The 72,089-nt window shown below is 42.0% G+C and overlaps 2 protein-coding genes across 2 annotated transcripts; both read right to left on the reverse strand.

Annotated features, from left to right (window-relative positions):
* Positions 1-10,811: 10,811 nt before the first annotated feature.
* On the reverse strand, positions 10,812-31,705 carry ALDH7B4 (aldehyde dehydrogenase 7B4). Its single transcript, XM_086503105.1, has 14 exons — positions 31,475-31,705; positions 14,782-14,868; positions 14,571-14,702; positions 14,424-14,496; positions 14,304-14,326; positions 13,327-13,390; positions 13,199-13,244; positions 12,931-13,111; positions 12,640-12,816; positions 12,000-12,164; positions 11,773-11,913; positions 11,589-11,686; positions 11,152-11,301; positions 10,812-11,065 (listed from the first exon to the last, which is right to left on the reverse strand). The coding sequence occupies exons 1-14, from the start codon at positions 31,610-31,612 to the stop codon at positions 11,008-11,010; spliced, it is 1,533 nt and encodes a 510-aa protein (XP_086359231.1). The 5' UTR covers positions 31,613-31,705; the 3' UTR covers positions 10,812-11,007.
* A 30,264-nt stretch (positions 31,706-61,969) lies between these two features.
* LOC147422088 (F-box/LRR-repeat protein At1g67190-like) lies at positions 61,970-62,614 on the reverse strand. The gene has a single exon (XM_086503007.1). It carries the CDS (start codon positions 62,612-62,614, stop codon positions 61,970-61,972), a length of 645 nt encoding a protein of 214 aa, XP_086359133.1.
* Positions 62,615-72,089: the final 9,475 nt, after the last annotated feature.

Below are 72,089 nucleotides of genomic sequence, written 5' to 3' on the forward strand. Positions count from 1 at the left end.
GCTCCTCCCCTATGTTATGGATTTTGCAGCTATAATGTATATTGAAATTGTGTAAAAGCATACCTTGGGGAGGGGTATCGCTTACTGAATTTGACATTACTTCTTGACTTGCCTGACTTTTGACAAGGTTCACAAGCTCCTTGGCAATAGGAAATCAAAATAATATTAACTTAGATTGTGCAACATAAGGACATCTTAATAGAGTGTGCCTACCCTAGAATCCATTGAAATTGAGGGATGGAAAGGAGACAATATTCAAGCTCAAAAGAAGGGTAAATTTTGGTGTGTCTATGAAGGGAGAACAAGGCTGCAAGCATGGGTTTGAAATGTGGTACACATACAAATCCAAGTGGCAAGTACATGTTTAGCTTTTTGCATCATATTTCAGCACTCAAAAGATGGCATAAGTCAACAAACAAAGGCTAAGAAGAATCGGTGTTCTTACCCTTGCTAATACAAAGTCGAAAGAATTAGGGTTGCCTCATCACACTTGAACCCATGACCCAATTCACCCTTGTTAATCTTAATTTCTTATGATTAGGATAGATGAATAAAAGAATTAAGTGTAAGAACTTTACCATCATATAGTGTATAAGAAGACAGGTCATAAGTATGGGTGTTCATTGGCCTTAAAATTAAATTTTGGGCATTTTATTCACAAATATCTTGGATTTTGGCATAGATATTAGTTGTATCGTAAGCATGACCTTGAAAATTCAATTTTGACTTTCAAGTTTTCAATAGCTAGAAAGAGTAAAAATTGACCCCGTACTCTCTATAGAGTTAGCTTGTTCTCTGTTTAAAAATCTTAGACTATCTTTCTAGAATTCATTTCTAGATTGTGGTGGAATTCTATCTCTAAAATATTATTTTGGGGATTGAGAGAGAGAGAGAGAGAGAGAGAGAGAGAGAGAGAGGGGATATATGGCACCCGTACATATCTCTCCTCAATATCAACAATAATGCTAATTCTAACAATGATGTTGGTGGTATGCTATTAATAAATTAAATATAGATAAAATGACTAAAATTTTAAACTCTCTCGAGATATGTGGTGGTTTTTCACCACAGTCTTTGCAATTGAAAGAAAATGCCCCTATTATGCTTCTTTGCAATTTAATTCCTAAATAGGGTTTGTGCAATGAAACAAGGCTAATATGTAAGTAGTTTCACCATAGAATCATAGATGCAAAAGTATCATTGAGTCGCATGCTGGAGACAAGGTGTTTACTCAAGATATTAACTAAAGGTTACCATATGGTATCACATAACAATACAATACGTGGGTTGCATAACATATGTAGGGGTCAAAAAGGAAATTTTGGTGACACATGTGGTGTCTCCCTAATACTACTAGTGAACTCCAAAGCATATTCATGCCAAGAATAGACTTTATTGTAGGCTGTTCTTATGGACTACCTTTTGAAATGATGTGTAGATAGTATCCAATGAGTCTTGCATTTGGAATGACAATCAACAAGGTACAAGGTTCCTAAACACTTGAAATTTTGGGTTTGTGTCTAGCTACACAAAATTCATTCATGGTCGGCTATATGTTGCAATGTATCATGTGAGATCTTCATCTACCAGCAAAATGAAGAGTGTGCAAATGCGGTGCATGTGCACGCGCGTGCACACACACACACACACACAGGGGGGGGGGGGGGGGGGGGGGGGGAGGGGGGGAGGGAATATATGATGTGGGTGGATCAACTCACCACAATATGTAAGAAAGAGCCCCTTATTCTTATATCTAGTAAAGAATAAGGTGTGTACAAGTGATGGGCGATTGAATGCCTCTAGCACATCCGACCAGGGTAAGAGGCACACCGCCTTTACCCCAACAATCTCCTACTTAAAGGCAAATGTGTCGATAAGGGATACTACTATAGGACCTAGTAGCATGTACAAGAGGTATAAGAAGGAATCTTATCTCAACCTATATCCACTGTTTCTCTCGAAGTAGATGCATGCCGCTGTATAGGCTCTAGCGGTGTGCAAAAGTCTATATCCCTACTAGAATCAGCATGCATACCTTGCAGGTATCCTGTGATGACTTACACTAGTCCATGATGCATCATGCTAGTGTCAGTCATCACATAGCTGACAATCCCAATTGAAAATGCTCCCACTACAGGTGTTATATCGGGTCTCAACACTAAGAGGTCATACATGAGAGTCTTGAAAGTTGAGACAAATGCATAATCTCTGCCAACATATCCATGCTAATCGCATCAACGCCATGAGCAGTGACCTCTACCAATTTATCCACAGTAGATATCTCAAGCCTCACTGCATCACCGCCAGAACTAGTCACGCATGGACGTGTCCATCCTAACTCAGGGTAGTTGTCCTCCCTCATCGTCCATAGGGATTGTATCCACATGTCTTGGCATCAACATATCATCTCTATCATGAGCATGGCAAAGAACTCCGTATCTCTCATCTCCATGGTAGGAGGCATCTCTATTCTAAGAGGATCAATCTGATGTATCTCGGTAGAGCATGGCCGCTCTAACTTTGCATCTATAGACATGTCGTGGAGCTCATCGGAAAAAGATATGTGTCCAGTCTCTCATTGAAATAACTGTAATGTATTTGAGATTATTTCGTCTTGCATGACAGATACATGCATAGGATAGACCAAGCCAATCATGGCTCCCCACGCAATGACTAACAAACCGCAACACATCTGGAAGAACTGCTCTCTAAGCAACAGGTGACATCCACTATCTCACAACTGTCTCACCGAGATCAAACTTTGTGCAATCTCAGGAACATAATACACATGTCGTAGCATATAAGATGCACCATTGGGTAATGAGAAGCATATATCTCCTGCACCCTCTATGTCATATGTTGATCCGTCAGCTAGATGCAAACAACCAAGGCTTCCACTAGCAAAAGTGTTAAACCACTCATGACATGATGTGACGTGGAATGTTGCATACTTATCTAGCAGCCATTGAGAGCAAGTGGCATCTATATCCGACATAAAAACAAGAGGAACAGTAAAGGTAAACGTGACACCACCATCATTAAGAAAGCCATTTCTCAGTTTGCAGCAAAACCGTCTTTGCATCACACATACAACTGTGCCGGTGCCTCATGCATTTAAAGAAACATAATCTAATGTGACTTGTGTAACCACAATGCCAACATCTCAAGTGTCGACATGAACGAGACCGTTGTCTCACACGAGTCATTGTCGTGAACTCAGAACTATCACATGTATCAATTGCCATTAGTAAAGCTATGGCTCTGCAACATGTACAAGGGCAATGCTCATAAACCAATGTTGAAGAGAAGTGCACCAAGCTTAAAACAAAAGGAGCTCCCTATGGAGAGAAAACACTCTCAATTAGCTCACCAACACTTGAGGTGCTCAATCGCATCAACACATAAAATCTTCCATAGTAGTGTAACCACATTGTGCTCTGATGCCAGCTAAAGAGTGCGCAAATGCGGTGTGTGTGTGTGTGTGTGTGTGTGTGTGGAGAGAGAGAGAGAGAGAGAGAGAGAGAGAGAGAGCGCACAGGATGTGGGTATATCAACTCACCACAATATGTGAGAGAGAGTCCTTTATTCTTCTATTTAGTAAAAAATAAGGGATATACAAGTGATGGACGATCGCACGCCTCTGGCACGTCCAACTAAGGTAAGAGGCACACCGCCTTTACCCCAACACAAAATAGTCCTTGATGATGCTCAAAGATCAAATAAAAATAACACATAGCCAATGGTTTACACTTCCAGCATTTTATACGAAGAAGTCTTACATCTAACAAATGTATAAGGTTTGATAAAAAATGTTTTTATATGTGTTTCGTCTTCTGTTTTTTTAAATTCTAACTCACTATAACCAACTATACTTGATTCTTCAAGATTTTTCTCAACATACATTTTTAACAAAAATGGCAAATTAAGCTATGGTTATCTATATATTGGGAAGAGCATCACACTTTGTTCCGGATAATGCTTGAGTATTTGATGATAGAAGGATGATTGTAATTGATAAAAGATGATGACTCCTAATTCCATTATCAAATTCACCTTTACGGAGAGGACTTGTAACGGCAAATGAGATGGTCTATATAATTTTGAGGTTACAAGTTATAATTCAAATGTTATGTTATATTATGTTAGTTGTTGTATTTGAAATTAGTGAGTATAAATTCAAGCTTATTTGTGTTGATTATTGCTAGCCATCACTACAACCCAAATTACATATTAATGAGTCTTTATGAGTTAACTTTCTATCAAGAATTGTTTGGCTATTACCATATTTCCATGCAATTGACAAGCAAATAGGAACAGGAAGTTTTTTGTGAGAGAGACATGGGGAAAAACCCTTAAATGTAGTGTCTTCATTTGGCTTTGCTTATGATAGATAGATGTTGAAGCTATATAGAGTAGGTGATGTTCCTCAATAGTTGGAACAAAATATATACCACATTATTCCATATGAAAGTCTAAGTTTTGCTTTGTTCTTGCCTTTTAATTTTTGGTTGCTTTCGTTTGGAGACTATAATTGAAATGACACACAGAGTTTATTGTTTTGAGGGATATAAAAGGATTGGGTGTGCATTCAAGTGCAATAATGGCGGATGAAGGTTTTTCTTTCAAGAGCTATGATTTTGTTTTGGTTTTATTAATATATATATATATATATATATATATATATATATATATATATATAATTTTTTTTGAGAGAGAGAGTAGAACTTTGAAATTACAACACACACACCCGACCCCCGTAGGTGAAGGCAACCCGACTCTTAAGGTGAGTCATCCCAGTCGAGTTAGGGTGGCCAATCCATCATTTGGACTAGGGAAATAGCCCCTAAGGTTTTATTAATATTGATTGTACTTGCTCTTGAATAGCTTGTCTCTTTTTGACGTCATAGACAACACCGCAACTAGAGGCAGTGCGAGTCTCACTCGTGACTTTCATAGAGGGAGCAAAAGATTCTTAGTTTGCCATTACTTCTTGACTGGCCTAACCTTTGACAAGGTTCGCAAGCTCTTGGTACTAGGAAATTAAAAGAGTATTAATTTAGGTCGTGCAACATAAGGCCACCTTGATAGATTGTGCCTACCCTTGGTTGAAGGACAAATGAAGACTCCATTGAAGTAAAGGGAGGGAAAGGAGTCAATGTTTAGGCTGAAAAGAAGGGTAAATTTGGGTGCGTCTACGAAGGGAGAACAAGGCTACAAGCATGGGTTTGAAATGTGGTACACACACAAACCCAAGTGGCAGCATATATTAGCAGTCCAACGAAAGATGGTATAAGTCAACAAACAAAGGCTAAGAAGAATCATTGTTCTCACCCTCGTCAATACAAAGTCAAAAGAATAAGGGTAGCCTCATCGCACTTGAACCCATGACCCGGATAACCTTTGTTAATCTTTTTTTTAAAAAAAGTCGTTTAAAGCTTTGCTTCGGCTAAGTATGTTGCTACGATTTTGGAAGCAAGTCAAATTTTGGGGTATCTTGGAAGATGCTCTCAATCTTTTGAGGAGAAAAGGAATGGACATGGTACATGTCACAGAGAGAGAGAGAGATGATTTTATGAAAGCAAAAGGCCAGGGGATGGCGCGTGGAACACTGAGAGGGGCGACGCCTGTTTGGGGCGACGGGGCAATGCGTCTCTCTCTCTCTCTCTCTCTCAATCAATTCGAAACCGCGGACGTGCATGCTGGAGCAAGTTTGAAGGAGTGTCACGATGAGTAAATTTGGGGAATACGCAGAGTGCTGAGAGCCGAGAGTTGGGCTATGTAGGAAGACCCGAGCCGTTACAAGTTGGTGCATCGCAGGCAGGGGGAAAGGGCGGAGGTGTGATCGAGTGGGTGCTACGAGGGGATGATGGTGGGAGGTAGAGCGCATCTCTGTGAGAGCTGAGAGTTGGCGGATGCAGGGCGAAAAGGGGGGAAGGGCCGAGGTGGGAACAATAGTGAGGGGACACTTTCCAGTTGACATTCGGAGGAGGGAGGGAATCTTTAGGATTAATTAATTAATGAGAAGTAGTCTAGACCCAGCAGCATGTAGGACGAGATTGTGCTCACTCACCCACACCCTCATGTCTCATGGATTAAACTATAATGGTGCGCTTAGAGCCCCTCACCTTTACCACTAGGCCAACTCACCTTGACAACTCTTGTTAATCTTAATTGCTTATGGTTAGAATAGATGAATAAAAGAATAAGCGTAATAACGTTACCAACATATGCTACAAGAAGAAAAGTTCATGGCTATGGGTGTTCATTGGCCTTAAATTTTCAAGGTTAAATTTTGGGCATTATATTTACAAATATCTTAGATTTTGGCATAAAATCTGGGTTGTATCGTCACCATGAACTTAGAAATGAAAGCCCTAGGAATATTGATTTTTTTCCCAATCACGAGAGGGTTTTTTCTTGGAAAATTTACCAAAATATCCCTCTAATTTGTGGAAATTCCCAATATGCCCCTCAAATTTCAAAAATTCCCAAAATACCCTTGGATCTATTTTGGTTGGATTCTTAAAGATTTTCTAATCTTTATTCTTGTTTGACAATTGAGATACGTTTTTGAGAGCTTAGCATGTAATTTGTGACAAATTACCTCACAAGAAAAGGCAATTATGTCTAAAAATAATGAAGCAATTCATCTCCAAAGCCTACATAACCAACTCAAATTTTAGTTTTAGCATCTTGTATGATAGACAATCACTCTTCTTATGAAAACTTACAAAAAAAAATAATATTTTAGGAAAATTTTACTCACAACACTATACCAATACTATACCCTTTTTTTGTATATGTAAAGAAAAGGTAGCATCATTCCAAGGCCATTTGTCATATAAAAGCCATGTGGTATTGAACACTCAACATAGCCAACTTTTATGTCCTAATGCCAAAAAGTTATACAAACCAAGTAAAAATTACAATGGAGGGTACATTTAGCAAGTGTACTAGGTTTTTATACCTCACTCTAAAATAAAAACAAAGTTTTTCTAAATTTTAACCTCATATAAGTGTATCGAGTCCTTTGTATTAGATAAAAACCTATGGTTGTGAGTCACGTGGACTCATCCAATCTTAGATTGAAACCTAGCCAAATAACTGATTTTGCAATGACAATATGACACCCTTTAGAGCATTAGCCAAGAAGCATGTGTAAATTACTCACAAATTGGCCACATTTAGACATACACTTAGGCAGAGAAATCATGACCCATTTGCTCATTTTGATATAACCCTTGGCTTCTTACCCGGAAGATTCACCCCAAAAATTGTATCATGTAGGCTCAACAACAGTGATATATTGAATGATGAAAAGTTACAAAAACATATGCACAGGGGTTTTTTAACTCAATTTAGGAAAAAAAACTATTACTTTCTTAAAAAAGAGGAGTCATTTTATCCACAAAAGTATGTAAGTGTGGAGGGGCTTTTTTAAATCCCTTGAACACACGTGACTGTAGTCAAACAGATGTCTGGAAATGATAAAGAAGTATGGGACACGGTGGTTCAAGGGGTTGAGCTTATTGTTCAAGATCATACGATGACCCTTGACTTTCAAGTTATGAACATGGACCGTGCTGATGTAGTAGAAAATTTCTTATAGATGAAGCGCATGGGGTTTCTTCTTTTGTAATTTCAACAAGGTGAAAATTCAAGAAGGCCTACTAAACTACAAAGATGAAAGAGGGGGGAAATCCAACTTATTTGTTAAGACAAAAGAAAAAACAATAAAAAATAACATACGGAATATAGTGATTTTCTCACCTACACGAGCCAAGCATTTTAGTAGAATAAATGCATTTGTCCATGTTGGCAAAGCAATTAGGAATGTGTGTGTGTGTGTGTGTGTGTGTGTGTGTGAGAGAGAGAGAGAGAGAGAGAGAGAGAGAGAGAGAGAGAGAGAGATGAGGACCAATAGTGACATGAGGACCAACTACAAGTATTAAGCTTTTATCAATTTAAAATTAATTCACCATGTGTCTTGTTGTAATACCAGCTCCTCAACCCACATGCATCCCTAAAAGGCTGAGAAGAATGTCGAATGGGCATGGAATTGTCCATATGTGATGATGATTCCCTATAGCAATGTATGGATTGCTATACATTGCTTAAGATTACCAATATCTTAAGCAATAAGCACTAATTTCAAGCTAGTTAAGTGTCATTGTAACAATCATGCACAAACCTATTATGCACTAATCATTACCAATAAAAATTAGTCCTAATGATGCAACAAAAGACCACCAAAATATAGTGCCAAAAAATTCATTATGTATATAGAGCTAGACCAATAAGAGTGTATAATGGGAGCCTCACTATCTTGTATCCACTAAAACATTGTACCCATCAACAATATAAAAGCCAAACCCTTATTCCTCATTTAAGGATGGACAAAGTAAAAAAAAATACTTCGAAACTTATCAAAGTGATTGCATTTAGATAACCATCACTATAGAGCGATGATATCAAAGTGGTTGCATCTAGATAACCATCACTATAGAGCAATGAAGGCCCTCGGGTAACTTCCAAAGCCGAGCAACCCAAGAAAAAACTTGTCTTAGAGAAGGTTAGCCTCAAGGAGACCATTTATAATGGCAGCATAAGCGAGAGACGAATACTACCATTTTTCACCACCTTTTTTCTCACGTTAGAATGACCCTTGAACTGCCAAATCTAAGTGATTTAGCCCCAAAACAAGGGTCTTTCCATATTATTGGACCAACCATAATAACTAATAATAAGCCCTTGCTCATCACAAGACAAATCAAGCAACTTCTCCATGACTCTCCCTCAAGAGTTATAAATGGTAGCCTAATTCGTTCCTCCTCCCCTTTGCATTATGACATCCTAACAAGATAGAGAGACAAACAAGAGAGAGGCTTTGGCAGGGGGATAACGAGCATTTGAGTTGTGGAATGTAAACACAAGGTTACAGTTGCCCATTTCGGCACAACCTTGGATTTTTTGCTTTTGGAATTTTAGAACAAAACCAATGCTCTATCTATAATGGTTCGTGGCAACTTTGTGTAATGTATGTTGACATCTAGCAAAATGCAAGAAACTCTCTCTCTCTCTCTCTCTCTCTCTCTTATCCACTCACCTTGTATATACAAACATTTGTGTGCGTGTGTGTGTGTGTGTGTGTGTGTGTGTGTGTGTGTGTGTGTGTGTGAGACGGGGTTTTGTGAACAATAACTAGAAAGGGCCATATAAAGGCCCTTTTGTATGCCTAACGTGGAAGCCATGCTAGAAATTCACACCAACCTTTGTTGATGGGATATCAAGCTCAACACGTGATTTTCTTGGATGACTCTTCTACATTTATAATTAGAACAAGCTAGGGACCCAAAGGTCATTGGCAATGCTACTACAACTAGACTTCGCAAACATGGTCTACCCACACAGTGATGCCCCCTACAATGTGGACTCCCTCATTAGTGCCTTCACATTGAGCGTTGTACATAACCATTGCATTATGTTTTGTTTTCTACTTATATTTTGTAAATCTACCTTACCAACTGACAAGCAAGCATGAAGAAGATGAGCTCCACCTCCATATCCAATGTGTGCTCTTGAAGTGTGCATATGCCCTTGCAAAAGCTCAAGCTATCTTCTTCTCTATCTCTTTGCATGGTATCAAAGGCTATTTGTGGCGAAGAAGCTATGAACAACAAGGGATAGTAGTATAAGAAGCAATTTAGAGTGAGGGTTTCTTCACTCTCTTCCCTTCTATATTTGTACTACATCAGTCTTTCAGACTTTGAGGGGCATCAACATCTAATTTCAACAAGTTTTGTCGAAGATCGTGCAGTCACTTGGACTACTCTTTTGCAACCACGTTTGGATTTTAGACACATTTCAATCTCCATTTGTTGCAAAATTGCTAAGCTTATGTATTGGTATAAAATTTTCATGATTATTATATACTAAAAAACATCATGTTCGGTGTTCCATATGAACATTGTGGTCACATGTTACAGTTATTACCTAGTCCTAGGTTTTGTGCAGATTATAAACCTGTCTAGCAACGATGGAATCAACAAAACTGTCAGCAATAAGCTCGATAAAAACACCTTCCAAGCTTGAACGCCTAGAGTAAAGGTTACAAGGACTACAATGAAGTGTCAATAAGACGCACCAACCTTGCCAATGGAAAGGACCTACTCTTCAACTTGTGGACCTTCAAGAATTCAAACCAAGTAGCATGAAAGGTTGTATATTGGGTATCCATCAATGTGGAAGACATGATGATTGGACGATTACGTGATGCCAATTCTCCAAAGGAGGCTTTAAACAATTTGATCTAGCTAGATATGACACGGAAGTTACAGCTAAAGGCATAGTTGAATACGATCAAACAAAAAAAAGTTCATACTTAAAACAAAACAAAACTGTCTAATAATAGTTCTATATTGAAAGAAAAAGACATGTGTAATCCCTTACATCTATTGGTGTTACATTACTGATGATGACAGGGTGGAAGCTTGCATAGCCTGAAGCCTATGTGCAAGGGTCCTCTATTTATACTTGGATGCTTACTATATACGAGAAGGAACATTGGAGAATAATCATCTTCACAAGGTTCAAAAAACCTAAGGTCGTCTTCTACAAAAATAGAAGTAGAGAAAGAACGAGGTATAAATGGCCATGATCAAGGCAATCAAATCAAAGCATTCAGCAGATATATGATAATCAAAGGTAAAAAATAAATGGTGGGAAAATTTGCAGAGGAAGGGGAACTCAGACGTACGAACAATGCAAATAACAAGATGGACATGTCGCAGGAGACACCATTTTGAGCATGATTTTCCATAAAGAAGGCTGCAAAACTATCATATTACTACTAGCAGGGGTGCAAATGACCCAGGCATTATCTTTCAAGTTTAGCATTATTCTTGCAAGGAAATACTACATACACAGGATACATGTATAGCCCCAGGCTTGACCAGGGGCAATCTGTGGTCTTCATTCTTTTGTACTGTACAAATGAAATTCTCTCTCTTAAGCTCCAAAGTTAATGCCCTGGGCAAGAGGCAGTTCTCTACCATGATTGATCGTACTGCAATTACAAACATGTAAAGGATAAAGACAAATGCCTGTAAAACTGAGGCAATAATTTGTTGGGAAACGAAACTACACACTAACCAAGTAGCTCGACGCATGTACTGCTTCCACGAGTCGCTACCTGCTTCTCGACCACCACCAGTTGCTTTCTCTCCTCCAAACGCCCCACCTATTTCAGCCCCACTAGTTGGAATATTGACATTTACAATGCCACAGTCACTACCAGAGGGTCTGTAAACACAAGCAAATACAACATATTACATCACTGCTTCCTCCTCACTCTAAAGCTTCGAGGCCAAAGTATGTTTTTGGTTATCAATGGCAACAACAGAGTAAAAGCAGGGGAACTCACCCAATCCAAGTGAAAGCAAAAAACAGAGCAAAAGCAGATGAACTCACCCAATCCAAGTGAAGGCAAAAACAGATTCAAAGCAGAGAAACTCACCAACCCAAGTGAAGGCAAAAAACAGCAGAGGAACATACCGAGTCCAAGTGAAGACAAAAACAGAGGAACTCACCCAATCCAAGTGAAGATCGCCTCAGGATTACGCGTGAAGATTGAACTACTTAACCCTTGAGGAACAGAGTTGTTCAGCAAGATAGCTTCTTCAAGAGACTGCTTGAACACCACATCATAACTTCACTACCTTATCCAATGAGGCCACAAATGAAGGAGTGCATATTTCGCTACGATCAACGTACCTGGAACTTGAAAACATACAAAACCGGTCCAAATAATTCTTCTTTGACAACAGGTGCATCATGTGATATCTCAACAACAGTAGGCTGCACAAAATTGCCCTCTCGTTCTAGACCCAGACCACCAGTCAAGATTTTTCCACCCTAACAGCCAAAACCCCCAAATGTACTTAACACAAAGCCAGAGAGTCAGCAAAATTCGAATTTAACGTAAAACAACCCATACTCACCTGAGATATTATCTTTTGTACACCTTGTACAAAATTAGTTTTTGAAATTGGAGTATGGAGTGGGCCTATCAAAATGCCTTCATCCAGAGGGTTCCCTACCTTGACTTGAGAATAAGCATGAAGCAGTTTCTCAAGTACTCGATCATATATGTTTTCATGAATAAGCTGTATCAAAGACACGTCCCCTTAGTATCCAGTGCAAACCAGAACGTGATCTATACAGGCACATATGCACTTACATAACACACACCATTGACAAATCACCTTACATACTACACACACACTTTCTTTTTTGTAATGTCACACACACACACACACACACACCCCTAGATGAGGGTAAGCCCAAATTCACCTTTAAAGGGAAGTGCAAGGTATAGATACATGATAGTCATCCACAAGTCAATATAACCATCAACTCCATTATGCATAATAATGACTAAATCCTTAACATCCCCACCAACGTCATCAATACCCAGCAGTGGGTGGGTGTAGAACTATGTACTAATATATGCTCCTACACACCCACACCACATACACACACACGAGCATACATTTGATTTCTTTTCTAAAGCTTGCCCAAAACATGCCCTTCAGCATGGAGACACCAGAACATACACCCAGACGGTATTCTATGATATACCAAGCGTCTACAACTTGTACAGCGTTGCCCTGCCGTGCCAACTGCTGCGAACAGAACAGAAGGCACCACCAAAGACAGATCTGCATCATCCATGACTACTATGGCATTATTGCCACTGAGCTCCAATAGACATTTTCCAAATCTTGAGTGAACTTGACTCTGCACAATCTGTCCAACCTGGAAAAATTGGTTTCAAAAGATCAATTAACTTAGAACTGCGTCGTAGAGCGGAACGCCACTCTGGAAAATCTATCTATTAATAAACAGATTAAAGCATGAAAGAGCCCTTACCTTTGAGCTGCCGGTGAAGGAAACTAAAGGAATTCTCGGATCGTTTGAGATAGCTTCTCCAATCTCTGCACCTCCACAAACAGTGGTAAAAATGGCCCCTGGCAGATTGTTCTTCTCGAGCACATCAGCAAATATTCTTGTTGTTGCAACTGTGACCAAGGAGGTCGTTGGCGCTCCTTTCCTTAACAAGAGAAGTCAACCACTTTGTAAAAGAGAGGCTTTCGCATCACAACAAGCAACTACAAACAATAGGTTCTGAATCACCTACCATACAACACAATTTCCACAGACAAGAGCGATGCATGCATTCCAACCTGATCCAAAAGAAAAGAGCTACAAATGTTAGCCCTAACTTAACTACAATGTCAGATAATGTGAGACAGTATAAGACTTTACCAAGCACTGCACATGGGAAGTTGAAAGCTGTTATAACACCAACTATGCCCAGGGGATTCCACACCTGCACAAAGCACATAGTTAGAGTTCAACAATGCAAACAGTTATCAGGTTTAAAAAATTGGAAGCATGAAGGTCTTTGGAAGTACTATGTCTACCCAATGGCATATATTGCATCAGAACTCAAAAATATCGCAGCAGTCTTTCTACATGCAAAGTGAACAAAAATGTGCAACTCATCTGAACTATAAACTGAACTGTCCTAAGAGCCTGGCACATTATCACAATAATTTTTATAATTACAACGGTTCTCTCCCTTTCTGCCTTGCAACTATACACTCCGCAAGCTAACACAGTCATCCATGAGAAAATATAGCCATCAGGTATGCATGGTACCCGGGAAAAATCCTATGCTTGGTTCCAACAAGCAACCATTCCACATCCCTCAATGCTCAGTCTTGAATCAATGCCAAAATGTACACTTCATTGCATTGTGCCTTGCTCATTTGTGGCAAAAAAACTTGGACAGAGACCTATTGCCTATTTGTTCTATAGCTATCTTGTACCCAAGAGAGACGGTTACTAAGAACATCTTTGTTTGTGCTGTGACTTAAATGTCAAACGAAAAGAGCAACAGATACAAAACTATGATTACCAATAGCCTGCAGCTATGACAATCATCTCTCTTAAGTTTCTAACGCAATAAACCACCAATCCAGCAAACCCCATATTTTCTGGATATGTGCTTCTGATCACCTTAAGACCAAGAGAAAATTGCAAATTTACAACCCACCAATGGGATCTTCCTCTGAATATTTTGAGTGGTCAATCGATAGAGGCGAAACATGAGGGAAAATGACGACTATACTATATCTATCGAAATAAATGCCAGGCTGTCCAATTCATGAGACTATTTATCTTGCTTAAAACCTTCTACACTACCTATTGGCTTATATTGATGGACAATATGAACGTACCTCTAGCATTGCATGATTTGGACCTGCAAATTTATACAAGGGAAAACAAATGTTAATTTAATCAAAGTTTTGGTTCATGCACAAAACAAAACTTAAGCAGGACAAAATAAGATCACATACGCTCTGATGGCAAAACAGATCCATTTAATTGTCTACTGAGACCAACTGCATAGTCGCACATATCAATAACTTCCTGATAATCGCAAAAAAGATATCTTATGGTTATGATCGACTCCAGAAGCACCAAACGAGATGATCATACAATACCTGAACTTCTCCAACACCTTCAGCAAGTATTTTGCCCATCTCAAGTGAGATAAGCCTACCAAGAAAGTGTAAATTGGCTCGTAATGCATCGCCAATTTGCCTCACAATTTCTCCACGCTTTGGAGCAGGAACCTAACATCAAAAGACATTAATAAAAGAGCACAGAAATGACACAACATAACTTCTTCTTTCAACTCAAAGCAAGCCTTACATGCATCCATACTTTACTTGCTGCTTTGCATGCCTCCATGCTTTCTTCATAATCCTTGAGTGATGCTTCGACAACTCTGGCAATTGGCTGCAGCCAGCAGACAAAGACAACTCAACAAATGAAGATAGAAACAAAAGACTTTCGATCATATCCAGCCATTAACTCAAAAATTACAAACCATTCAAGAAAGCATGCAATAAAAAAGTTATGATATGTTGGCTCCGGCTCCGTATTTTCACCCATAAGCCTCATGATCTAAACTCTTATTAATTTTGAAACCTTGCCAACCAACGTTGTCCATAATCCTTGAGTTTAGTATCGGGCTTAAGAGGTATCAGGGCGTGCATGGATCTCATGCATGATCCAATGTTGCTTCCCATAAAAACAATTCACGAGCTTAATAAAAACAAATGACTTCCTTCAAAGTTAGAACCCAATTAAGAAAACCTGGATCTATTTCAGGGGTTTTCCCATGCACATGCACACTGCATTAGCTTGGTGGAGCCCACTAGCAAAAAATCTAGAGTCTTCACCAAAGGAGGGGAAGTCTGGCATTGGTGCAAGCCCATAAGGGGAAACTATGTGACTAGAGAAGTTCTCTACTTACCAAAAGCAAAAAACATGTTGACTGAAGATATTACCCTAATCAAGTGACACTTCAAAATGGCAAGCATGTGCCGTCAGACTAGTGCAAGCTGTCTAGGCACACAAGCGCTTATGCAAGATCAAGACTTAAATCTAGACTAGCCGAAAGCCACCCCCTTGGCCGATAACCCTCTGCAAGCAAGGCCATTGCAGCCCTTGAAGAGCAGGGCTGTCCGGCAGATTTTGCCGCATCATTGAAATTTGATACGCAGAGGCTATTCTAGCGGCACCCGGACGGGATGTTGCCATTACACCTATCATTGGCAAACTTCATTTGCATTGTCAGGGGCAGGGTACAAGAACTTTTATATCATGCCTTTCGAAGGGTGTGCCGTCCTCCTAGGAATCCCTTGGTTCTAGAAGAACAGTACCGTGGTCGATTATAGGGCCAGGAAAGCTACTTTGAAGAATGAGAAGGGCAGAGAGATTGTACTTGATGTAAAGCTGAAGGGCGAGTCCGTCCCACTTGTTTCGGCTTCGCCATTTCCAAATCAATGAAATCCAATCTTTTTGTTTACTACAGGGAATCAAATCAATGGTGTGATCCTCAGGACGAGGAGGAGGTAACTTTCTTGGTAGGAAACAGTCAGCCTGTGCGTGTAGAAATTCTTGTCGTTCCTTTTCTAAATCAGACATATTTGACCTTTGTTCATCATTCAATTCCTTCAAGAAGATCGAGTACACCGCCGAACCGGCCACCTTATCGAGTTAGCCGAGCCCAGAATGAAGAAATAATCAATCGGGTAAAAGAACTTCTTGAAAAGGGTCTCATGTAACAGACTTGGACACTCCAAGTCAAGAATCCACCACGACACCACAAATAATCACTTCAAACACTTCACATTTCACAATTGATTCGACACTGGCCCGGCGGAGTTCCGTGCCTAAAGATATTGGCCCCAAAGACTGGCGCCTCTTTCAGTATTTCTTTTTGTATTAATCTGTGTTCAAAGTACAAAAGTGCGGGCAGGCGCTCACACTCGGACTTTGCGTCCAGATGCTCTGAGTTATGAGGCCCTGCTTGCTATTTTAAAGAGTACAAAGGATGCCAAAAGCAGAGCCCCAAAAACTGTCCCAAAAGCTGAAAACTCAAAAGCTTTCTTAAGTAAAGCAGAAGGAATTTCTCTCTCTCAAGCTCTTATGCTTTAATAAAATAAAGCAGCCTTCAAAAAGCTCCAGCATAAAACTTCAGCCAAGATTTCCCTAGCCAAAATCTGTCCCAGCTTTCCGTAAATCGCGGGGGTCCGTACATGCTGCCACGTGTCAGCCCTGCCGCATTTTTCGGCCCTCCCGTACACATGAGCAATTTGGGATTTCCTGTAGAGGGTATACGGGCAGCCACGTCATTATTTTGTCTGTAGCCAGTGGTGAATATATATGTGTGTGTATTGTGGCACGCCACTTCACCAATTTATGACATACCCCCCTCTTGAAAGCATTGTAATCGCCCTCGATTACGCCTACAAAACAGATAGAGGCCATAAACTATCTTAGCAGACACTGACTGTTAGTACCGACGTACTAGGAACACACATCTAGCACATGTACCAATCGACAGTCACATCACACAACATCACAGGACATCACTAGACATCACAGGACATCACATGACTTTCAACATTCATTTGGATCTTAGACCATGATTTATCGGCAATGCAGTTAGCAATCGCATCTAGATCCACTCAGGACCTCATAGATGCCCGATTGACTAACCCCTATTGCAACCACGTTTATTCGAGATCATTCAGAACAAAATGCTGCAATCATTTCGTCTCAGTTCCTGCACTTAAAAACAAGTCAAGAACAAATCAGTTTCATATTCCGAAATTCCATTTCATAAAGTCATACAGCAAAATACTGTCAGCTCTCAATATCCCTGAAGCTCAAAGAGACATCAGTCTAGTATTCTAAAAATCAAGGCATTTGTTGACAAAGGAGCGGAAGAACTCCTCTCTTGTGCAACCCACTGCACCAGATCTCCAGCCAAGCCGAATTCGGGGTTCCATTTGGAGTAGACTATGCTAAACCAAAAGCTTCAAGATAAAGGTTCACAATTTGAGTAGTATCTGCTAGGTCCTCCTCCTCCATCCACTTCGCATCCAATGCAGGATAGTTCTTGAATTTAACCAAGAACCACCTTCGTACTTTACCCTTATTCTTTCTGTCCTTATGTGCCAAAATCTGTTCACAAACAAGGATCTCCTCGTTTTCTTACACTTCGAGTTGCTCATTAGGCTCCCATCTTCAGGGACATCACCTTTAAAAGGTTTCAAGAGACTAACATGAAATGCATTGTGAATCCTCCAAGTGTCGGGCAATTTCACTCGGAAGGAGACATCATTGATCTTTTCGGAGATCTGGAAAGGTCCGTAGTATCTCATACTAAGCTTTGGAAAAAGCCTCTCCTTTCCCTTCTTCTTTCTCAGGCTTGCCTTCTCAAAACGTAAGAGCACCCAATCATCCTTCTTCAATTTCAAATCGCGACGATGGCGATCCGCTGCCTTTTTCTGTCTTTCTCAAGATTTCTGCAAAGCCTCGCAGACCTTGGCAAAAGCCGTGTCTAAGTCGCGCGTATACTCATCAGCTTCAAAAATCTTATCTTTCGTGCTTAAGAAGGGTAGAACCTTCGTAGCACCTTCAATAATCTCAAATGGCGCCTTCCCCGTCGAAGAGTGTATCATGTTGTTGTAGGCAAATTCCACCAAAGGTAGATACTTTTCCCATTGACTCTTCTGATCCGAGATATAAGACTTTCAATAAATCTAAAACCACTGAATTGGCAATCTCAGATTGCTTGTCAGTCTACGGGTGGAAAGATGACGAGAATTGCAACCGCGTGCCAATGTTCTCCCAAATTGCCTTCCAAAACAAACTCGTAAATCTGGGGTTTCTGTCAGAGACAATCGTATCAAACATGCCATATAATCTAAAAATCTGGGCCACAAACAGTCAAGCTAAGTGATCCGGCTTGACTATTTTCTTCACTGGAATGAAATGAGCCTGCTTGCTAAATTTGTCAATAATAGTTTAGATACCATCGTCACCACTCTGTGTTCTCGGGAGATCAAAAATGAAATCCATTCCAATACTTTCCTAGGAGCGGGTGGATAGGGGCAAAGGCTGTAACAATCCCTGTGCTTTATGCCTGTCAAACTTGACCTTTTGGCATACCAAGCACCTGCGCAGAAACTCGTCCACATCCTTCTTAAATCTCAGCCAAAAGAAGTATCTCTCTACCCCTTTCATGATGGTAGCAATCCCACGGTGACCCGTAAAAGGCAGACAATGGCATTCGGTCATAACCTTTTCCCTCAACGGCTGTGTAACGCACAACATGGTTTTCCTCATCAAGTAGCCATCCCAAATGGAATATGCCGCTACTGTCTCCCCACCCCGTATCCATATGAAAACGTCTGCAAAATCCGTATCTGTGGCATACTGGTTGACCATATCCTCAAAGCTCCTATGGTGAATCGCAAAAATATCCAGAACCAACGTCTTCCGAGACAAAGCATCTGCCACCAAATTCTTTCGTCCCTGAACATGGACAATCTGGAAGTGAAACTGTGACAAGATGTTCGCCCACCGCATCTGCTTTTCCGATAGCTACTTCTGTGACAAGAAGTAGCGTAAACTCTGATGGTCTGTAAAGATAGTAAAATCCGCTCCGAGTAGGTAGTGCCGCCACTGAGTAAGAGCATAGATAACCGCCAAAAGCTCTTTCTCATAAATCTGTGCTGTCAATTCCGGCCTTGAGAACAATCGGCTCTCGTAAGCAATGACATGGCCTTCTTGCATTAAGACCGCACCCAAACTACGACCACAAGCATCACAATATACTTCGAATGACTTTTGCAAGTCCGGCAAAGTCAAAACTGGTCCCGTAGTCAATTTCTCTTTCAGTGTCTGAAAGACAGTCACCTCTGTGGGTCCCCACGAGAAAGGAACTCCTTTCTGTGTCAAGATATGCAAAGGGGAAGCAACCTCTGCAAACTTTCGAATGAACAGCCTGTAGTATGAACACAATCCCAAGAAGCTTCTAACTTCATGGACATTCTTCAAATCAGGCAAATCACGGATAGTCTCTATCTTGGCCGGATCCATCTGCACTCCTGTTGCTGAGACAATGTGTCCCAAAAAGTGTATCTCTGGTAGGAAAAATTCACTTTTCTTCGCATTAATCACTAACTTGTGATCTCGTACTGCTTGAAAGACTTGATGCAGATGATCTCTATGTTCTGCCTCATCCTTGGAGAAAACAATGACATCGTCAAAGAAAGTGCCAACAAATAGCCTGTACTCCCGAAAAATCCTATCCATCATCCGGTTAAATGTCGCAAGAGCATTGGTTAAGCGAAAAGGCATCACCAAAAACTCAAATAACCCAAAAGTCGTTCGAAAGGCTGTCTTGTAGACGTCTCTCGACGTGATTCGGATTTGATGATATCCACTCTTCAAATCAATCCTACTAAAACACGACGATCCCTGTAATCTGTCGAGTATATCATCGCTCCTAGGAATCGGAAATCTGTTCTGTTCTTGATGGTGATTTTGTTGAGAGCTCTATAATCGATGCACATTCTCCAAGATCCGTCTTTCTTCAAAACCAACAACACTGGAGGAATACGGTGAAGTACTAGGCTGGACAAGACCCTTTTCCAAGAGGTCTTTCACTTGGTTCAAAATCTCTTCGTTTTGGGCTCGGCTCACACGGTAAGGTGACCGGTTCGGTGGTGTGCTTCCAGGTATTAGATCAATGGTATGATCTTCAGGACGAGCGGGTGGGGTAACTCTAGCAGGCCCTCTAAGAAGCAATCGGCATGAGTGGAGAAAATCTTGGCGTTCTTTATCAAGTTCAGACATATTTGCCTTATCCTCATCACTCAACTCTTTCATAAAAGATCGAGTAAACAAACAGACTGGATTTCATTAACTTTGATATAGCCGAAGCCGATACAATAGGGACAAACTCGCCCTTAAGTTTAACATCAAGTACAATGGTTCTGCCCTTCTCTGATGTCAATGTCGCTTTCCTCGCCCGATAGTCGACCACGGCGTTGTTCTTGTGGTACCAGGGAATTCCCAAGAGAACATCACAACCTTCCAAAGGCATTATGTAAAAGTCCTCATGCCCCAAATACCCCTGACAATGCAACCGAAGTTTGCCAATGAGAGGTGCCTGTCTGGTGCCACTAGAACTGTCTCCGCAATGGTCCCATCCGATTGGGAGTGATCTCGAGCTGCGTCGCCAATTCCGGTGAGATGAAGTTGGCCTTGGCTCCTCCATCAAAGAAGATCAGGGCTTCTTGGTCTTTCGGTTTGCCCCAAGCTCGGCAAAGTTTTGTACTCTCGTCCAACGTGCTGAGATCAATACCCACGCAATCTGGAACTAGTTCTGTTTTCATCTTGCCTTTTCTTCCACGTTCCTCAGCTGCTCTCGAACTCTCAGGCATAGTTACCAGGGAACGGACATTTCGGGCCTTGGAACGCCGGAACGGTGTTCCGGCCTTTTGGGATTTTCTGAAACGCGTCGGGACGGAACGACGTTCTGGCTGGAGACTGTCACCGGAACGGGACGACCGGAACGGGCTGGAACGGGACGGAACGGACTGGAACGGCCCCAACGGCCCCAACGGCCATAAACGGTAGTTTTTGAAATTGGAAAAAGTGACTGTTAGGCAGCCAACGGCCATTTTCAACAGTCAAAAAAGTATATAATGCCCCCCTCCTCCCCCATTCTTCACACACTCATCAAGCCTCAAGGCCCATTCTCCCTTGCTTGAGCCTTGCTCTCAACTCTCAAGCCAAGCTCATTCTCCCTAGCTTGCTCTCAACTCTCAAGCCATAGTGTGGCGCCGCGGCATGCCTCAAGGCTCAAGCTCTCAACCTCTCTCTCTCTTGGGCTAACTTCTAAGTTCTAACCCTCAACTTTCAAGGCTCAAGGCTCAAGCTCTCACGGAATCAAGCGGCAAGCCTCTCTCTCTCAATCCCTCTCTCTCTCTCTCTCAAAGTTCAAGATCAAGCTCTCTCTTTCACGGATAATCCATCATCCATGGCCTCTTCTTCTCGTTCAACCCCCTCCGTTCATGCGGGCAACACTCAAAAGGCGAAGGAATGGTCGTGGTGGGATGAAGTGACCTCGGAGGGCACCTTGTCGGCGGCGGGAGGTTCTCGTGCATGGGGATGCAAGCTATGCTCTTACACGCGGAAAGGGGGGCATGACAAAGTGAGGGCACACTTTCTTCGAGTGCCGGGACATGAGGTGAAATTTTGTGCCAACGTAACCATCGAGAAGAGGAAGGAGCTCGAGGAAAAGGATCGGCAATTCAACCATAAAGCCAAGCCAGCACGCAAAGGTATTGATCCGAAGACCCTCATTTTCCCTTCTTCCTCTCTACCCGGTGTAGGTGTTGGTGCATCTTCAAAAGGTCCAATTCGTCGCCAAAAGACCCTTACCACCTCTTGGGACCCAAAGAAGAAAGAAGAGGTGGATGCGGCCGTGGCCCGATTCTTCTATCACGACCATATCCCATTTGTCGCAGCGAGGTATGTACATTGTTTTATGATTCATCAATCTTCTCTCTCATTTCTTCCGTTATCGTCGTTTCCACTTTTTTGATACTAACCTCTTCTATGTTTGATCGAAATAGGTCGGAGTATTGGAAAGTCATGGTGCAACAGATAGGAGAGTATGGCACCGGCTATGTGCCGCCATCTTCAGAGGCTCTCCGAACCACCTTGCTCGATCGAGAGAAGGCTATCGTGGAGCAAGCAACCCTCAACATTCAGCGTCTTTGGGCAAAACATGGCGTTTCCCTCATTGCTGACGGGTGGAGCGATACAAGGAAGAGATCTATCCATGGTCTCGTCGCATACTCCAGTGGAGAGATGTACTTTGTGCACTCTCATGATGCCACTGAGAGTGGCAAGTCCGCCGATGTCCTCTCTGCAGAGTGGACAGCGGCCATAGAAACCATCGGTGAGCAACACGTGGTGGCCTTTGTCACAGATGGGGAGGCATCAAACAGGGCAGCAGCAGCTATCATAGAGGGCCACTATCCGCATGTGACAGTGTGCTTTTGCATGGCACACTGCTTGAACAACCTTCTGAAAGACATCGGCAAGCTAGACTGGATTGCTCCAGTCATTGCTGATGCAGTGAAGATGGTTACTTTCATCAACAATCACAACTTGGTTCGGAGTGAGTACCTCAAGAGGTCGGGCGGCAAAGTGCTTCTAAAGTATTCAGATACCCGCTTCGCATTCAACTTTCTTCTTGTACGCAGGCTGTCTGAATGTCAAAATGCGGTCCGACAGGTCTTCATCAGTGATGAGTTCACCACCTCCCCCTATGCAAAGACAGTTGCAGGGATTTTGTGCAAGGATAAGGCAGAGGATCTTGAGTTCTGGAAGGAGCTCAAGAGTCTAGATGCATAGGTAAAACCGGTGGTTCATTTGCTTCGAGTTCTGGATGGCATGGATCCTTGCATTGGCAAGATTTATGAGGCAATGGACCGCATGATTGAGCAGCTTGCACAGCTTGAGCCGAACGCAGAGCGATATGAGGAGATCCATGCGCTTTGCAACTCGAGGTGGAATTCATATGCCTCTCCTTTACACGGGGCAGCGTACATGGTGGATCCAGAGTTCCAAGGTGCAGGGCAAGAGACAGATAGGGAAGTCATGAACCAATTTACAGAGATCTTAAACAAGATGGTTCTAGACAGAGATGGGCGACGCATTGTCAGAGATCAACTGAGACAGTACAGAGAGATGCGAGGGTCATTTGGCAGTCCAGATGCTCAGATTGATCGCAAGAAAATAGGTTCAGTGCTTTGGTGGGAGGACTATGGCTATGATGGCCCTGAGCTTCAGAGATTGGCGATCCGTATTCTCAGCCAGTCAGTTAGTACCTCATGCTTGGAGCAATTGTGGAGTACCTTTAGCCACATTGCTTCCAAGAAGAGGAATCGGCTTGGAGTGGAGAAGGCTAATGATCTTGTCTTCGTCAGCGCAAATTTGAAAATGCTTTGCAAGAGTACAGACAAACAGACAGATCCTTTTACACAGTGGGAGATGGAGCAAGAGGCTTCTCAGGCGGGTGGAGATGCACATCCACCAACACCAGGTACTTCATCTGTGGCTAAGATCGAGCCGGACCTAGACCTCGATGATGAGGAATGGGAGGATGTGCATGATTTACAGCCGGCTACTACGGATTGGGAGGCCTCTCAGGCTAGTGGCTCTTGAGTCTTGAGTCTTTGCCATTTATCCACCTTTTTGTATGGCTGCTTGAGCCTTGCCCTCTTTGCCATTTGTAGCTACTAGCATCTTTATGGTATTTGTCACCTTCAGTCTTTTGGTATTGTGGTCACTGAAGTCTGGTTTGAACTTTGCCCCCCTTTGGTTTTTTTGTAGCACCTTGGCCGCTGGCGGCCCTTGAGGCTTGTTACTATGTTAGCCATAATTAATTCCAAAGTGTTATCTCTGACTACTACTCTTGCAATTATTTGAGAGCATTGTGTATGTACTATGGGCATTGTGTTTGCTCATTGTTGTTCATCTCGCTATGTTGTTCATCTGGCTATGTACTCTGGGCGCCTCACATCCCAATCAAGTCATAATAAGGTTAAATGGTCTTCGAATCGTGTTTTTTGTGGGTATTAGAGTCAAAGGACTCTAATACTACTTGTATTCAAAATAACGCTAAAAAAAATAATATTTGGGTGTTTTTTTAGCCTGCCGTTCCCGTTCCGGGCCCATTCCCGTTCCCCCGTTCCGCAGGGAGGCCCGTCGCCGTTCCCGTTCCGCGTTCCGGGTAACTTTGCTCTCAGGCCTCTCGTCGTCCTTGTCGTTCTGTCCTTTCTGTGCCTTTTTAGGGCACTTCGCGGAGATATGTCCAGTTTCCCCACATCCAAAGCACTTTCCTTCCTTGATGAAGCAAGCTCTCTCCTGAGGAGTAAGCTTGGGTCGTGCATTGCTCTTCCTCTTTCTACTTTCATTTGTCGAAGTCTACTCGGCTCTTTGCGTCATGTTCTTATCTATGGGGTAGGTCAAACTGCCATAGTGAATGGCAAAACCCTGTTTCGCACGACTCATCAACTCCTGAATGGAAGCTGACTTCTGTTCCAAGTAGTGATCTCGGATCTCTATAGGAAGACCCAAGGTAAACCGCTCAATCTGTTCCTTGAACGAGATCTTCTTAAATGAAGAGGCGGGTAGAAAAGAGCTCCAGAATCTCTCGCAATAAGCGTCCACTGTATCCTTCTTGGTCATCCGAAGATGGTCCCAAGCAGTTCGTATATCGCGTTCATACTCTCGAGTCAGCCAAGAAGAAATAAAAAGCCTCTTGAATTTCAACCATTTAACTGGCGCAGTCTTGTTTAATGAAAGCGTGGACCACCAAGTTCGAGCATTGGCAGCTCTCCGAATCTTAGAGTGCTCTGAGTAACATCCTCCCGCAAAAGCAATGTCAAACTGTTGTACAAAAGACAAAGCCTTCGAAGCATCTCTATAACCAGACACGTTTGACTGTCCACCTTCCTTAAACTCTCGGACTTTCTTGCTTTTGTCTTCCAGAAAGTCATACTGGTTGGCTTTGTAAACATTCTTCTTCTTTGCATAAAAGCTGCTATCATCCGAGTCCGAGCTAGACGAGTCCTCTGTAGAACTGTCAATCACGAGGCGAGATTTAGACTTCTTTGCCATTTTCTTGCCCTTTCCGAAGCGATGCTTTTTGCTTCACTTTTTGCCTTTTCTGTCTTCTTCGCTCGAGTCAGATGAGCTAGAAGAACTGTCAAAAGAAGAAGAAGAAGAAGAAGAATTGGGTACTCCTTCAAATCAAACACGCTTCTTCTGTTTCTTTGCCTTTTCAAAAGTAGACTGACGACCCAAATAACCCGAGAAGTCAGTGCTTTTTAACTTTGTTCTGCGCGTCAAAAAGCTGAGCACTTCGTGCATCAACCACCTCTTCTAATTCTTTCTCTGTATACCTCTTGGGAGTAGGAGGTTTCTTGAGAGCGGGTTTTCGGGGTGGTTTTGTGGTCTTCTGCCACTGCGTGTGCACCTCCTCAAAAGAAGTCTGACTCATATATTTTGCCAATTTCGGGTCCTTCGCAAAATTAAGCATCATCTTTGTTGCATCGCCGATCAATTGTCGACGCTCCATCTCTTGACGCTCCGCCTAAGTATGCTGAGGCGGGCCATACTCCTTGCCTGAATCTTCGTTGTGATCCCTTCCCGCATCTCCGGATGCCGAGGGAGTCGACTGATCTTTGCCTGAAGCCATAAGTGCCGCGGAAAACAAAGTAGGGATCGGATTTCCCGTAGGAGAGAAATCGGCCGCGCTCTGATACCACTGTAACAGACTTGGACACTCCGAGTCAAGAATCCACCACAACACCACAAATAATCACTTCAAACAGTTCACAATTGATTCGACACTGGCCCGGCGGAGTTCCGTGCCTAGAGATATTGGCCCCAAAGACTGGCGCCCCCTTTCGGTATTTCTTTTTGTATTAATCTGTGTTCAAAGTACAAAAGTGCGGGCAGGCACTCACACTCAGACTTTGCGTCCAGATGCTCTGAGTTATGAGGCCCTGCCTGCTAATTTAAAGAGTACAAAGGATGCCAAAAGCAGAGCCCCAAAAACTGTCCCAAAAGCTGAAAACTCAAAAGCTTTCATAAATAAAGCAGAAGGAATTTCTCTCTCCCTCAAGCTCTTATGCTGTAATAAAATAAAGCAGCCTTCAAAAAGCTCCACCGTAAAACTTCAGCCAGGATTTGCATAGCCAAAATCTGTCCCAGCTTTCCGTAAATCGCGGGGATCCGTACATGTTGCCACGTGTCAGCCCTGCCGCATTTTTCGGCCCTGCCGTACTGAACCTGCCACGTCAGCAGTTCAAGATTTCTTGCAAAGGGTGTACGAGCAGCCACGTCATCATTTTGTCTGCAGCCAGTGGTGAATATATGTGTGTGTGTTGTGGCACGCCAAGTCACCAGTTTGTCCTTTTGTTAAAGGAATTGCTAGTACTACAAAAAGATGGATCTTGGAGAATGTGCATTGACTATAGAGCTCTCAATAAATCACCATCAAGTACAAATTCCCTATTCCAAGGATCAATGATATTCTCGACAGACTTCAAGGATCCTCTTGTTTCAGTAGAATTGATTGAAGAGTGGATATTATCATATTCAAATTGCTCCTGGAGATATCTACAAGACAACTTTCAGGACAACTTTTTGTTTGTACGAATATTTGGTTATGCCATACGGCCTTACAAATGCTCAAGCGACGTTAAACAGAATGACGGAAAGGATTTTCAAAGTGTACCGATCGTTTGTGGGCACTTTCTTTGACGAAATCATCATCATCTTCTCCGAGAATGAAGCAGAACACAAACACCACCTGTTGCAGGTCTTCCAGGCATTGCGGAAGCATAAATTGATTATAAATGCAAAAAAGAGCAAATTTTTCTTGCCTGAGATACACTTCTTGGGACACATTGTCTCAACAGAAGGGGTAAAGATAGATCTGGCCAAAATTGAGACTATTCGTGATTGGCCTAATCAAAGAATGTTCATAAAGTTCAAAGCTTTATGGGCTTGTATTCATATTATCGACGATTCATTCGAAAATTTGCAGAGATAGCTTCTCCTTTGCATATACTCACTCAGAAAGGGGTTCCTTTCACTTGGGGTCCGGCAGAGATTACCGCTTTTCAGACTCTCAAGGAAAAGTTATATTCCTTCATAAGTTCAGAATAACTCACAAATTATAAGAGGGAATAAAGCATTCAAAAAACTATAAAAGCAAGCGACACAAGAAAAGAAAGAAAAAAACAAAACTATATCACTTTATTTGCTATAAAACAAAACATTATTAGCTTAAAAATGCTTTTAGAAAAGGCATCCGCAAAGTAAGTTGACGCAGCTTACTTGGCTAAAACTTAAAACAAGCACTCAACTTTAACAAAAAAGGATAAGACATCTTAAAAACTTAATCCTAGAAATCAAACTTCACACAGTAACTTCTAAAGGGACAAATTCTGAAGTCCTAATGTAAGCTAAATACGAAATCGAAAAATGAATACTACTACAAACCTACGAAGGACAAAGATCCAAACTTGACAATATGTGACCAGTGTTGGCCTTGCCATACTTAGCAAAAGCCATTCGAAGTTTTCTGTGATGCTTGTGGTCGCAGTCTAGGAGCAGTTTTGATGCAAGAAGGCCATGTCAGCTCTTATGTAGTGGTGACACTACCTACTCGAAGCTGACTTTACCGTCTTTACAAATCATCAAAGTTTACACTATTTGTAGCAGAAGCAGCTCTCGAGAAAGTTGATCCCGTGGGCCAACATCTTGTCGCAATTTTACTTCATGATAGTCCATGTTCAGGGACAGAAGAACGTAGTGGCAGATGCATTGTCTCGAAAGCCCTTGGTTCTGGCAATTTCCGCCATACATCATCGAAGCTTCGAGGATATGGTAGATCAGTACGCCACAGATCTTGACTTTGCAAACATCTTTCATCGGATACAGAGTGGGGAGAGTTTCATACGGAACGGCTATTTGATGCGGAAAACGATGTTGTGTGTTACACAGCCTTTGAGGGAAAAGGTTTTAGAAGAGTGCCACTGTCCACCTTTTTCGGGCCACCGCGGCATATACCACCTTGAAGGGTGTTGAGCATTACTTTCACTCGCCGAGGCTTTGTTCACAGTTGCTTAGTATGCCAAAAGGTCAAGTTTGACAAGCATAAGACACCAGGACTTCTACAGCCTTTACCCATACCCTCCCGCCCTTGGAAAAGCATTGCTATGAATTTCGTTTTTTATCTTCCCAAGACCCAAAGTCGGCATGATGGCATTTGGACAACCATTGACAGATTTAGCAAGCAGGCCCACTTCATTCCGGTAAAGAAGACGGTCAAGCTTGATCATTTGGTGAGATTGTTAGTTTCACAGATTTTTCAATTACATGGTATGCTTGAGTCCATAATCTTTAACAAAGACCCCCGATTAACTAGTTTGTTTTGAGGGCAATTTGGGAGAACATTGGCACAAGGTTGCAGTCCTCATCTTCGTTCCACCCACAAACAAATGGGCAATCTGAGCCAATTCAATGGTTTTGGGTTTACTATAGTCTTACATTACGGATCAAAAGACTCAATGGGAAAAATACTTGCCCTTGGTGGAGTCTCAAGCACGGCATAAGAAGGCAGCTGATAAACATCGACGCGACTTGCAGTTGAAGGAAGATGATTGGGTGCTCTTACGATTTGAGAAGGCACACCACAGGAAAAGAAAGGGGAAGGAGCGGCTTTTTCCAAAGCTAAGTATGCAATATTATGGCCCTTTCCAGATTCAAGAAAAGATAAATAATGCATCCTTCAGACTGAAGTTGCTAGATACTTGGAAGATTCACAATGCTTTTCATGTGAGTCCCTTGAAACCTTTCAAGGGTGAGATGTCAGTCGACGAGGAGCCTGAGGAGCAACCTGAAGTAGAAGAGAGCGAGGAGATACTCGTTCCTGAACAGATACTGGCTCACAAGGAAAGGAAAGCGAAAGGTAAAGTGATACGGCGGTTCTTAGTGAAATTCAAGAACTATCCGGCATTGGATGCAAAATGGATGGAGGAGGAGGACCTAGCAGATACTCCTCAGATATTGGAACTTTACCTTGAGGCTTTCGGTCTAGCTATGGCTATTTCGAGAGATCCCGTAGATCAACAGGGTTGAATCTAGTGCAGACGGGACTTCACAAGAGAGGAGTTACTCCGCTCCCTTGTCACAAAGTACCCACATGGAATAAAGTCACTGATTTTTCTTTGGATTTCAGGGATACTGATGTGCTAACAGTATTCTACTTTATGACTTTATGAATAAAGTACTTTGAAATGGGAATTCCCTAAAATGGATCTGATTTAAGTGTGCTCTCTCGTGTGATTGGGTGTGAGTGCAGGTTTGAATATGGACATGATAGCAATAAGAATTAGTCAATCGGACATCAATGAGGTCCGGTGTGGATCTAGATGCGATTGTTGAACACATTGCCGATAGATCACGGTCCTAAATCTCGATGGGTTTTATGTGATTTAATTTGAATGTGATGTGGATGTTTAGTGACTATCGTCTTTGTGGAAGTGCTAGATTTGTTTCGTCTAGTGCGTTGGTACTAAGAGTTAGTGTCTACTAAACTTGTTTATGGCTTATGTCTGATTTTGCAGGTGTAATTGAGGACGATTACAATTCTTTCAAGAGGGAGGTATGTCACAAAATGATGCCGTGGCATGGCCATCTGGTAGATAAAATGACACCTCTGGACACAGAACTACGCCGAGTCGTGTCGCCTCTATTGAATTGTGATAAAGTTGTGAAGTGTTTTTTAATAATTCTCTCGAGTGTCGTGCCAGATTCTCGATTTGGAGTGTCCAAGCCTATTACAGGATCTCTCAAAAAACGCAACGATTTGTGTTTGACACCCCCCGCCTCGCACCGGATACTATAGGCCTTTAAAGAGATCTCTTCGTGTCGTTGAATCTCCAATTTCAGAGCATGCACTGGTTTGCCAACTCTAAGAGATGGCATAGCTTTTGTTGAACACTATTTTATATAGTTTGGCCAAGATGTGACCAGCCATGATCGTCTTGTAGTTGCACAGATCGAGCATAACCCTTGCTTTGTGGATTTGCAACCCAACGCATGCATTGTCCACTCATTAGGCAAACCCTCTCCAAGTGCCTTGTTGAAACGAGCAAGTGTGTCCACATCATAAATAAGATGCTCCCCTAGTAGTCCATGTGGTCTACAGCTCCTCCATATCGAAGGCAACGTATAGCTTCCTTACCATCGAGTGGGCATAGAAGCTCGTGGTGACGGGCTGAAGCTCCTATGACTATGGTATGGGTGGTTGTTCATGGGTGGCTACTCAGGAACATTGTACAATCCCTCAGCATATGGGTGCCAAGTATACGTGTCAGTGATGGGTGTGGGGGTCGTGGCTCCCTAAAATTCCACCATGCTGGAGCTATCTCCACTCAAGAAGAAGTGATACATCTCCAACTTGTCTCTACAAAAGTCGCCTTTTACAGCAGGTGAGTCTCCCCATCTCTCTCTCCTGGCCTCTCTCTCTATGATAGTCTCCAAAGCTCTCTATATGCGGAGGCATGAGTATAGGCCTCTACACGCATTGCCATCGCATTTGTACTGGGTCATAGCTCTAGATCTAGCAGGCTCCTTGGGGCTCAACGGTGGAAGCTCTGCAACGCAACAGTATGTAGCAATGGGGCCAATTGTGTGGTCATAGGTGCTATGTGTAGGAGTCCATCATGTACTTTGCTAGTGTATATGTCAACCATGTCAGGTTGTATGGGGTCGTTATATATATGAGATGTTGGTGTCACCGGCACGCTAGCTAGTGAGAAAGCCAAGTATGTATGATCAACGTCGATGGGGCATCGTAGGTGTGATGCATCTAATGGCCCCATAAGATAATCCACCATCGTGCTTCCTATCCATGTATGTCCTCCATGTGGGTAGCATGTCAACCTTCCCAAAACAGGCCACTGTGTCATCCCACTATAAATAAGAAGACGGTGGCATGATCAAACCTCTAGTAGATGATCTCCATTGTGGCTTTTATCTGGCCCTGAGCCCTCCGATGTGAGGGTAGTCCCCACTTGTACTGGCTCTAATAAGTGTAGCATCTTGTAGCCTCATAGTCATACATATCACACTACTCAGGCTAAAACAAAATCCACCCCCTGTTCAGATATGTTGTGTTTAAGGTATGCAATGGAGCCATTTACAAGTCTTACAAAATGCCGGCAGGTTGGCAGTTGCCACATACAAAGGGAACCGGGAACCGTGCCATGCCCGCTACTGCCCAACTACGCTTCATCATCGTCTAGGGACACACTTGAATGACTTTTAAAACAGATGTGTGTGCAATGCGTTCAGCTGTGTACAAGGCACATGTGTAAGCGTACAACCGCATTGGGCATGTGTGCACATACAGGCGGGCAAGCAGATCATAATCACAAACCTTGTTAGTTGAGGGGTTGAGAGAAGTGATAGTAGGTCCACTGCCTTTCCAGCTTCCTCCGCCGTAGCATCCAAGATTGCACGCCTGCAGTCCAAGCTTCTTCAGAAAATCGTACTTCTCCTCCAGTTCTACCGCCATCTCTCTCTCTCTCTTCGTCTTCTTCTTCTTCTTCTCTGCGTGAAAACTCAAGAAAGCAGCTTGTGCACGACTATATATATATTGCCACCCGCCATCTGGATAGTTGCGTCTGTATAGGGATTCTAATTTCTCGTAGTCGGTAGGACCCTGGCGATGTGTGACGTGTACACTGAAGCGTTATTTGTGTAAGGGAAAGAAGAGTTTACAAGTGAGTGACCCGTCCTAGAGAGGGGCGCGTGGTGGACGGTGAGCTCCTTGCCATTTTTTGGCGGCGCATTGTTGTCTAGAAACACTCTATTTAAACACTAAAGCGCTACTTGTGTAGGGAAATAGAGTGTGCAAAGTTGTAGACTCTAACTTTTGGGCCAGAGGTGGGCGGTCAGTCCCATTTTGCATGTGGCCAGCCCAAACAATGTCACACTTGAACTTAGGATCATTTCAAACTACATAGAGTCTCCAGCCCATAAATCACCTTCTCCAAAGTTGTATCATTCACACAGCGCGGACAACATTCAAATTAAAAGTGGCCTAAATTAGCAACGAATAACATTCGCCTGCTTGGCTAGCATAGATGGCTCAGATCATGAGGTCCTCCATTCAAATTCCATTCCACACTCTACGTTGAAAAGTGTACGGAACTGTTTTGTTTCCAAGGTTGTAGGAATAAATCAAAATATCTTGGTCAAGCAAACGATTCCTACCCACCAACTAGAGTCTTGGCCACAAACTATCATAGGTAGTTCGACCATGAATCCATAGTGATGTTGTCCATTTTTCATTTGGATGGTTGTAAAAGCTCTTCTACCTTGAGATGCTCAACTTTTGTCACGACATGTTTAGCAATTTACATGTACTCATGTACTTCAATTGTAAACTTGGCTAGTAAAATCATTGTCTGATCAATGCAGATGTCTTCCTAATGCAAGGATGCCCTACACTTGGACTATCGTGACACTCAAAAAGAATTTGGCACTTGGTGTCTAAGCCCTTGGGTGCACATGTTCTCCCCTTATAGAGCATATGCCTATCCTCAATAGAGAAATTCTTCCATCATTGTAGTTCAGCTTGTGAGAAAGTAGAACTGTGTGTAGAGTTTACTGAAGCACTCCCATTAGAGTGAGAAGGATCCCTCATTTTGACATGACTTCACATGTGACTATATAACACATCGTACTCTCACTTTCCTCGAAGAGAGGCCATTTTTTTTGTGTGAAAGAAAGCGTATTAATCTCTAGCATGTCTCTTAGAGCATCATCTACCACGTTATACCGACCTTTATGATACCTTAAAGGGAAATCATATTCTTGAAGGATCTCTACACATCTAACTGTTGAAGATGATGAAACAGGAAACAGAAGGAAGACAGCAACTCAGAGTAGGAAGAAGATGGAGAAGGAGAAGGCACAGAGCTTGTGTACGAGATCTCTGTAGTCTATCTCTCTGTATTAGAATAATAGAGTATATAAACTCAGAGCTACAAAGCTTATATGAAACCCTAAGAGATAAGGTGTCCTTTCACACCAGATGTCCAGGGGGAAAAACCCAGTGGGAGAAAAGTGCCCCTGGTGAAGCGCGTATACACACTAACATTACTACATGTCTACAAATCCCCCCTGTAGTGATAGTGTGAATCCGTACAAGGTAGCAGATCATCATGTGTATGAGAGTAAGCCCAAAGCTTTTCGGAAAGCTTCAAACTTTTCTCGTGATAACGCCTTCGTAAATAGATCTGCAATGTTATCCTGTGTAGGACAGTAATTTAGTGTGATCTCCCCTGCATGTAGCCTTTCCCTGACATAGTGGTAGTGAACCTCTATGTGCTTTGTTCTTGCATGAAATACTGGATTCCTTGCAACTGCCATAGCACTCTGACTGTCAGTGAAAATGGTAGTGGGTGCCTGTTGACACTCACAAAGATCTGCCAATAACCTACGTATCCATACACAATCAACTGTTGCCGTGAAAGCTGCCCTGTACTCAGCTTCACAAGTTGATGTAGCCACTGTGGGTTGCTTCTTGCTTAGCCAAGATATACATGCATTTCCCAAGAAAAAACAATTGCCACTTGTGGAATGTCGTGTGTCAAAATCACCAGCCCAATCTGAATCGTTGTAACCAAGAAGCTGCATAGAACTGTGCTTTCCATACATATCCCCCCTTGTAAAGAACATGGCAAGATTAGGGGAACCTGAAAGGTAACGAAGTATGCGCTTCACAGCCTGCCAATGATGCATACCTGGGCTGTGCATAAATCTGCTTGCTTGTGAAACCCCAAATTGAATGTCTGGACGAGTGTTGTCTGCCAAATATATCAAGCAACCAACCGCTACTGCATAAGTATGTACATCAAAAGGTTCTCCAGCATCGTGCATGCTCAACTTTGATCCAGTTTCTACGGGTGTAGAGATTGGTTTACAATTTTTCATACCAAACTTGTCCAAAATTTTATGCAAATATTTTGCTTGCAACATGTATATGCCATCCTCTGATTGCACAAACTGAATACCCAAGTAATAATGTAGCAAACCAAGATCAGACATCTCAAAGGTTTTTCTCAAAGCATCTTTAAACGCTTCAATTTCATCTGCAGTATTGCCTGTAAGAAGCATATCATCCACATAAAGTGTTAGCATAATGAGAACTCTATCTCTCTTTTTGACATACAAAGTACTTTCTGTTGGACTATTCTGAAATCCCTGGCCAATCAAATAAGTATGTATCTTCTCATACCATGCTCTTGGAGCCTGTTTGAGACCATACAAAGCTTTACACAATCTACATACCTTTTGCTCTTGACCTTTTACAACAAAACCACTTGGTTGACTTACATAAACTTCAACCTGCAAATCACCATTCAAAAAAGCAGTTTTGATATCCAACTGATGCACTTTCCAACCATGATGAGCAGCAATTGCAACTAGTGATCTAATTGTGGACGCACGAGAAGTAGGAGCAAAGGTTTCATCATAATCTATGCCTTTCTGTTGCGCATAGCCTTTTGCCACAAGCCTTGCTTTGTACCTGTCAATAGTACCATCTTGTTTCCTTTTTACCTTAAAAACCCACTTTGTACCAATAGGCTTTTTACCTGTAGGCAAGTCCACTAGATCCCATGTATGATTCTTATGAATAGAATCAATTTCTTGCTGCATAGCATCTTTCCACTGAACACACTCTAAAGCTTGTTCAAATGAATCAGGCTCATCTGCATCACAAAGAGTGCTAAAGCAATCCAAATCTACTTGCTCTCTGCCAAAAGTATTACCAGCACGTGTTTTTCGTGGCAACGGTGCATCCAACTTGCTATCCTGCAAAGTTTTCTGAACCCATTTAGGCAAGGTTCTTTCTTCCCTGAGAACTTCTTGCTCTTCACGCACAATTTCCTCTACATCATGAGGTGTCACATGCTGATCAAAAGATTGATCAAGATTATCAACCTGTTGTGATTCTTGATTCTCCACAAAAGAAGGAAGCAAACCTTCAAATACATCATGTGTCTGCATATGAGGTACATCAAAAGCAACCATAGGTTGAACAGTAGTTTTTGCAAAAATTACATCACGACTTTCAAAAATCTTGTTTGTAGCAAGATTGTAAAGTCTATAACCTTTACTTCCACTACTGTACCCCACAAATATACATTTGATTGCCTTATCATCAAGCTTCCCACGTAACTGCTGAGGGATGTGAGCATAAGCAAGACAACCAAAAACACGAAGATAACTGACTGAAGGTTTTCTGTCATACCAAGCTTCAAATGGAGTAATGGTCTTCAAGGCACGAGTAGGACACCTGTTCAAAACATGTGCTGCACAAGCAACTGCCTCCATCCATAGCTTATGAGGCAAACTCTTAGCCTTGAGCATACATCTAGCCGTCTCCATTAAAGACCTGTTCTTCCTTTCTGCAACACCATTCTGTTGTGGTGTGTACGGCATAGTGCATTGGTGTTTAATGCCTTTCTTTCCCAAAAAATCCTTAAATGCACCTGACATGTATTCACCTCCTCGATCGGTACGAAGAGTCTGTACTTTGCAACCTGTTTCATTTTCAACCATGGTGACATAATGTTGAAAAACTGCAAACACATCTGACTTTGCTTTGAGTGGATACACCCAACAAAACCTGGAAAAGTCATCAATGAAGGTCACAAAATAAAGGCTGTTTCCTATAGATGGCGTCCTCATAGGACCACATACATCACTGTGTACAAGCTGCAACTTTCATGTCGCTCTAACTGAACCATCCTGCGAAAATGCAAATCTGTGCATCTTTCCAAGAACACAACCTTCACATACATGTCTTGGTGGCATCTCCAATAAATACAAATCATGCACCATATTATGATGTTGTAAAGTCATCAAACTGCCATAACTAACATGCCCAAATCTAGCATGCCACAACTCAGCATCCTGCATGGTCTGAGTCTTTGTTTCTGCAATACATACCTGAATCTGCTTTTCATAACGATCTAGCACAAATAGTCCATTTTCCAGCATACCTGTAGTGATAAGAGAATAACCATTCTCTCGATCTCGTACAACACATCTGTCATCCTCAAAAATGACCCGAAGACCATTTTGTGCAAGAGAGGATACAGACAGCAAATTCTTCTTGATCCCTGGAACATATAAGACATCTGGCAAGCATAAATCTGAACCATCTGAAATGATAATCAAAATCTTACCAACGCCTTTGATTGGATAAGAAGCATTATTTGCACATGTCACCTTCTTTCCTGCTGGAGCTGCATCCAATGAACAAAATAAATCCTTCCTTGAAGTAATATGCCTGGATGCACCACTATCAAAGTACCAAATCATTTGTGTCTTGTCAACACTGTAAGCAGAAAAATCTCAACATACTACAAAAGCATAAGAATCCTGCACAAAGTTTTCAGACTCTTCTTTAGCTGTAGAAGAATCACCAGAAGCTGAAACAACCAAACTTGACTCTTTCTTCTTTTCTTTAGCAATTCGCTTTTTACACTCACTAATGTAGCGACCAGGTTTCTTGCAGTAGTGACATTTACCTTTCTTCTTGGACTTGTCGGAATCACCTTTAGACTTCTCTGAAGATTGTCCTGCACTAGACTTGGAGTAATGAGCACTCTCTTTACCCTTGTTTTTGTTCTGTACAACAAGAGCATGATCCATACCATCCACCTGTAAAGACTTGTTCTTACGTGATTGATCCTCCTGCAATAGCAAAGCCACTAACTCTTCAAAATGAAGAGGCTCAGGATTAGCTCGCAAAGACAGAGTCAAAGAAGTCTGAAAAGTCAGATAAGATGGTGGTAGTGAATTGAGTGTTTTGGAAACCAAGTCCTTCTCTGGAATCACTTCATCAATGCTAAGCAATTGCTCTTTAAGATCCCTGATTTTTGTAAGATGCTTGACGATATCGTCACCTTCGTCCATCTGTATTTTGTCAAGTTGTTTCTTCAAAAACTCTATTCTGGCAGTGTTTCTTCCTCCAAACATAGCTTGCAAAGTGTTCCAAGCATCCTCAGAAGTTCTGCAAGATCTGATATGTGGTGTGATTGTCCTCTTTATGGTTAAGGCAATCACAGCCATAGCTTGTGCATCTTTAGTATCCCATCTCTTTTGCTCTGGACTGACTTGTGAGGGTCCTGCACCAACAGCTGCACCACGACCAGGCGTGGCAGGTGCAATGCTACCTGGACGAACTTCATCTCCAGATACATAATCCCACAATCCTTTACCAACCAAAACATTTTTGGCCATAAAAGACTAAAGAGAATAGTTGGTACCATCCAATTTGTCTTCGGGTGTAAACGCACCAAAAATCTCTTTCTCCGTAGATTGAGCCATACTGTGGATGCACACAAGAGAGCAAAAGAACCTCCAAGAGATTCACAAATCTCCTCTCCAATCCAAGCAAAAATCTACACAAAATCTCAGCACAAAGCTAAGACAAGCTGCTTCCCAAAAGAACTGTTTACCTGAAGAAAATCTGTCAAAAAGCACACCCTCTTGATCTAAACGCCTCCGAAAAGTAACTTCTGCTACGCTGCTCAGAACAAAATTCTGAGGGCTTGAACAGCTTCGAAAGGGGGGTAAAACCTCAGGTCACCTTCTCAGAATACTCCCGGAACGTCGAGGATGCTCCCACGAGCAAATTTTTCGAAAACTGCCTGAAAACTGCGATTGCGCGTGCGAACGCGAAAACGCAAGTAGAGGCTCTCGAAATCACCTTGCTCTGATACCAATTGTTGAAGATGATGAAACAGGAAACAGAAGGAAGACAGCAACTCAAAGTAGGAAGAAGATGGAGAAGGAGAAGACACAGAGCTTGTGTACGAGATCTCTGTAGTCTATCTCTCTGTATTAGAATAATAGAGTATATAAACTCAGAGCTACAAAGCTTATATGAAACCCTAAGAGATAAGGTGTCCTTTCACACCAGATGTCCAGGGGAAAAAACCCAGTGGGAGAAAAGTGCCCCTGGTGAAGCGCGTATACACACTAACACTACTACATGTCTACACTAACCTTGTGACCCTTTAAATCAGTTTGATTGGCAAAAAACTTAATGCTCTCGTGGTCAAATACAATTTCAGATTTTGCACCATATAAATAATACCTCCATTTGGAAAGGGCATGTCATAAAATTGAATATCTAACCAACCCAAATGATTGTTTAAATATTAAATTGATCATTTAATGTGGGAGAATAAACGGGCCAAGGGTTAAAATATAGACATGTGCTTCTCAACACAGGGCCAAAGTCAAAGGGTCCAAATGAGAGATGGTCTGTCAAAGAGCAATGCTAGAATTGAGCTTAGAGACCTTAGGGTTAGCTTCATTAAAGACTTCCAAAGGTTAGTGCTAAAAGTCCTTAGACCTTAGGCAAGCTAGGGTTGTGCTTGAGGTGGGAACCCAACCCAAACTTGAGATGTTTATCGTGCTTGCTGACTAAGGTGCTTGAGGTGCTTTATGACTAAGGTGCTTAAGGTGCTCCATGACTAAGGTGCTTGAGGGGCTTAAGGTGCTCCAAAATTTAACCAAGATCCCTACTGGGCGAGCCCTAATTGTAGAAGCATGAGCAAGAACACACACCCCCTCACACAAGGGAAGCCTAGTCTAAGGAAGCAACAAGGACACATGTAAAGTTCCTCTCTATGTTGCCCTCATAAGGTGCTTAAAGCCTATTGGTTGGCCTCCAAAGGGGTCCAATGAGATTTTAGTTTATTAATTAACTGTTTATGCATTTATTCAAGCCCTCTCTCTCAAAGGGGTAAGAAGGACACTTGTCCTAATACTAGCATGGTTCTTTGATATGACTAAAGCATGTGATTGGCTAAGCTTATAGGGTTCCAATCAAATCGAAGCTTGAGCTAGTATTTGTTAAAAGAAGAAGGATTTTCGAAAAAACCTTTGTATCCATTTGGAGTAATTGATTTAAATTTCTTAATATAAAAAATGTCTAAGTGATTTGCTTTCTCCTTTATTGTTGTTGAATCTATAATTTTGATTGTGAACTTTTTGTTGAATGTCTTACACTTCTTAATGGCCTTTTACCTAGTGAGAAGGTGGGGGGGTGGGGGGGGGGGGAGGGGGCCCCCACCTGGAACCTCCAACGTCCCTCCTTTTTTATCTGGTTTTGAAAAAATCCAAAAAATTTAAAAATTTTCAAAATTCAAATCTTTTCTTCTTAAAACCCCCCTAAACCTATTTTATGGTCAAAAAAGCATTTTTAGACCTCAAAAAGTCAAAACGTGCACCAAAAAACCCTAAAAAATAATTTTTTTCAAAAACTTTTGAAACATCCTTTTTTTACTATCCAAAGCCCCCCAAAACTAGTCCTCAATCTCAAAAAGTGATTTTCTCTCTCTATTACCCTTTTCCAACCCCTCCTTGGTTGCAACCATCACACTTACCCTCTACTCCTACACCACATCCATTGTTGCAACAAGGAAGCTCCTCTCTCCTCCCCTACCACCTCCCATGGCCACACCAAGCATCCACCTTCTCCTATCTCGATTGCCACAACACTCCTCCCCCCCCTCTGTCACTACCACCTCCCATTGGCACACCAAGCAAAGTCATTCACTTTCTCCCACCTACATTGTAGCAACAAGCAAGGTCCTGCTCCTCCTCCTAATTTTCTTTGTTCACTCATGGCCAGCTCTACTCCGCAAAGGCGGCCAAAGGATGAGGTCACAGCACTTGCATGCCACAACACAAGAGGTATAGATGATGAGTGGGTGCCACAAGAGTTCACCAAAGGTGCTTGGGTATACATGCAACCATCTGCTATTGGCCCTCATTGTAAAGAATGAGGATGCAAGAGAGCTACACAAGACAAGCACAAAGCACACAGAGATGGAAAGCTTCTTCTTCTTCTTTACTGAAAAGAGAGTACAAAATGACTAAGTGCTAAAGCTGAAAAGTAGCACATATGTACATGCGGTCACTAAGTGTGAACTCGCTAGAAGCGTACTAGGCTGGCACTATAAGTGTAGTCCAGCTGTAGAATCACTGGCAGAGATCCTCCGTGTCGGTCACTTAACGCGCCAGTGAGTAAATGCCGTAAGCGGCCAAGACCCGTAGTGGATGCCAGCTCAAGGTGTAGAGCTCGACATCTCAACACTCCCCCTCGAGCTCTGCATGTCGCAGAGTCCAAGCATAGTCCGAAAACGTCGAAGCTTCTCAGCTCCAAGGGCTTTGGTAAAGATATCCGCTATCTGCTCCTTTGTGCTGACGTAGACCAAGTCGATGTCGCCCGCCAACACTCGCTCTCGAACGTAGTGGTAATGGACCTCTATGTGTTTGGTCCTAGCATGGAACACTGGGTTCCTAGCCAACTGCATGCTGCTAAGGTTGTCACAATGAATGACAATCTGCTGGTCCACCTGCACTCCCAAGTCCTCAAGTAATGTACGTAGCCAAGCTACCTCGCACGCCGCAACTGCTGCACCTCTGTACTCGGCCTCTGTGCTCGATAAAGCAACCGTAGGCTGCTTTTTGCTACTCCAAGTAACAACAGCACTCCCAAAAGAGAACATGAAGCCACTCGTAGATCTCCTATCGACAATGCTACCTGCCCAATCTGCATCTGTATACCCATACAATGCTAATGGTGCATCTGCTGCATAGAACAATGCGTAGTCAAGAGTCCCTTGCACATACCTAAGTGTGCGTCGTACTCCATCCAAATGTGGCTTCCTCGGAAGCTGCATGAACTGACTCTCCAAGCCTACTGTGTAGCTCAAGTCTGGCCTTGTGATAGTCAAGTAGATTAGACTACCCACCATCTTCCTGTACATATTGACATCCTCAACAACATCACCCTTCTCTGCACTCAGCTTTGCATTCACATCCAAGGGAATGGAAATCGGCTTACAATCAGCCATACCATACTTTGACAACATGTCCAAAGCATATTGTCTCTGTGACAGCCATACACCCTCTGGAGTCCTGATCACCTCAATGTCAAGAAAGTAGCGCAACTCGCCCAAATCTTTCATTTCAAACTCCTGTTTGAGAAGACCCTTCACATGGTCAATCTCCATAGCATTGTCACCAACAATAATAAGGTCATCTACATATATGGTAATGACCACAATCCCCACATCACTCTCACGTACATAGAGTGAATGATCAGCATGAGCTCTCCTAAAACCAATACTGACAAGATACTTGGCAATCCTGTCATACCATGCTCTAGAGCCCTGCTTCAAACCATACAAAGCTTTGAGAAGTCTGCATACATAATCTGGGTAACCTGGATCGACATAACCAGGTGGCTGATCCATATACACTTCCTCTTGCAACTCACCATTCAAGAAGGCATTCTTTACATCCATTTGATGCATAATCCATCCTCTAGATGCAGCCACTGCTATGACAGCTCTCACAGTCGTCATCTTTGCCACTGGAGCAAAGGTCTCCTCATAGTCTTTGCCATACGTCTGTGCATAACCCTTTGCGACCAGCCTTGCCTTGTGACGCTCAATGTTACCATCAGCCTTATGCTTGGTTTTATACACCCATTTACAGCCAATAGCTTTCTTGCCACTTGGCAATGGCACCAACTCCCATGTGTCATTTGCTTCCAATGCAGCCATCTCTTCATTCATTGCATCATCCCAATGCATATTTCCAACTGCATCCTCAAAACATGTGGGCTCCACATCCTGTATCACCTTAGCCATGTAGGCTTGGTGATGCGCTAGATACCCATCATAAGTCAATTTCTGAACTGGATTTCTGACTCTATTAGATCTGCGCGGTCCTTGGTCACTCCTTTGCCCTCTAGCATCTTCTTGTACTTTCCTTACAGTAGGTGTCCTGACAGCCGGAATTCCAAATTCCTCATCAAGACTTTGTTCAGAACCATCTGAATCCATGTCTACATGTGAAAAACCTGATGATGCATCAACCATAAAGGGAGGTTCATCAACCTTTTCCTTTCCTTTTCGTGATACATTCCCTGTACCTGTTGGTGGAGTAACCTGCGTACGTAGTCTACCATTCCATGGTTTCTTAACAGAGCCACGAGAAGAGGACTCTTGTGGTCCACTCAAAACCTGTGACTGTGGCCTCACATTTTGTACAACCACATCATCTTTTACATCAGCCCCAATAGTGCCATGTGCATTACTGTACCAGCTGCTCATCTCATCAAAGACTACATCTCTGCTCACTCGTAATTCTCGTGTAGTAGGATTGTAGCACCTGTACCCCTTTTGTTCAAGGGAATATCCCACAAGAATACATTTCTCTGCATTAGGATCCAATTTCCTACGCAACTCATCTGGTACATGCACGTAAGCTATGCAGCCAAACACTTTCAAGTGTGCCAAATCACGCTTTGTACTTGTAAACTTTTCCTCAGGTGTTACATCATGCACCACAGCTGTAGGTGTCCTGTTCATAATGTACACAGCTGTATTTACAGCTTCAGTCCAGAAATGATGAGGCATGTTCTTCTCATTCATCAATGCACGTGCAACCTCTGCAATGTGCCTGTTTTTCCTTTCTGCGACCCCATCCTGCTGTGGAGTATATCTGCATGTAAACTGCCTATGTATACCATGCATTCGCAGAAAATCTGAAAAATCATTGGAGAAGTACTCTCCCCCTCCATCTGACCTCAATGTCTTGATTTGCATATCTGTCTCCTTCTCAATCATGACTTTGAAGTCTTGAAAGTGACCAAACACTTCACTTTTGTTACGCATGAAGTAGACCCATACTTTCCTTGTATGGTCATCAATGAAAGAGACATAATACCTGCAACCATGTATACTTGCAGTATCGGTTGGACCCCAAACATCTGTGTACACCACCTCAAGTGGCCTTTTACATACATTGCGCTCATGTGGAAATGAGCCCTTTTGACTGTTTTCCAAACTGGCATGCTGCACACACTTTATGCATACCATCCACCTTGAATTTGGGCAAACCTTTTACAATCTGTTTTGATTGCATGCTGCGCAATCTCTGCTCATTCACATGGCCAATGCGTTTGTGCCAAATGTCAACATCAGCCACAACACCTGTGCCCTGTGCAAATAATGCAGATTTTACCTCAGGTATGTCTACATTCAGCGTAAACATTCTGCCCACACATTTGCCCTCTGTGATCAGCTTACAGCCATTCTGGAAATCTTCTACATAACAGCCATTTGGATTGAAGCGAACCTGCAAACCCTGCTCAACCATTTGTCCAACAGAAACAAGATTCTTTGTAATGTTTGGGACATGAAGTACATCTGCTAAGTACTTTGATTTCCCACTCTTCGTATTTAGAGGTATGTCCCCTACATGAGCAATGGGGTGAGCTGTGTCATCTCCTGTCTGCACATAGCCTGACAAATCTGGTTTGCGCATATCTCTAAACCACTCTCCACGAGACGTCATGTGATTAGAGGCACCTGAATCCACATACCAAACATCATCTTGGGTGGAATTCTCTGCAGTCATTGTATTCATTACATGCTGCATAACAAACATGCGCTCGTTTTTGCTGTCATCTGCATCTCTGCTAGTAGATGCATAGTTGCCCTGTTCTCTCTTTCTACTTGTTTTTCCCTTTGGACAGTCACGTGACATGTGACCTCTTTCACCACAAGTCCAACATTCTCTACTATCTGGAGTATGTTGCTGCCTGCTTGATCCTGCACCACGACCTCTTTGACTCCCCCTGCCTTGAGATTGGTTTCCCCTGCCACCTGTATTGTTTTGATTTGATTGAACTTCCAGAAATTGGCCCCTGCAACCCCTTGGGCCTCGACCACGACCTCTACCTCTACCTCTGTTGGAGTTAGAATAGAAGGCCTGTTCAGAATTATTTCTGCCATGAGAAGAAGATGTGTCAAGGTTCTTCTCCTCAAGAATAAGCATAGAAATCAAATCTTGGAACACGGGGATGTCGTCTCTTGTATTCATGGAAGACCTAAAATGTACATACTCATCTCCTAGACCATCCAAGCATGCACGGACAATGTCATCGTCTTCCACTGAGACTTTAATAGATCCAAGAGCCTCAATGATACTCTTGATCTTCAAGGCATAATCATTGATTGAAAGGTTGTTCCTCTTAACCTGATTTAGCTCCGACTTTAGTTGAAGCTTCCTGGCCTTGGTGTTCACCTCGAACACTCTGCCTAAGTTTCTCCATGCAATGGCGGGGGTTTCAGCATCCTGTAGACAGCCCATCATGCCATCTGTGATGCTCATAGACAGCCAATACATCACTTTGCTCTGGCCTTGTTGCCAGTCCCTCAAAGCTTTCCTTTGTTCTACTGTAGCATTTGCCTCGGGAATCTCTGGTTCCTTTTCATTGTCTCCTTCTATATAGTCCCAATAACCTTTTCCTTTTAGGAAATTTGTTATTCTGAACTTCCATGCAGGGTAGTTATTTTTCTCAAGCTTCTCAGTAACAATCTGACTGAAACCGTCAAACATCTTGAAGCACTAAGACAAAATAGCTGCAATCTGCAAAAACCTGCAAATCTGCTGAACCTGCTATCGTGGTTCCTGTAGCGCTTTCTACACTCAACGAGTGTCCACAATCAAGCGTTTCACAACCACTGTACTTGTACAGTAAATCTCTGTATACTGCACTTTGGAGACCTGTTCAGAAACTTGTGCGAAAAACCCCTAAAATCTGGTCGTGGATTGCGAACGAAGCGATTGTGATGCTCTTGCTCTCTTAGCCTCTCTTGCCTGCACCAGGCTCTGATACCATGTAAAGAATGAGGATGCAAGAGAGCTACACAAGACAAGCACAAAGCACACAGAGATGGAAAGCTTCTTCTTCTTCTTTACTGAAAAGAGAGTACAAAATGACTAAGTGCTAAAGCTGAAAAGTAGCACATATGTACATGCGGTCACTAAGTGTGAACTCGCTAGAAGCGTACTAGGCTGGCACTATAAGTGTAGTCCAGCTGTAGAATCACTGGCAGAGATCCTCCGTGTCGGTCACTTAACGCGCCAGTGAGTAAATGCCGTAAGCGGCCAAGACCCGTAGTGGATGCCAGCTCAAGGTGTAGAGCTCGACATCTCAACACTCATCGTGTGCAGAATCGTGCAAACTTGGATCTTCATTGGAAAGGAAAGCTCCTTGGCTTCAACAACCGCAAAGACAAGGGGACCGTAGCCATTGTGCAACATGTTTTCTCAATGTCAACCATGCATTTGCAACAACCACCTTGATTTCCAACACATTGTAAGTACGTGTTTTGAGAATACAAAGCTAGGTGTGAAATCACAGTGTAATGTTATTATGGATTCATACTTAAGATTTGTCATGCATTTATAGTCATATTTTCATCCACGTTGGTGGAGGAGCAGCCACTACATAGTCTCTCCGGCACATTCAATGCTATACATGCGGATGTTGGAGCAATAATGTTCCCACATCTTTGCCCAACCAAACTGGTTCAAAGAAGGATTTTCTTCTATTCTCACTCCTATATTGTCCCTACTTCTACACAAGCGTTTGGAACGCTTGAACCCATCAAAGTAACTTCCTTATTAAGTATGGAGTGGCCGGTGCCAGATTTGTGGTCGGTAGCATCTTTCAAGCAAAAGATGATAATAGATGTCCAAAACTCCTTGAAATATTCTAAAGCTTCTAGGTTTGTGGGCTTGAGTTGGTTTTTGCCAATTCATCGTTTCGTGCACATTTTTAAAGAGTTTGGAGTTGTGGAGACTACCACAATGCTTGTATGTAAAGTTGTGCATTATGAGAAATAAGGAAGGCTTTTTAGAAGAGGACTGGGGTTTTGTGGAGGGCATGCACAATGGAAATAGGTACCGTTGTAAGGTTGGAGCTTCAGGTATTGGGATACACTATTTAAAATCCCGCACCTCCTTGTACATATGATTTCACTATAATCGTTGGATGTGCAAGCTTGGTGTGTGGACTCCCTTGCAAAGCGTAGATGGCACTATTGCAAGCTTTGACATTGCAGTGAGGATGTCCAATGATGCTTCAAAGGCTGTCCAAGTGAACAAGCATTGGACTCTGAGTAATGTGCGAGAACATTTGGCTATTATGGGTTTTGAGGACCTTCAACAAGTGCAATTTTGTTTGCAAGGTCACAAGGTGAGAATCCTTCCACCACATTTTCACTACATCATAGTTTGATGATCATTGGCTACTTATTGTAATGAATGTTTGCAGATTGGAAAAAGAATGGAAGACAAATTGAAGGTTGAGGAGGATTGGGGCATGGATGGAACTATGCTATCGCTCTTATAGCTTTGTAACTCTTGTAGTTTTGGAAATAATCTCCGATGTAATCATTATGATTTGCTTGGGTAAATTATGACTTTGAATATAATTTTTCAAATTGAGATGAAAGTTCATTTTTAGTGAATTGGGAAAAGAATCTATCTCCCCACATGTAGGGATCTGGGTGCCTTGCGATCTTTTGTGCTACATACTCAAAGGTGATCGCCCATTCTCCAAGAGGTTGAGACGGTTCCAAGAAATTTCCACTGACGTAGGCCATTTCTTGGACGAGCAAGCCCCAAGGGCTTCAGTGCTCAAGAAGCGTAAGTTGGGGGTGAAGGACCTTTCTCTGTTGGCAACATTCATCTTCTTTGTGAGCGAGGAACCTGAATTGGAGAGCTCCGCCTACCACACCTTCATGTTGGGTCCTTTATCAAGGACACCAATGAGCAGGAGGGTGTCCCTATGAACCTTGCAGTGGAAGGACAATCACTTCGGCTCGAGTACCCCAGTGGGCTTGAGGAGGTGGTTGAACAATCTATCATTGTGGTTGGCCCTAGTGACACTCTTGTGGATGCACCATTGACGGATGAGGATATCCTAGAGGTAGAAATCAACCGCTTCTCCTCATTGGTAGTGGATAGGGAGGAATATGTCTTTATGCATAACTTGGAGAAAGCATTTAGTCTGCACATGGATGAATGCTTGAACATGATATGCACCAGCACCCAATTTCCCTTAGACAGTGTGCCAAATGCCCTTGAAAGCAAGCTCTCGCCACTTGGGGACTCTGTTACTGACACTATTGCAGTGGAGCAGTTGCATGTGGACGAGGAAGAATTCTACGCCACACAAGCCAAGGTTGAGGCCGGTAGGATGCCTACTCCACTACATAACCCCCTCTGATGATCCAAAGCTCGTAGGTGCGATGAAAGGGAGTGTCGACTTGGGTGGAAAGGGCAATAGGGAGGAGGAGGACAAGGAGCAGGAGGTAAACTCTATCCTAATTTCCTTGACTGGTTTATGATAGGACGTCCTAGAGGTTGATGAGTTTGCAGCAAGGATGGGTGATAGGCGGGGACGACCTTTGGACCTCAGTCTTCCCTTGCACATTACCTATGACAACTCCCCCCTGGCGATGTTACCATTGTACATAATGAACTTACTACACCCAAGTGCATTTCATGACATGGTCGTTGAAAGCTCTGAGCAACGTTTTGTGTTTGTGCACCATTGCTCAAACTGCACAAGTGTTCCTAGTGAGTAGATCCCTTGTATGCACAACATTTGACACTAGCTTCTGTGGCAAAGTGCTTGCCCAGATAGGGATACACGCTTATGCTCGCTCAACTGACCCTGAGGCGATAGCGCACTCCCTCCTGGTTGGGAAGTTGCCTTATGCACAAGAGAGGTGTTAGGAAATGGCAAAGAAAATTATGAGCTTCTTAGACGTATGATGTAAAATCAACTTTTTAGAAGTAATAAAATATATTTTGAATTGTCTCTCTATCTTGTACGTTCTTTTCAATTTGATCTCTCAATCTTGTAAATAATTGAAATTGGTGATGTGTTTTAATAAGCGGTGTCCTTTTTACTTAAAGCAACAACTCAGCATAAGTGGGATGCACATTATCCCTCCCTTCAACTTAACTTAATACATTAAGAAACCAAAAAGGCAAATCAATCTGGGGACATTACAAAAATCATCTGAGTGAAAAGAAGTGGAATTGATACTGTCATGTTGCATAAAGATTTTCTTTCACTAAATCTTAACATTTTTTGGTATCCTAGGGGGCATACAAGGCTAGATAATGCAAAAAAAGGGGTGGCCACAAGGGCGCACAGATGGCCCAGCCAGTAGTTTTTGATGGCTCATTTGCACGCCCTTGTGGTCATCCCTTTTTTTTGCATTTTTTTGCCATTGTTGCACTCCATGACCCTTAAAATGGTGAGATAAACCTTAAATTTAACTTTTCATGTACATGATCACTCCCTTTAACTTACCTTAATAGTTCCCTAAACCAAAAGGTCAAATTACATTGAGAACAATATAAAAATCATCTAAGTGGAAAGAAGTGGAATTTATACTGTCATGTTGCATAAACATCTGATTTCACTAGATATTAACATTTTTTGGTATCCTAAGGGGCAAAAAAGCCTAGAAAATGCAAAAAAAAAGGTGGCCACAAGGGCGCGCGAATGAGCCATTTGCGCACCCTTGTGGACACCCCTTTTTTTGCATTATCTGGCCTTGTATGCCCCCAAGAATACCAAAAGAGGTTAATATTTGATTTAAATTAAACTCTTCATGATCAGAATCACTTAACTTGAAACATGTGAATAATTAGAAAAGGCAAATGAATTTGGAGATAGTAAACACAACTCTCAATCATTTTGTCATTGCAAAGTCATCTGATTACAAAGAGAAGGGTGTGCAATACAAAAAGGGAGGCGTAGCTTCGGCTAATGCTCGAATTCTTGCCGCAATCGGCGTGCAAGTTGTATATCCTTTGGTTGTATTGTCACTCTCTTTGCATGTATGGCACATAGGTTGGTATCTTCCAACATCGAAATGATGTGGGCCTCTGTAGCTTCTTGTATAGCCTCCAACGCCATTGCTTGCATCCTGTATTGATTTCCATAGCTTTGAAGCGCCTCCTTCACCGTGTGAGCAAAGGGGGCATGTCAAATTAAAAGCTCGGTAGTCTTCTAGTAGTGCCGGATTTTCCCTTGCTATTTTTCGACGTCACTGAGGTTGTCTTGGGGGCACTTGCACATTTGTTGGTTGACGGCGTTTGGGCTTGTTCAAAAACTTAGATTTGCGTATGTTTACATGCTTTGGTGTTGGATCTGCGGCCTCTTTTGGGTCATCCTCTTCCCTTGCCTCCCGATCTTGTGTTGTGGAGAGAGCTCCCTGGCCACGAGGCAGTGTCTTCCCCCCAACTACCACCCGGTGTGTGCGCGGTATTTGAGCTCGCTTCCATGGTGGCTATGTCTCTGGTTCAGTATCTATATGGACCACCCGAGCTTTGGATGGTCTTGCTTGCGATTGGTGGTGCGACGGCTCCTCCTTATCAGACTCTGGTGTTTGCTGGCCCTGCTCTTCTCGCCAACATTGGGCTCATTGCTTCACTCTACATCGAGGTGTTTGTTGTTCTTCTACCCTCGATGACTCGTAGGCCCGACTGCCATGCCCACTTCTTGAAGAGTAGGTTTTTGTGACCGTTTTCTTGTGCCTTTAAGCCATGTTGGCTTCTCACATCCTTGCAGGGTGTTTCTGTTGGCATGCAGATGCTCTTTGGCGGTTTGTTTGGTGAGCGCCATTGGGTATGGTAAAAGCTCACCTGTGCTCAAGAAATGAGTGGTTTATGAGAGCATGCAATATTTATAAGGGCCCATTTTAAAAGGGCCTTGTTCACACTAATTTTTGCAAAAAACTATTATTTTTTAATAGATGCACCAAACTTTATTAAAAAATATATAAATAAGAGTTGGACCCTACGTTTACGTGTAGTCACTCGCGCAGAATCCACTTTGATCCTTGTCGCACTCTGTATCGGCGCCATGCAGTATGCTTGGCGGGGCCTTGCGACATTCGCTACTTCTTGTTGTGCTCTTGACGACTCTATTTTTGCACTTCCCTAGCAATCTTGGATTGTTGCGCACACTCCATTGTGAGCTTACAAGCAAATGTTGTGCAAAAAAACCAGCGGAACATATCCTCCAAATAATTGGATTGCACCATTCCACCACCATGTCGAGTATTTTTGAAGTAACCCCCCCTTGCTCGATAATGGGACTTCTCCATGCCTTGAGTGCTAAAAATTTCAAGCGAACCATATTTGTGCATAAAAAATGCACCATGCACAAACAAGATATGTTGTTCACATGAGAAAACGATCCACATTATTTAATGAAAACAATCCCTTGTAATAAGTTCACTACATAACATGGCTTACCATGTAATGTGTGATGTTATTTTCACCCCAAATAAGAGTGAAGACCTTGATGAAATCTGTCAAGGCTTCTTGAAATGATTGGCATTGTTCTTCTGTTGTGCTAGTAAGGCCCATAAGCTTGACCATTTTATCAAAATGTGCCCAAACTTACTTGCGCTTGTTTGCAAGACTTCCATTTGAATCATTGTTAGTAGTAGCTTTGCATAACTCCTTCCAAAGTTCCCAAAGGTCACCTGGTTGGAGTTGTTTTGAGCATCATATCGACCCGACTTTCCTTGGGTTTCTTTCTTCAAAAAGTGTCTAGCTTTTTGTCCACTCATTAACACTTCTTGGGCAATTTCATGGGCCTCCCCTGCGTTCTTTGCACCAACGATAGACACATTTCCATCGTGATAGCCAATGTAATTCAAAAGTACCTCCACCGTTTTGATCGCTTCTTGGGACTTTTCCAATCGCTTCATTGTGAAAGCATAGTCAATACGGAGCGTCAATAGCCTATCAAAAATGCGCATGAATGCATGTAATGTACAAAAATGTACATTCGATAGAGGAAATAGAAAGATTGGATTCCGAGCTTGGTCCTTTTGTGCATGGTCTTGGGCATTGAGCATGGGACATCTCAAAATAGATGCTTCCCATTATCTACCTTCATCTCCGACATCACGATAGTCCAACCCTTCTTCTCCATCCCCTTGTCATGGAAGCATTGAACCACCCTTTGCAGAGTTCTTGTGTGCTTTTTGTCTGTTAGGTTTGTACCCTCGAGTGCAAAATGGACAAGGCATGAGAGAAGAAGCCCCTTGTTTGCAGCCAAGCAAACACTTTATGGTCTTCAAGTCCCAACCTAAGTGCCACTCCACATCAAAGCTACCAAAACCCTCAACCTCCAACTTCTCACCTGCAATTTGGGAGTGTATTACTTTTATGATCCATGGAGTTCTCTCAAAAATCCATGAAAGTACTCCATTGGTCTCTTTGGGCACCTCAATAGCACCCAACCACCAAATATCGTTCTCTAATTGCACACTAAAAGACGGTGTGGAGATGGCTCGATTGAATCCCTTCACTTGGTTTGCAAAAGAGCCTCATTCATTAGGACACTTAGCCTCTCTAACCTTCGGCTTTCACTATTTGACACTCATCGAGCTTCGGCACAAAAGCGACCTTTGTGCCAAGCAGCACTGCAAAATAAATAGTGGCAAGAACTTATACTTCAAAGTTTATGATAAGAACACAACCAAAAGAAAGAAGTATAGTGTGTCACCTTCTTCAAGCAACTCATAAAATCTAAGCATGGCTTGTTGAATCCTTCTAAGGTCCACAAAAATATTGTTCTACATTGTGTAAGGGAAGCTCTTATGCGAAGGTCTTATGGAGTGTTCTTACCTTTTCCCCTTGCCTTTGTTGTGTACGAAGCATAAAGCAAAGTTGGCATTGTGTCCTCAATGTGTAGGTATGCCCCAATGGAAGAGAATACATCTTTGTTTGTGGCCTTCTTTGCAAGGTTGACCTTGTGCGGAATGGAAAATAGGTTTTCCACAATGCCACTCTCTTTGAGGGCATCCTTTAGGAGTTGAAAAATAGCTTGATAGGCTTTGGTGTTGATCCCAGGCTCATCACAAGCTTGCTGCACGTCATCTTCACTAACCACATTTCTCAATTTGCGCATAAGGTCCTTGGTGACTGTATCTTTAATGTGCTTCTTCCCAGCTGATTGTAAGAGAGAAATCACATCATGGGTATTGAAACAACTGGTGAAAAGGTTGACTCGATCATCGTGGCTTGTTCCACCGCATGCCTCCTGGATGAAGTTTCTAGCAACCAATAAGATATTTGTTAGAAAAGTGTGAAGTAATAATGTATCTTGCAAGTAAAGAACAAATAACCTTGTGGCTGTCACTCGTCGTTTGCGTATTCCATCCGAATGTGCAAGGATTTCAATGTATGAATACGTGCGTTTACGCTCCCTTACACCAAGGGGTGTTTCTTTCAAATATGTAAAGGTGTTGGCAAGCTTTGTAATATGGGTATCCTTTTCCTGTATTTGTTGTTGAAAAGTTTCAACCTCCCTCTCTGAAGAGGCAATACTTTCTTGTAATGCCTCCGTCTTGAGCTGAAGAGCTTGACATTTGTGCATCCACATATGCTAAGAAGCACTGCACCCATACACAACCGCTTGCAATAGCCTAAAAAGTCTGCTTCTCCCCTTCCAAGATATTGGAGAAATGTCAAAAAGCTATAGGATCGTAAGGGTACAAATGGCCGTCCACCCAAATGTCAACATTCGTCTCAACGGCGGCACGACGTTCCTATGATGACCTTTGATCACCCTCACATACGGCCTTTGGTGCAAACACCATGGACAAGCGAATATGTACGCTTTTGGTGTGCGGAGTACGTGGTGGTGGAAGCAAACAATTTGTGATGTCCGTAAGCACCATGACAGTTGTTGCGTAAGGAAGAAAAGGATAAAAAGAGAGAGGGGGAGGGAGAGGGAGGAAGATGGGAGGAGAGAAGGGGGGAGAGGAGGGAGGGAGAGATTGGGGAGGAGGAGGGGGAGGGAGAGGGGAGAGAGAGAGAGAGAAGGGAGGAGGAGGAGAGAATAAAGTGTTTTTTATTTTTTGAGAGAAAATATTTTGAAAAAAATGGACTTTCAAAGCTTGTATGTAAAAAAAGGGTCAAAAAATGATCTTTGGATATGTATATATTTTGGGAGGGATTTTTAAATAAAAAATAAGTAAAAATGAGTTCTTTGAAAAAAAAGTCAAATTTTGGCTCTTAGTGTCCCATGTTTTTGCTATGTGGCCACATCCCTTTACTCCCTTCAGTTTCAAAAAGCTAGAGAGAGAAAGTAACCTCTTAGGTCCACATCCTACATTTGTTTTAAAAAAAGGCTAAAAAACCCTACTCAAAACTACCTTTTTGAATGCCCTTGTCCCCTTAACCCTACACAACATAACCCTTAATCCCTAAAAATTAGGATTCCTTACAAGGCCCATGCAAAGTCCATGTTTCTCCTAATGTTTATTTTTACGTTGTATAGTTGCTCGTACTCTTTTAGAATGATTGATGCTAGTCTATTATCAAGAGTTTTCAAAGAGTTCAATGGAATATTGTAGCCAAAATGCAATAAGTTCATAGCATATACTGAAATTCCATTGGTGTGTTTATCTAATAAATATTGAGCTTTGTATCGCTCAAACATTATATCTTCATTTGGTAAATCTTCTTTGAATATTTTAAGAATTCGTATTGTCAGACCTGCAAAGTAATTATATTTGAATTAATTATATTTGAAATTATAAATAATACAAATAAATTTTTTAAAACATAAGTTTTGTAAGGTGAATAATATAAATAAATTTTTGTAAAACATAAGCTGAATTATTTATCATCTGCAAGGAGTTCTTTAGTAGTATGTGCTTTTTTCCATGTTTGAAACATATTGTCGGTTACGTCCATATATTGTTTTAGCTCATCATAAGATGACCAACCATAAATATAATTTATTGGATCACGTCTTGAGATATTTGCATATTTAAGCTGTTTGATTCTTAAGAAGAAGTTTTCTCTATGTTTCCTTTTTTATTTTCGTTGCTCTTCTTGTTCTTTTTCTTGTAGGTCTATTGTGTCTTTTGCTTTAGCTTTAATAGAATTGAAGACCTAGTATTTTTAGCACAATTTATACATTTAAGGTTATAAATATTGAAGCATGTGATTAGAGATATAGGCTTACCTCCATATTGTTTAACTTTAAATCTGAAAAAGATAAAAATGAATTTATTAATAGTTTCTTTTATAGCACCTTAAGTTTGTTATGAAATAATTAAGCATACATTACCTTTGTTTTAATCTTTGGAGTATACTTTTGTAAGTCAATAATCTTCATATATATAATGACTTATTACTTTCGTTTAGAAATCGTTGATTATAGTTTTCAATATTTTTATGTGTTTTCGGTTAGTTGATGAAGACAACATGACATATAATAGTCTAGGAGAAAAACATTTTCAAACTATTAACTATGACTTACCAAAGATAGTATAGCCTTGGGATTTATGTTCAGTCATTGCATATGCTAGTGTTAGTGGAAAAGATGTTTTATGGTACGATGTTCCATTGTATGTCTTTTTTTGATGTTTAGATCTTCTAATAGTTACATTTTGTTGTGTATGATTTACACATATTATAATTTTTGTTATAATAGTTGTTATATTGTTATAATTAATATCTATGATTGTCCCAAAAGTTCCATTAGCTATACATATTGCTAGATCTATGTTTTGTGTAAACATTACTAATGCACCTATTGCTACTTTTGATAGGGAATGAGATTCTGTATCATTTATCCAATGTTGTAGTTCTAGTATCTGATGTGCTATTGTAGCAATATCCATATGGATTATATTGGAACGATTGATAACTTTAATAAGATGAGGTCATTATAATATATGGCATCTTTATTATGTGTACATAATATAGTTGTATCTATATCTATATATTGTTCTAAATCTTTCTCTTGTATAAATGTATGTTTTAAGTATTTATCTGATTGTGATTTAGATAGTTTACTTTGTCTGATTATATTTGAGAATTCAATGCTCTGGATCCGAACTATGACGTATTGAGGTATTTGATGTGTGGTGTGTAGCTAATTTCCAAAATGTGAAATTTGTTATTACACATTTTTGGCATATCAACTCTTTATTTTTACAGTTACATATTGCAGGCAATTGCACTATATCTTCAAATAAAAGTAGTTTCTTAGTGTAATATCTCTAGCATAGATAAATTACAAGCTTTTGAAATTTGGAGTATAATTGTATGTAGCATTTGTGACATTATCATTGAGAATTCATCAATTATAATTACATCAAAAGATCTTATTTTAATTGAACGAATATCATTTGGTTCTAAATTAGAATAAAATAATTGATTTTTATTGGGTAAATGAAAAAAATAATGTGAAGCACGTGTTAATCGACTAAGTCTTTTAGCTGTGACCCCTGTGGTTGTTGTAAGGACTCCTATGTTTGTGCTTATACATTTAAATGTGATATATTGAATTAGAAAAGTTTTCCCAGATCCAGGTGTTCCATTTATTATATGTAACCCACCCGATTTTTCAAAAAAATTATTATATATTAGTTCTTACTCTTTAGTCAAAGCTGTATTTCTATGTGTATAAGCTCTTGTAGATGTATTATTGGATCATATTGATTCTCTCCTGGAGTTTTAATATTGGTTTGTTTTTCTATAAAATCGTTTGCTGTTAAATGTTCTTCTAAATTATGTATGTGCTGCATTTGAAGTATTTGATTTGTAATTTGTTGTTTAAATTCATCAATTAATAGGTGTAAGTGAGAATAATTTCCAAGTAGATTCTCTATGTCTTTGTCATTCTTTATTATTTGTAACGGAATTGGCCTATTAACTTGAGAGTAGCGAAAATTAATGAGAGTACTTTTGAGAAATTACTTTGTGAGCATAACGAGTGAACATAATTGAAGATAGCAACATAATCACAACAATTAGTTAACTTGGCATGAACAATACTTTTGCAAGAGAGAAAATTTAGATGAACATGACAACAATTGAGGACTGGATTTATGTGGAGTCGGTTCCCCTCCAATAGCCATTTGTATTATGATTTCTCCATTAAGAGAGACTTGTTACAATATACAATCTTTGTGTTCATTGTGACCTAGGTGATGCAATGAAGATGGAAAGCTTCATGCATCACAAGCATAACATAAACTTTGAAGAAAGCTTTAACTATCCCAAGTCTCAGTTCCAAGACCTCAAACACCTTCGAAGGTGGAGACAGCTAGCAGGAAATGAGGGTAGGGAAGAGGAAGAAGAAACATTTCATAGGAGAAAGAATTAGCTCCTCATTTATCATAACTCTTCTTGCTAGCATAGATAATAGCATAATAATGAAGATGGAGAAGATGAAAAGCTTAAGCATTGAAGCATGGCTCTTGGTTGGATTTGCACTCCATAGCCAAGAGTATTGGTGTAGGCTCTCACCCTCTACTTTCTTGGAGAAGGAGAGGGAGCTCTTGCACTTTGCACAATGCACCATGAGAGTGTGTGTGTGAGTGTGTGTGGGAGAGTATACCCCCTAATCAAGCCCCTAGCTTCCTTGGGTCGGCCCTCCTTGTAGCTCATGCTTGAAGCTCATTGGACCACTCCAAGCCTAGCCAATGACAAGTAGGAGGTAAATCAAGCAACAAGGGTAGCCTTGGGACAAGTGTCCCCCTTTCCCCTTTGAGAGAGAAGGCTTGATAAATGCAAAGACAATTAATTAAATCTCCTAAATTATCATTGGACCCTTGGGTGGCTAACCAATAGGCTTCAGGTACACCATGAGGGTAACATGAAGAGGAACTTGACAAGTGTCCCTTTTGCTTTCTTTGTACCAAGCATGCCTTGTGTGAGTATGTATGTGTTCTCTCTCATCTCCCTCTTGTAGGGCTCGTCCCCTCCATGTAAGGTTTAGATTTGACCTTTTCACACCTCAAGCCACTCAACCTTGGGTTGGGTTCCCACCACAAGCTTGGCCCTTAAGCCCCTCAAGCTTGGGCCGGGTTCCCACCTCAAGTACAACCCTAGCATCTCAAGCATGACAAGCACCTCAAGCATCCCAATCATCAAGCATCTCAGTCATCAAGCATCTCAGTCATCAGGCACCTCAAGCAGCTTAGTCATCAAGCACGACAAGCACCTTAAGCACCTTAAGCTTGGGCCGGGTTCTCGCCTCAAGCTCCTCCCTAGCTTACCGAAGGTCAATGTACTTTTACACTAATTATTGGAGGTCTTCAATGAAGCTAACCCTAAGGTCTTATGCTCCATTGGTTAGCCTTGCTCTTTGATAGACCATCTCTCATTTGAGCCGCTTTACGATTGGCCCCGTATTGAGATAGATCTATAATCACATATTTATATCTTAACCCTTGGTCCCTTTTATTCTCCCACATTAAGTGATCAATTTAATTTAAGAAAATCATTTGGGTTGGTTAGATATTAGATTTTTTGACATTACCTCTCTTTTGAAATCATAGTCATCCTCGACTATGAGGTAGAAGAGATAAAGCCTTAGTCATTAGTCAATCTTACTCAGTGGGTAGAGGATCCCTTTTTACCCTACGATATCTTTCCAAGATGGATGACCAATCCATTTGGTGCTGGGTAGTTCAACCATGTTGGCCACTTCTTTGTTATTGCCTCATGTGCTTGCGAGGTCCTTACTCTTGGTACTAGACAAAAAGTTGGATCCTTTTGAAGTGCCGCAGGTGCTCTTGTGAACAAAATTAAGTATCTTGTTCAGCCAGCTCTTTCTCCACTTAGGGTGGTCTTCATTTGCGTCTTCTACTTGCATGTCTTTATAAAGTCTTTCTTTGACCTGAAGCAACTCCACCTTTATCAAGGGATATGGCAGGGATTGCTGATACCATTGTGCATTGATTTGATTGGGAGTCAGTTGAGTAACATTGATAGAGTGAAGAACTTTCAATTCCCAATCCATCGCTGCTTTTCACTGCTCATCTTTCTCTAGTGTAATCTTTTCCTTATGTGCATCTTCCTCAGCTTTTGACAGCTGGACCATTGGCACTTTATCTGCTTCGGTTAATGGTACTCAAAAATCCTATTCAATTCGCCACCTAGTCCTTCTGCTGGCTATGTTTCCATCTCAGGGAAAGAGACTGAGGAAATATCTATATGTGGCTCTTCTCAAGTTCCCGCTTCTTCATGCGTTTCTTGCCGTATATCTCTCAGCATGGTTGACTCTTTTTAGCTCGGCTATTTCTTTTAGCAGCTCTTCTTCTCATTGTATCCGCATCAATGCTTGGTCTCTGCGTTGAGACTGCTTCAGCTTTAGCTCTAGCTCGAGGTCTTTGTTCTTTTTCTCTAGTGCTTTGTACACTTCGTCTGTTCCTTTGATTGAGGCAACTGCGGGATTTTCTCGTATCTGTCGTAAAAAGGTTGCCTGATCATTTATTCTCTGCTCTGGATATTGCAAGGAGATGTTCGCGACATCTAACTGCACTTTAATCTTCTGAATTGACAGAGTTGTAATTAGAAGTTCGTTAGTTACCTCGGTTAGCTGTTCGTCTTTTGTTTTGCAAGCATCTGTCAACTTCATGAGAAGTTCACCTAACTCTTCCCTTTCCTTTTGCTATTTATCCATTGCTAGTTGATGTTGTTCAGCTTCAGTTTTCAATATCTGGACTTGTGTTTGCAGATCAGTGATGACATTTAATCTATCTTCTAACTCTCCTTGGAGAGCGTCAATCACCATCTCCAATTCTTTAGCCTTTGTGTTGCGGCTAAGTGCTGCTGATCGGAGTTTTTTTGTGATATCTTGCATTTGCTTTGCATATTCGTTGCCTTGCAAGATTACCTCATTGTTTGTCTGTCAGTCTTCATTTCTTGTGAGTTGCCTAGACGTTTTGGTAGTCTCTTGTGACTCTCTTGGTGGGGTCATGGCGGCTGGTTGTTCTTGCCCTTGAGGCTGTGGTTGGCCCTCTTTCTGCCATTTTACAAAATCGTGGAAGAGAAGATCTTTGAAGGTTCTCTTGCAACGCAATCGGGAGTTCAATCTTGCTGGCCTCGGATTCTCTCTCTCTCTCTCTCTCTCTCTCTCTCTCTCTCTCTCTCTCTCTCCTCCCTAGCTCACACATCTCGTCTCCTGCAGCTGCTCTGCATCGCCCTGCCGACCTCGAGAAACACAAGTCGTGGTCGTCCTCGCCTTGCAACACAAGAGGCGCTCTCGGTCTCAAGCAACACAAGCCCGCTCTGCAACACAAGAGCCGCTCTCGGTCTCAAGCAACACAAGCCGACCTTTGATACTCTGCACAATCTAATCCTTTGTGTCGATTCTCAGACGGTTCCCACATAAGCTTGACCACTTAACACAGTCAGCCGACTACGTCAGAGCTCCCCTCACGCGACCTGCAGACAACAGTGCTTGGTTCGGACCTGCTGGTTCGGACCTGCCCGACGGTGAGCATCTATTCTCTGGCGACATTCAGCATCTCTTCGAATCTCTTCATTAGTGATAGTGCATTCGATTTTGCTTGCCACTGGCTCGACTGCTCGACTACTCGATTCAAGCTCGACTACTCGACTGGCTCGTGCTTGACTACTCGATTCAGTTAAGCTTGAGTTTTCGATTTCCTGTTAGGTTTGTTTCAATTAATCAAGGGTTAGTTCTTGCACAAGCTTCTTGCACAAGCCTCGACCCTTGCTTTTCCAACCAAGCCCACAGTTCTCTGCCGAGGCATACAAACCCTAACTAAGCAGAGATTCACACAGAATCTCAGTTTTGTGTGTGCTCTCATCAAGAAGAAGATTAGCATCGGAAGCATGACGACCAAAGCCACCACTCCGAAGAGCTTTGCGAAGACACGACCAAGCTTTGCTGCCGTTTTAGCGGCGCCAAGTAAATCTGACCGAATCGAACGCCTTCAAGCAGATCTCGATCGGGTCATGGAAGAAAATCGCGACCTCAAAGCTCGCCTTAGCAAGCTTGAGGCACGATTTGATTCCATGGTCGATCTCGCCACCAACAAAGTGAAAGAAGTCGAAGCCAAGGCCATCGAAACACACTCGGCAACCCTTGCACAGGTGAAGACATGTGTGACAGTAGAGCTTCGAGAACAACGACTCCAAACAAAAAATACCCTCAAGATCCACATTGGTGTGCTACCTCAAGCATGGGAAACGACCAAGTACGACTTCTCAGAACGCATTAACTTCCTCAATGAAACCCTCAAGCCGATCAAGGTCGACCACAACGCAATAGGCCGTATCACTTGGAGAGGCCTTGACATGCCTATACCAAGTGGACATGCCATCCTTGAATTCGAAAGTAGAGAAGGTTGGCTCAAGCTTCTCCAACAATCACGTCTTCTCAAAGACACCAAGTTTTGGATCGCAGAAGAACTCACCCCGCTACAACTCAAACGCAAAAGTGAAGAGCTCAAGAAGGTACATGAAGCCCGCAAACAAGGCAAATGGGCAGTCTATCGAGGTGGTAAAGCCATCATCCAGGAGTTTCGAAACCCCATATCGGCTCTCCCCACAGCTGATCCCTCTTAGGTTTTTGTCTTTTTCATCTTTCCATCTTTCCAATGGACCCTCAGTCCTTAACTGATATGTATTCAATGCGATTTGCTACAAATGTCACCGTTTTACTGTTTGTTTTTGGTCCCATGGGTCATATCTGACCTCCGTGGACGATAATTCAATCTATCTATCTATCTCAGAATTCGCAAGATGTACATGTGTGCAAACATCAGATTAGGAGGTGGCATTGTGCAATAGGATTATAGGGGGTTAAAGCCAGGCTTCACAGAACATGGCTGCCAACAACAATTATAGTGCAAGATCACTTGTTAGAGTGAAAGATGGGTTGAAGCCCTTGAATGGCAATAGAGGCCTATGTCCTTCGAGAAGAAATCCCTTGGTTCATAAGCCTCCCGTGGTTCCACGTTGTTGGTGCTTTCATCGACAAAACAAAATCATCAAGCATGGTTGCTTTTGCATTAGCAAATATTTTGGTGATATTGCAACAAGGTTTTTGTGATCAACAGCTTTGGGTTCGGGAACATGCTCATGGCAAGTCAAAGCTCAAAAAAAGCAAGCCAAAGACAACAACATAAATGGCTACAAAAGGTGTGCATAGCTTGAGGTGAGTAACATCTCTTCTAGGTCACCTTCCAAATCCTAGGGGCCCCGGATGGCCCCATTAGGCCGACGTAGATCCAGATATGGCATGCCACCATGTTGACCTCTTCCAAGGAGAGCTCCTCTAGGATGATGAGGCGCTCGAGAACCGAGGTCCGAGATTATGAAAGGAACTTTGCTATTACAGCAAAGACATGGTGACAAAACATGGAAAATTGTCTATCAAATCATCAGCACAAAAGCTTTGATGTTGCATTGATAACACAATCTCCTCACATTAAAGCGCTCTAGCTTGAATTTGTGAAGCGAGCGCGCACACACAACAAAAGTTTTATTATCATAGGCTAGGAACAACCATGACTAGAGAGAGAGAGAGAGAGAGAGAGAGAGAGAGAGAGAGTGGTATCATCGGCAAAGCCAATGTAGTACCATCTGCAAAGGAAAATCATAGGTACAATTTGTTCATGCCCTGCATCATCCAAAATGCGCAAATATGCTACTTTTACTGTGACTGTTACAAAGTGTTTCGGAAGGATTGCCTCAGCTTAGCATAGAACTGAGTCGAAAATTCATATTAGCGGGTTCCAAACAAAGCAAAACTGTTTAACAATACGGGAAAACAGTTCAAAAATTCTGCAAAATTGGCCAAATCCTACCAGTAAGACCGGTTTGATTGTTTGCAGCGAAGGGAAGTCCAGCCCGTTTAGGAAGAAACACTTTCTTGGACATGTGAAAAGTTATGCTGTTGAATGCTTGCAGAACTTCCACCTTCATCTCTTTTGTTAAGAGAAATCCAACTGTAAGTCAATGTGTGGGTAAGGGCGCATAATTTGAATCATTGATCCTGTGAATGTGTTGACACAAGTGCTCAGAGGGATATGACCTGACACTTTCAGCCTTTTCAACTGAGACAACCTTACCAAGAACGCCGCAATGCATCCGGCAAGCTCGTCGTTCATGTCCCCACCACACAACTCCAGTACAATGACCTTCCTCAAGAGTGAAAACGCACCCAGCCACTAAATCCCTTTCTTTGCACAAATTTTAGTTGCCGAAATGAACCACTTGATAGCATGAGAGTCTCCAGGCAATTGACAAGCAGCACCATAGAGATGGATTCACTATAGTCAACCCAATCATAGATGTGGAGAGTCTTCAGACACGAATTCTTTAGCTCCATGGTCATTTCAAGCAAGCGGTCATCTAGACGTACCCTGTGCAAAGACAGAAACTCTAGCTTGCGACAAGCTGCAAACAAGTCCTCTAAAATTTGAGGATCCTGCCAAGTAATATCATGGAGGGTAAGTGAAATAAGATGTTGGAAGGTGTGGAGGGTTGGGTCCAATTTGGGGATATATGCTGAGCCCCACTCCAAGTGCTCCAACTTTGAATCCACACCACCCAGCTCCTCTTGTATGTTCTGTTGACCGATACAACACATGAAGGTCAAAGACCTGAGTGTCTCCTTCGCGTTGAGCAACCAGACTGATACCACCGTTGCCGGAAATCCAACTTCCTCTTCCATGCGAATCGATAATCCGGACAAACAAGGTACATTCTTTACTGCCATAGTGATTCCCACAGATTTCCTCCTGCTCTGCCTCTCTGCGCGAAAATCTGAGTAGCATGTGAAGGTCATGTTGAAGATGCCCTGGCAACATGGCGGGCAGAAGCAACATAGGACAAGATTAATCCAATCACTTCAACGGGCAACAAATCCACTGCTTCCTCTGCACGATTCATCCTCAAATGTTTTTGTTGGCACTGCCTTTCGGCAGCAAGGGAGGGTGTATGCGAGGCATCAGGCGAAACTAGAAAATTTTTGGCTTGTTGACTTCCTTTGACAGCCGGCTTCCACACTCGCTGTCTGTGCGTAGCTCAACCTTCACGAGCTCGGAGGTCAGAGTAACATTTGGTGCGCGAGGTTTTTCTTGCCACAACCATGTTGGGCATATTTTGTACAAAGAGCTCATCAAGTTCTTTCACAAGGGCACCACATTTGGCACATGTGTTTCCAACTCCTCTTGGCTAGCAATCTCATCATGAGTTCTCTCACCTATGTGAAGATCTTGTGTAGGCCCACATGTCTTCAAGGTACAAGCATAGGTCATTGCAAGAAGAGGGATTAGGTATCTCAATCTCATAAAAATAAAAATTCTTTCAAAACATATTAAGTGCATAAGTGAAGGGTGAGTTTAGAAAATGAAAAGACATATGAAGGTGGAAAGTCAAAAGATGAATAAAGATGGAAAGTCAAAAGACAAATGAAGATGGAAAGTCAAAAGACATTTTGTGTAGGTGTTGCTTTCAGCGTTTTCTTCTTCGTTCTCTTTAGCGTTTTCCTTGCGCTCCCCCCTTCCCCCCTTCCCCCTCCCCCTCCCCCTCCCCCCCCCTCTCTCTCTCTCTCTCTCTCTCTCTCTCTCTCTCTCTCAATGTTGTATTCATCTTTCTTAGGTAATATTGTTGCAAATATATGTGCTTTGTCATTGCCTGTCGTTATGTGCTATAGATTAACGCATCATTTTTCTTGTTTTTGAGTGGAATCTTTGAATTAGAAACACCTTTTAATTTTTTTTGAAGCCATTAGGAATACCATTTATTTGGGATTCAAGGGGCCAAAGCAATAGACAAAAAGCTACCTTTTGACAAAGAATGCATCGCCCCATCTGCATCATCATGAAATGGGGCTTTTGGAGGCAGCTTTTGGCCCTTTGCATTCTGATGGTCCACGTCTTTGGTTGCTTAGATGGGCTATTTTCAGACTCACTACAAATCTTGAGAAAGAAAGCAACCTGTTCATGAATTTCCTCTAGCAATAGAGTCTATTCAATAAAAGGTCATTGGTCAGCTTAACATTTATCCTTGACACATTGACCCTTGACAGGGAGAGCACTTGATGTAACAAGGGGCCATTCCTTGGTACCCTTGTTTCTCACTCGATGTTGAATTTTGGGGTTGTATCTCAGTTGAGGTTGTTGCTCCTTTGTTGCTTGGCTTACTGCTACCTTGCCTCATTGACAAGGAGGTTTTGATAGTGTTGAGTTGAATCATGGTTTGCCTTACAATCTCAATAGTCTGGGGTATTTCTGCAAAGGATGAGACTTGGAAGGCCTTACTGTCTTGTTATGTTGGGGCCTTTACTGCTTGGATTTATGCTACCTTGCCTCGTTGAGACAGGGATCTTTTGAAAGTATTGAGTTGAGTCATGGTTTGCCTTACAATCTTAATATTTGGGGTATTTTTGCAAAGGATGAGACTTAGAAGGCCTTACTGTCTTTGGCTCTCCTTGCATGAGTTCTCTAAGGACCCAAGAAAAAAACCCAAGAATAAGATCATTGTCTCTGGGAAAACTATGTTGTGATAAGACCCTCTACACATCCAACAAGTTAATTTTTCGAGGAGGTCCTCGTGAGCTCAATGCACATGCCATCCCTGACCCTCTACCTAACATGAGCCCATACCTGTGTTCGAGAACCATTGATGTGCTCTGAAGGCTCCCCTCTACTGATAAAAGGCTACTATATGGTTATCTATATGAGAGAGAGAGAGTCTGTGTGTGCACGTGATTGTGTGTGTGTGTGTGTGTGTGTGTGTGTGTGTGTGTGTGTGAGAGAGAGAGAGAGAGAGAGAGAGAGAGAGAGAGAGAGAGAGAGAGAATTGTACCTACGTAAGAGATTTCTCTTGGAAGGAAGCCAATAACTTGGCAGAAGAAGGTTTGAAATTGAAGGTCCGGTGAGAGAGAAAGAGAGAGAATGAAAAGTCGTGATCTCATTTGCGCCTTTTGGTTGACGTGGCATAGCTCTCCTTTGAGATTTTAAAAAATAGTCTTTGGGGTAACTCTTTCCTTAAGAAGAATCTCTCCCATAAGAGAGGAGGAATCCAAAGAACGAGAAAGAAGTGAATCACTAAGTTCCTCTAAAGATGTGGCTCCACGAAGATGACGGTCTAGACGATCGCCAACTCCTCCCAAGAGGAAACGGCAAACCCATAGTCCTTCTCCTCGTCACTCTGAAAAGGAAGAGAGGAAACAAAGGAAGAAAAAGACAAAAAAGAGGTCATCCTCTTCTCCTTCTTCTTCACCTTCCTCCTCTTCTGATGAAAGCAACAACTATTTTCCTAGAGAATACAAGAGGAGAGGACATCGAAAATCCTACCCTGCTTGGAGAAGGTTCCAAAAGCTCAAGACATTCAAAGAGGGAGGAAAGAGTATCTCTTTTCTTACCTATGATGGAACCTTCAGTGCTATCGATGAAGTATTGGCCTTCATCTAGCAATTTGATGTGGCCTTTTGAGACGAGGGCTTTACAGAGTCCTCCAAGCTAGACCATGTAGCTATGCACTTCCAAAAATCTGCTCATCAATGGTGGACCAGCCTCCGTGGCAACGGCGAAACCCCAAAGACATGGAAAACTCTACGAGTTTCCATCATGACGCAATTCCTTGCAAGCAATGCAAAGGACAAAGTGCTTACCGAATGGAGGAGTTTGAAGCCGCTCTCCAACGAGTCTATCCACAAATATGTGGACAAATTTTGGGATTTACATCTCAAGGCTATTGTCTTTCAAAAGATAGATGTTGTCAAGCAAAATAAACAATTATTTGCGAGATTACCTAAAGAAATGGCCGAGTATGTCAACTCCCAACGGCCTGGTTCTATCAACAAAGTAATCCACCGCAGCAGTATGGTTGCTTCATGCATCAATTTACAACAAGGGGCTAGAAGGAATGCCAAGCCCATTGAAAACAAAGATCAAAATGAAGCAAAGGGGAAGAACAATGCCCAAAACTCTTCCAAGGCATTTAAAACAACAATAACAACAACAATCGGTCCAAGGAGAAGGGAGTTTACAAAGGTAAAAAGAACTCTCTTTGGAAGAGCTAGAAGATTTTCTTAAGGACCACAAATGCTTTAAGTGTGGGGAGCAAGGACATGGCTATCGTTCTTGCCCCAAAAGAAATGCCCGCAATGAGACTCCTAGAGCTTCCACGATCGAAGCTCCAAAAGAGGATGTCCATCGCAAAGGATCACCTCTCTCCTATGCTTGGATAAAGGTAAGGGACCATGATGCCTTCATCTTGTTTGACCGTGGCTCTACTCACAATTTCATATCAACTAAGTTGGCCACCAAGTTAGGCATTCAAGCTCATGATATGGGAGATGTGGTTGTAGCCGATGGAGCCTTCAAGGGGCAAGAAGCCATATGGAAAATTGAGGCTTCATGTCCAAGGCTATGTTGACAAAGAAGATTTCTTCATCTCTCCTCTCAAACATGAAGATGTCATCCTAGGGGCACCATGGTTTGACCGTATGACTGTTAATGTAAAGTTCCCTGAAAGAAGGTTGTATTTCAAGTATAGGAAAAGAACATGTACAGAGATTCTAATGAGCCTGGTTGTACCATACCTCTTGTAAATTCTCTTTCTTTTGAAAAATCAATGAAAAGCTCAGTTTTTGCGTACATACAATCTATCAAAGGTCCTAATGTTTTATCAAATGAAGATGGTAAGAATCAAGAAGAGTTAGACTTGTCTAATTTTCTAAATGGATTCCAAGATGTTCTTATTGATGATATCCCTATGGACTTACCTCTAAAACGAGGGGATGATGACCATCGAATTGAGCTCCTACTAGGAAGCTCACCACCTAACAAGCATCCTTATCGAGCTTCCCAAGCTCAACAAGAGGAGATCATGAGGGAAGTACAAGAATTGGTAGACAAAGGGATGGTGAGACCTATCTCCTCTCCCTTTTGTTCTCCAGTCCTTTTAGTGCAAAAGAAAGATGTTACATACTGCATGTGTGTGGACTATTGAGCACTAAACCATATCATCAAAAACAGATTTCTTGTACTGTGGGTAGAAGATTTGTTTGATAAGCTACAAGGTTCGACCTACTTCAGTAGGATTGACCTTAAAAGGGCTATCATCAAATAAGGATAGTGAATGAAGATATCCTAAAGACCGCGTTCCGTACAACGCTTGGTCTTTATGAATATCTTGTCATTCCATTTGGTTTGACAAATGCTCCAGCCATGTTCAATCGTTTAATGGAGAAAATCTTTAGACCCGTGTTCTTTGATGATAACATCATCTACTCCAAGTCCTTGGAGGAGTATAAAAAACATCTCCAGGTAATTTTTCAAGCTTTAAGATTTTTATCAATCAAAAGAAGAGTGAATTTTTCCTTCAAGAGATTCAATACTTAGGTCATATTATCTCTCAATATGGTATCCGTATGGATCCATCAAAGTTGGAGGTAATAAAAGCATGGCCTAATCCTAGGAATCTACATGAGCTAAGAAGATTTATTGGTATGCGTGCATACTATAGATGCTTCATAGAAAAATTCTCTCAAATAGCATGACCATTGCATGACTTAACAAAGAAGAACATTAAGTACTCATAGACTGCTAAAGAGCAAAATGCTTTCGACAATCTCAAAGAGAAGCTTACTTCCCAACCAGTCCTTATGCTTACGGATCTCTCAAAACCATTTGAGGTCTAATGTGATGCTTGTATTGATTGCCTTGGGGTAGTATTGCTTCAAGAAGGGCATGCCATAACATATGAGAGCTGAAGGCTCAATGCCGATGAACGGGTCTTGGGCATATAGGAAAAAGAGCTTTTATCTGTTCTACATGTCCTAGACACTTGGAAGCACTATCTATTGGAAACTCCATCTATTTTGCGAACATACCACCAAAGTCTCAAGTGCAAGTACTTCATGACGCAAACCAAGCTTTCCGACAAACAAATGAGGTGGGCAAATTTTCTTTCGCATTTTATTTTCATATTGCTCACATTTTTGGTAAGCATAATCAAGTGGCTGATGCACTTTCAAGACGACCAAGAGTCAATGCAATGTCTATAGCAACTCACATAATGATCTATCTACTATGCTAGACGAATATGCTACTGACCCTGACTTTAAAGACATAATGTCAACCCTTGCCTTGGGGAAGAAAGAAGAACCATTTACCTTGCAGGATGGTTATCTTCTCCATGGCAATTGGCTATGTGTTACCCACTCCCTTCGTGAGAAAGCCATGTATAAATCCCATGCTGCTCCCTATACGGGACATATAGGCACTCAACCTACTCTTTGAGGAGTAGAGACGTACTTCTATTGGCCTACCATGAAGGTGGACATACAAGAGTATGTTTCAAACTGCATGGTATGCCAAAAGACCAAGTGTGATAGAGGGAAGCAACCTAGATTACTCTAGCCATTTCCAATCTCTAATTCACCATGGGAGAGTATATCCATAGATTTTATCTTTGGATTACCCAAGTCTATCCATGGGAATACAAGAATATGGACAATAGTCAACAGGTTTAGCAAACAAGCACACTTTATTCCTGTCAAAGACACTATTAAGGCACACCGAATGGCAACCCTCTTCATATCCCAGATTTTCAAACACCATGGATTGCCAACATCCATCGTGTCAGATAGAGATCTTAGAATGACCAATAATTTTTCAAAAGGTCTCTTTGAAAATCTAGGTACAAGATTGAATTTCTCTTCGGTCTATCACCCACAAACGGATGGCCAAAGTGAGAGAGACAATCTTATGATTCTTGATCTACTAAAGACTTATGTTAGAAAAGTAGATCAACGCTCACAATGGGAAAAGTACTTACCCCTTGTAGAGTATGCATACAATAATATTGTCCATACTACTACAGGAAAGACACCTCTTGAGATTATAGAGGGAAGAACTAAAAGTCCCTTGCTACTTAAAGTACATGGGAAGATCTTCACTGCTGATGAGTATAGCCGTGACCTACAAGAATCTTTCCAAAAGATTAAGGAGGCTATATCCATCTCTCAACACAGGCAAAAGGTTGCTCTGCTGATAAGCACAGAAGGGCCTTAACGTTCAAAGAAAATGATTGGGCCTTACTCAAGTTTCCCAAGGCTCGATTAAGGCAAACGACGGGCAAAAATCCTACGAGCCACCAAAAGTATTATACTAAACTAGCAAAAAGGTACTATGATCCTTTTCAAATCTTGAAGCCAATCAATGACATGGATTATCAACTCAAGTTGCCCAACCATTGGCTCATATACAATGCTTTTCATGTGAGACTACTTAAGCCCTACAAAGGAGAGCCACCAAGAGAACCAATTATTGAAGACCTACCACAGATTGAAGATCAAGAAGAGGTGCTACAACCTGAAGCTATTCTTCAACAGGAAGACAAGGTACTACGATATGGTAAGATTATCCGACGGTATTTATTAAGTTCAAAAATTATCCTTTTGAAGATGCTAGATGGATGCAAGGAATACAACTTAAGGATAGTATGAACCTTGTCAATGCTTACAATGCTACATTAGAGTAAGAAAATGTAAATGTTTCTTTTAAATGATCAATGTTCTTGTCTTATAAGACTAATTCTCTTTTTCTTGTGCACAAATTTAAGTAGTATGCATGCTTAGAATCATGTTTGTGTTGACGACATCTCTCAAACACCAGTAAAAATTGTCGCTCTACTTTGGAATTATGATTTGGACTAAAGAGAAGACATGCTTGCGGAAGCTAAACCTCCCAAGCTTCAAATGGGTTACCCGCTAACAAACGTCGACTAATGACTAAGGCTTTATCTCTTCTACCTCATAGTCGAGGACGAATATGATTACAAGAGAGAGGTAATATCATAATTCTAATATCTAACCAACCCAAATGATTTTCTCATATTAAAGTGATCATTTAATGTGGGAGAATAAATGGGAACAAGGGTTAGAATATAGACATGTGCTTATGGATCTATCTCAACACGGGGCCAAAGTCAAAGGGTCTAAATGAGAGATGGTCTGTCAAAGAGCAAAGCTAGAATGGAGCTTAAAGACATTAGGGCTAGCTTCATTAAAGACCTCCAAAGGTTAGTGTTAAAAGTCCTTAGACCTTAGGCAAGCTAGGACTGTGCTTGAGGTGGGAACCCGGCCGTGATTGTCATGCTTGCTGACTAAGGTGCTTGAGGTGCTTTATGACTAAGGTGCTTAAGGTGCTCCATGAGTAAGGTGCTTGAGGGGCTTAAGGTGTTCCAAAAGTCAACCAAGATCCCTACTCATAGGGGGCAAGCCCTAATTGTAGGGGCATGAGAGAGAACACACACACCCTCACACAAGGCAATCCTAGTCTAAAGAAGCAACAAGGACACATGTCAAGTTCCTCTCCATGTTGCCCTCATAAGGTGCCTAAAGCCTATTGGTTGGCCTCCAAAGGGGTCCAATGAGATTTTAGTTTATTAATTAATGATTTATGCATTTATTCAAGCCCTCTCTCTCAAAGTGGTAAGAAGGACACTTGTCCTAAATACTAGCATGGTTACTTGATATGACCAAAGTATGTGATTGGCTAAGCTTGTAGGGGTCCAATCAAATTGAAGATTGAGCTACAAGGAGGGGTTGACCATGGAAGCTAGGGGTGTGCTTGCGGGGGTATACTCTCTCTCTCACACACACACACTCTCACAATGGGGAATCTATAATACAGAAGCCTATTGGAGGGGGGATCGGCTCCACATAAATCCGGTCCTCAACTGTTGTCAAGTTCTCCATTGTCCATGCCAAGTTAATTAATTATAATGGTTATGTTGCTACCGCTAATTAAGTTCACCCTCTATGTTCTCAAAGTAGTCTCTTAAAAACGTTCATTCTAGTCCTCTTAATTCTGCTATTCTCAAAGTTCATAGGCCATTTCCATTACAAGGCATGCATAATGGCAATCAACTCATGCACAAATGCAAAGTAATTCTATTGAGTGCCATCTCATTTATTATTCTCAAAGGCAACTAGTTTACCATCTTCAAGTAGTAATGCACAGATAGCATTATTGCTAGGATCAGTCTTCAAAACAAAAGCTTTTGCTGGATTGATGATGTGCAATATATGAGCAATAGCTAAAGTGGTCTTAAGATTATCAAAGCTACTTGAAGGACACAAGGTGTACCCATGCACGCATACAAGAAGGGGAAGAAGAAGAGGAGATCGAGTTTTAGGGAAAACACCACACAGGGGGGAATAGTGTGTGTTACCTTTTTGAGTATACGCATGAAGAGTGAATAGCTAGTTGAGAGTTGGTGTGTATGGGGTCAATCATGCGGGTAGTGCCACACATGCCTTTACCCCAATATGTAAATGCACAAATGTGATGCGTCTACACACACACACACACACACACACACACACACACACACACACACACACACACACACACACACACACACACACACACACACACACACACACACACAGAGAGAGAGAGAGAGAGAGAGAGAGAGAGAGAGAGAGAGAGAGAGAGAGAGAGAGAGAGAGAGAGAGAGAACGCAAGATGGGTGTAGAGAAACTCACCACAATGTGTGTGTGAGAGAGAGCCCCTTATTCTTCTAACTAGTAAAGAATAAGGTGTGTAAAAATGATGGGCAATCGGGTGCCTCTGGCGTGTTCGATCGGGATAAGAGGCACATTGCCTTTACCCCAACAATCTCCCACTTAAATGCGAATGTACCGATGATAAATGGTACTACTATAGGACCTAGCAGTATGTACAATAGGTATAAGAAGGAAACTCGTCTCAACCTATACCCACTGGCTCTCTCAAAGTCGATGCATGTTGCCGTATAGGTTCTAGCGATATGCAAAAGCGTATATCCTTGCTAGAATCAACATGCATACCCTGGAAGTATTATGTAAGAACATCCACTACTCCATGATGCATCATGCTATTGTCATATTTCATTTTTGACAATCGTGTCGTACTCTGATTGCATGACGTGATCCCACTTGACCTTATCATCCATTAACATGGCTCATCATTGTCTGTCACCACAACATAGTCCAACCTTGGTTGAAATTGCTCAGGTGGATGTGAGGATCTACTAGATTATCTCAAAGCCTGACTTTTGCTCTCTACCCTATCAATTCGAGCGTTGCTAGTGGAAGGTGCATCACTAATCCTTTGAGCTCTCACAAATTATGGGGCAATGTCCTCAAATGTGATTTTTCTATGCTCAACTTATTTGATTGGATTTTTATGCATCTTCAATTCACAAGATAACGTGTGAGCTGCAAAAAAATTTGTCATAATCAAGGTGCTACAAAAGAT

Source organism: Adiantum capillus-veneris, chromosome 27, assembly GCF_014529385.1.
Source record: "Adiantum capillus-veneris isolate H3 chromosome 27, ASM1452938v2, whole genome shotgun sequence".
Classification (NCBI taxonomy): domain Eukaryota; kingdom Viridiplantae; phylum Streptophyta; class Polypodiopsida; order Polypodiales; family Pteridaceae; genus Adiantum; species Adiantum capillus-veneris.

Bases quoted from the DNA above. Each gene is read 5' to 3' on its own strand.
- ALDH7B4 (XM_086503105.1), bottom strand. From the start codon at position 31,612: ATGGCGGTAGAACTGGAGGAGAAGTACGATTTTCTGAAGAAGCTTGGA. The intron at 13,391-14,303 runs GTACGTTCATAT...TGCTTTGTGCAG, and splicing joins CAAATCATGCAATGCTAGAG to GTGTGGAATCCCCTGGGCAT. The intron at 13,245-13,326 runs GTAAAGTCTTAT...CTTTTGGATCAG, and splicing joins CTTCCCATGTGCAGTGCTTG to GTTGGAATGCATGCATCGCT.
- LOC147422088 (XM_086503007.1), bottom strand. From the start codon at position 62,614: ATGACCTTCACATGCTACTCAGATTTTCGCGCAGAGAGGCAGAGCAGG.